The following is a 71864-nucleotide window of genomic DNA, read 5'->3' as shown; positions in this document are numbered from 1 at the left end:
TGAATGTCGATGCCATTCGATCATAAGTAGCACTAAATGAAGCTAGATGCCTTTTGATCTCTCTTACTATTTCCTCCCAATAATCCATTGTTCCTCTGATTTGCTACTACCAATGGCCATAGGATGGAGCTGCTCTGATACCAATTGTTACGGACCAAAATTGGTTCATGCAATATCTTCTCAGAGGGAACATCAGCTTCTCGACCCACTTCGAGGGAAGGGTCAATCTTCCTTGTGCACAAATAAAAACTTTATGGAACAAGTTTCTTCATTGATTTAAGAAAAGCTACGTACATATTATTTATAGAAAACCCCTAATCTAGATAACCCTTATCTCTAAGACTCCTCCCTATACTAAATAACTAGAGAACAAATCCAAATATGACAAACATCTAAACTGATTTATTTCATGCCAAGTGGGACCCATTTAGTCACATAACATCCTCATATGAGAAAATAAAATAAAAGACCCAAAAACAATATGTTCAGGAAGCTGCGCAAACCGAGCCCAATACGCTGGTAAACCAAGAGATCCAAATTTCCACAAATCACATGGATTCAAAAGGACATCTTAAAACATGCTTCAACTCAAAAAACTCTAATTCAAATCTTCTAGGGCAAGTTTAAGAGATTTCTACAAATCCAGTAGCTTTTGACTCGTCGGTGAGAATTTACATTCAACGGTTGCCAATGAAACGAAAGCCTACCGGCCATAGATCCAAATTTCCACAAATCCCATGGATTCAAAAGGACATCTTAAAACATGCTTCAACTCCAAAAAGTCTAATTCAAATCTTCTAGGGCAAGATACAGAGACTTTACAAGTCCAACACCTTTTGAGTTTTGACTTCTCGTTGAGAATTGACATTCAACGGTGAGCAATGAAACAAAAGCCTACCAGACATCAACAAAACGATAGCCATTTTCATCTAGTCATTTCGCAACATCAAAAATCCCCAAACTATAAGGGGCCGTTTGGATACGCAGATTTTAGAATCTTGGATTTCCTCAAAATCGTAGTTGGGAGACGAGAGAAGGAGACCGACTGCTTCATTTCTCTTTAGAATCTTGGATCTTAAGTAAGAAATCCAGGTTTTAGAAAAATCTCCCACATCCTGAGATTTCTAAAACCTAGAAACATGGGATGATCTTCTGCTCTCTTGCTGACGGAAAGAAGGGCGAGAAATCAGAAAACGACGGCTGGTTACCTTCTTCTCTCGTCTCCCAACTATGATTTGGAGGAAATCCAAGATTCTAAAATCCGTGAATCCAAACGGCCCCTAAAATAACATGATTGAAAGACAAGAAATGTACGGAATGTATAGTAATAGTATCCATACCAACAAAATTAATCCTTGTAAAAGGCAACCCATAACAACTATGTTTTGGCAGACATCATAGCATGAATTTCAATGCAAGAAAATTAAAACCCTAATTTAAAAACGGGTTTTGATAGGGAACTCATTAAGCATCATTTAATTGCTCTTAGGAACATGAATTTACGCATACTTTGAGGGCGGGGGGGGGGGGGGGGGGGGGGGGGGGGGGAATCTCAAAACATGTGGACAAAATTATTTCTCCCCTCAAAGTATGTGTAAATTCATGTTCCCAAGAGCAATTAAATGATGCTTGACGAGTCGTTAGCAAAACCCTTTAAAAACATAGATTCCAAAGGGACTAAATTTGTTTCTGATAACCCCTCCCCTATCAAACCTACCGAACAAAGAAAACCAAATATCAAAATGCTTCACCGGGTAAATCAAATCAGTCATAAAATTCAAAAAAAAAAAAAAAAAAAGGGTAAAAATCATTTGTCCTTATTCAATACGAGGCTATTTTAACTCATCAACAGGCAAAAAGAAAACCGACCCACCATCATAACATTCCGAATTCTCAAATCCAACATGATTTCCAACGAAACCCAAATCCAATAACAAGAAATTCAGAAGAAGAACCCAAAAGAAAGAGAGAAATGTTACCTCGGAAGACACATAAGGTGTGATGGAGATGGGGCATTGAGATTGAAGGGCGTTGAGGAAGAGGAAGGAATCAGGAGCACAGAGAGAGGAAGCTGGGGCCAATCCAAGGGCAGAAATGGCAGAGAGAAAGAGTAGAAGGTTGTGGAAAGCTAATACAACGGCCATGGAATTGAAGAGAAGATCACAAAGGATAATTCACCTCTATCTCTGTCTCTCTCCCCTTATTGGGTCTCTGCCACCAAACCTCTGTTTCAGCTGAGACATATATATATCCGTGGAACAATCTCTGGGTCTAAATGACGAAAATACCCTTAGCATTATCAGAAGAAACTCTGCCATCTGTACCAAAATAACTATGTGTTTATCATGAGGATGTCTAAAGTGAAGGCTCTTCTTTTATCATTTATAAAACAGAAAGAGGGTGTTTTTCATTAAGAAAAAGTGGTTATTAATAGGGTGTGGATGGACCATCTTAATGGGCAAAGATGGTCCTAGATCTGAGTGTTAATGGAAAGAGTTTGGGCACAACAGCTGAATCCTAGGGTCCAAATTTATTTTGGATTAGGAAAAATTGCCAATGAGTGACACCAAAATACGAGAATTGCCAATGGAGGACACTCTTCTGAAAAATTATAAAGGAGGGTCGAAAGCAGAATTTGCGGGAGAACCTAACCAAAATGCCCCTAGGGGTTATCAAGTCTAAAAATAGGTTATCAACTGGTTAACAGATCTAAACATGATTTAACAGCTCTAACCTAAACAGGGTTTTTTCAAATCTCGCCCGGGGATATCAAGTTAGTCTCACGAGGGGTTATCAAGTCTAAACAGGGGTTATCAAGTCTATATGCTTAACAACTCTAACCTAGGTGGGGTTGTCAAATCTCGCCCGGGGATATCAAGTTCTACTCGATAACCCTTTTTTAGACTTGATAAACCCCTAGGGGCATTTTGGTTAGGTTCTCCTGCAAATTTCATTTTCGACCTTCCTTTATAATTTTTCAGAAGTGTCCCCCATTCAATCTGGTATTTTGGTGTCCCCATTGGCAAATTTTCCTATGGATTATGACCAACTTGTAGCCACAAAATCTGATGGAGTGTCCTTGTTGTGAATTGAGGGTGCGTAACTTTCGAATTTATTTCGGATTGTGACCCTCGTGTAGCGAAAAAATCTGATGGAGTGCCTGCCCTAGATGCGAATGTTGGGCACCCATGTACAAAAATACCTTGCATATTTTTGTTCATTTATGTTCACAAGGGGCACTTTTGTAAGATTTGAAGATCCTACAATGACGCCAAAAATCTGATTGCACGAACTAGCTTCGCAGAACCTATAATCCTGCGCTCATAGAAAAAGCGTCAGTGGACCCGGAGTTGTGGCTCCGGACGGCCAGTTCGACACTCAAGTCAGGGATGGGCAATCACAGACAATGGACGGGGAATGGGAGAGAGTTCAATCAAGTTACCAGACCAAAAAAGAGAGAGGGAGAATTGAATATATCTTTGCTTGAGTGTATAGACCCCTTTTTATAGGGGAGGAGATTCGTGATCATGGAGATATCAATTAGGCCTTTAATTTAGCCCACGTGGTGCGTGATGGATTGAGAATGAGATTATGGAGATATGATTTCCTGCGATTCCGGGCGGAGATCATGGATGGTGATTTACGCGGGATGCTTTGAATTCAAAAGCCGCGCCTTACGTATAAAGGCCGTCCGGATTAGTCGCTTGGGGGCGAGATCCCCGCGATTGTATTTGATTTCCCCGGTAGCTCGGTACCGGTCAAGGGAGAAATATCAAGGAGGTCCAATCAATGTTCGCTACGGAGTGTTGCTACAGGGGTTGTATTGATCCAGTTGAATAGTGGAGAAGGGGTTTGAGGTTCGATACCGTGAAAGTCGATTTTTACCTCCAACTGTATGGATTGTGATCCAAACTTAGAAAGTAAGATTCGAACAGATCGTAACCATTACGGACGGATTGTGACACGAACTCAAAAAGTAATTAAGATTCTAACGGATTGTACCCAGGAAATAGATGGATCGTAACCAAGACATTAAGTGGATCCAATCCGAATCCTTCATTGACACCCTTAGTCATTAATGGGTTGTTAGACAGGTGGTGAAATAGATGGGTTTGTTTTTTTTTTAATTTCTAAATTCTAAATAATTAGACTGAGACAAACCCCAAGAAAGAGAGAATATAGGGAAGAAATATTAAGTCAAGAGACGAGAACAATCACAAAGAATAAAACAAATCAGGAGAAAATCAAATAGGGAGGCCCATTATTAGGAAGCTCGTGTGTCTTCTTAGCACCTCAAAAGGAGCCTTCAATATCTATGACTCACAGCACGCCAATCCTTACCACTATTAGATACGTGCCCTCTTTGACTCGTCAAAGGACTGAAAATCGAGTAGCCCCAACTCCCCCAAGTAAGGTGATAATATTGAAAATTCATCTAGCAAGAGATGGCCCCACATGACCAGAATCTTGACTGTTGATCTGGTGGGCCACCCCTACCCATTTGATTGCTGCTATTTTTTACCATCAACATCGGTTTGATCAAATTTTAATCAATAATCTGATGGCTAAGTGCGATTTACTTGAGTTTGGGCTGTGCCTCTGTGGCCCACCCCCACACTAAAGATTATGGTAGGATCAGAAACCAAGTTTTGGTGGGATAACAAAGTGAGGATTTATTCTATCCTAGGATAGGCATGTTATCTTCTATTCCCATCTAGAACAGCCCCAACAGATAGCGTTATACCATGCAAGCAAGAATAAGTCGACTTTCTTTTTCATATTTATTTGCCGTAAGAATAATTTCGTTGAAAATTTTCATCTATATGATCATTGATTCCTTTGACTGATGGCATTTTTATATTATTATAAAAGTCTTAATGACCCTCAACTCAACTCAACAAAGCCTTTGTCAAACTAGCAGGGTCGGCTAAATGAAAATTTTCATAAAGAAGGTGAAAGGAATCTACCCGGCTCTATTCCTAACTCTAGTTGGGCTCTTCTAAGTGGATCATTTTCTTCCATTCTATCCTACCTAAGGTCATGTTCTACGTTATGTTCCTAGCTATCAAGTATTTCCTCACTGTTTTCTCACTGTTAACTCCGCTTGTGTTTTTCACATCCTGCCCCAAGCCAGGATAAAGGAGGAGGGTTGGCATCAGGTTGGCAGCCAGCCGTAAACTTCACCACTTTTTTATGAAATGAATCCTGTAAAAGTCTAAATGACCCTAAAAAGTTAAAATGTCACTCTCCCAGCAGGAACGGTTAGGATCGTCCAATCAGAGTACTTTGGTTGGCTATTGATAGTAGCTTGTTGTAGCAGCCAATAGAGATGGTTAAAATAAGGAGAGAGGTGCCAATATCAGAACAAGAGGCTCCACGAATTAGTTTCCGGAAGAAAGAAAAAGAGGTAGCTGAAGCTTGTAAATGAAGTTTCTCACGACAGTCAATCTAGTATTTAATATACTGTTATACTTTGTATTTTAGAATTCTTGGAAGACATAAGAGTCGTAGCAGTTAAAGTGACTTTTAACTCAATGAGGATATCTCTCTTGGAAAGATGACTTTACAGATTCAAAGAAGCATGGTGGTGGTACCTTTGCCTTTTTATGTGAAAAAGCAGGTGGTCTACTGGTCTGGGCCGACAAGTCATGTTTGCTTTGAATTTTGAGAAAAGAATTTGGGTCCAGAACTGATTCTTAGCAAAATTGGGCATTTGGTTTTTGGCTGTAGAATCAACTTTAGAATCAAAATAATTCAACAACCCAACAAAAATAAACATTGTCGTTGTGATTTAGAATTGATTTGAGTCAAAAATTGATTCTATACTGTGAAACAAACATCATTTTTGTTTCCAAGAAACAGCTTTGGACTCAAAATTAATTATCGAAGTAAAAAACAAACAGCATCTCCGCCTGCAGCCTCTCATTTGTGGCAACTATGGGTCCCATGAAATGATGTGGGGCCATTACCTTCACAAATGAGAGATAGGAATCACATAAAGTTACACGGTCTGCAACTGACAATGTAAAGATTTGTTCTGTGTGGGAATGTTTACACCCAGAAAATGCATCATGTTAAATCCTAGGAAAAGATGCTCAAAAGTTTCATAAAATAAGCATCAAACCTATGGTAATTCTAGACTATTAGAGTGTGAGAGATCTCCCCATTTGATTGCTTGGGTGATAGATTAGGTAGTTTGTCACGCCTCAGACCGAGTTTCCAATCTAGGCACATAACAATGCCACATATTCATCAAACCACGAATATGTAAGGCATTCTCACTTGGAACCATGCAATAAACAGAGCCATTAAAGCAAAAATAATTTATAAATTCATCATCAGAGTTATCAATGCGGAAACTAAAGCTCTTGCCCAACGGACTACATCAATTTAAATGAAATTAAAGGTCTCGATGTTCATTGTAACTAAAACTACTGTCTGAATAACTAAAACTAATAAATCTCCTAATCTGTCACCCTTGCTCACTTCCAAGCCCGCGTAATCATGCATTCTACTGTCCATCACCTGTAAAATAGAATGCGTGGAATGAACTAATGCTCAGTGAAATAAACATATCTACACTAACATAATAATACCAATTAAATAAAACAGAATAATTGGCAATATATGCAAAACTGTAACTGGCATAGGAATCTAGCTAGCAAGCTGTATAACAGGCATAAATATGCATAACTTGTAATTGTAACTGTATCTCGTAACTGTGCCTGATGCCGAGTGTAGTGAGACTAGTATTGCTAGACTATGTAGCCAACGGAACCTGCCTACTAACTCGTATGAAGCCGAATCCCAACGATCTCGTACGAGATTTCACCCTCACAATACCTCAAAAAGTGATACTGCGGCTTGATCAGTGACCATTACTTTGACGGCCTAGAAACAGTCTCATACACTAGTAATCATGCAAAACACTTGTCTCAACGGACATTAACCGTTGCATCCTCACTTGGACAACATCCTGTCCTGATGCAAGAACTGCGACTATCAAGTCAAGACTGGCACATAAGTGCATACGGTAGATCCGAACCAGGAGTTAATACCATAACATAACTATCAAGTCTAACCGGCACACACGTGCACATGGTAGATCCGAACCAGGAGTCGATACCACACTATGACTGTTGACCCTCGTGTAAACCAACACAGTCAATAACAATCATAAACATGCATAACTTTGCATAAGAAATCATATTCAATATAATGAATAACTGTGGTAGAACAAGTCTACTCACCTGTGGTACTTGTCTGATTTGTCTCCCACGAAGTAACTCCTTCGATTACTGTGTAGTATCCCCTACAATCCATACTAACCCTTAATCAATACTTTGGATTAATATCTAAGTCCCCCGGGCAGATCTTTGCCATCCAAAATTATTGAAAAACCTCCAAATTCAATTTACAATTCTCAGGTCATTGGCAGTCGACTGGGGCACACCAGTCGACTAGCCCTTGACTACTATTTTAAACAAGAAAACAGTATCGATGCTCCAGTCGACTGGCCCGACCAGTCGAATGCCCCTCAACTACTATTTCTCGGCCAAAACACAATTTTGGCACACCAGTCGACTGGTCGAACCAGTCGGCTGCCCCCCTAGAAAATTGGTTTTCCGAACAAAACTCGAAAGAACACCAATCCTTTCCAAGTTTCTACTTGAAATCTCATCTTTCTTCTTCCCTTAAACACTAAACTTCTTAATAGCTTATTTATTAATTTCTCCCACCTGATTAGGGCATCTAACGCAAAAGAGCGCGGAGATCTTCAAGGGAAAATCAATTCTCCTCCACCCTAATCAATGATTCTTCAATCGAAGAACACAAGGATTGATTTAAGCACCATGATCACACTATTATCTTTATTCTTAAGAGATTTGAATCTCTTTAGGGAGAAAATAAATCATAATTATAACTACATACCTCCTGCAAGATGAAGTTCCCGAACCTTTCGTCGTTCTCTTCTCCCAAAAGCTCCACAAGTTTCTCTTAGGGTTTAAAATTCCAAAATCTGTAGCCTAAGTGTGATTTTATAGACTCTTGCTTTTAAGAGTCCTAACTTAGCAAGGCTTTTGGAAACCCTAACCCACTCTAATTGGAAACTAACTTATTCCTCTTTTTAATTTACTAATTAAATAAAATCAATATTTATATTTTTTATATATTTTGGGACGAAAATACCCTCTCCTCCAACATTTCCACATTTGGGTTGGGTTTGGGGTATTTCATTTTCCCCTCCTCATAAAAATTTCGTCCTCGAAATTTGGCAATTAGATGCATACTTGAGAATAAATGCGGATACTTTTCTCGCTTATCTTCGTCCAACTCCCATGTTGCCTCTCTTTCTGACTGGTTACTCCATTTGACCTTGACATAGGGAATTGTTTGGCGCCTCAAAACTTGATCTTTCCGATCCACTATTCTTTCTGGTCTTTTGTCATAGGTCAAATCTTCCCTCAACTGAAGCGGAACTTGCTGAATAATATGACTTAGGTCTGGGACATACTTCCGAAGCATCGAAACATGAAATAAATTATGAACACCCACCAATGCTGGTGGTAAGGCAAGTCGATAGGCTACTGTCCCGATCTCCTCAAAGATATCATATGATCCCACAAATCTCGGACTCAACTTTCCTCGAATCCCAAACCTCATCATTCCTTTAGTAGGAGAGACTTTCAAAAATACATGGTCACCGGGCTGAAACTCTAAATCCCGCCTCCTGGTATCAGCATAACTTTTATGTCTACTTTGAGCTGTCTTAAGTCGCTCTCTAATCAAACATATTTTCTTTTCCGCTTACTGTACTAGTTCTGAACCCAAGATTGCTCTTTCTCCCACATCATCCCAGCATATGGGAGACCTGCATTTCCTTCCGTATAACGCTTCATATGATGCCATCTGAATACTGGCCTGGTAACTGTTGTTGTACGAAAACTCAATCAAAGGTAATTGTTTATCCAATTACCCTTGAAATCAATTGCACACGCCCTCAACATATCCTCGAGGGTCTGAATAGTTCTTTCTGATTGTCCGTCTGTCTGCGGATGGTAAGCTGTACTGAAATCCAACTTGGTACCCAAAGCTCTATGTAAGCTTTGCCAAAACTGTGATACAAATTTAGGATCTCTGTCTGACACAATCAACACTGAAACTCCGTGTAACCTCATGATTTCGTCGACATACCATTCTGCCATCTGCTCAAGAGTAGTAACCCCCATTCCATAAGGTAAGAAATAGGCCGACTTTGTCAATCTGTCCACAATCACCCAAATTGTGTCATTCTTCTGTAGCATCCGAGGTAGCCCTGTCACGAAGTCCATCGTGATACGCTCCCATTTCCACTCGGGAATAGGGAGTGGTTCTAATTCTCCTGCCGGCCTCAGGTGTTCAGCTTTCACCTGCTGGCATACTAGGCATTGTGCCACAAACTGTGCTACCTCACGCTTCATATTGTTCCACTAGAAAGTTTCTTTCAAATATCTGTACATCTTGGTACCTCCCGGATGAATCGAGTATCCTGAATTGTGAGCTTCTTCCAGGATTTCTTTCTTGAATCTGCATTGTTTGGCACACACACCCTGTTACCAAACCTCAATGATCCGTCCTCATGAACTCTGAAATCTGTCTGTACTCCAGACTCTATTGCTGCTCGAGTCTTTTGAAGCTGCTCATCATTTACCTGGCTAGATTTTATCCTCTCTAGCAATGTTGGTCGAACTCGAAGGTTTTGCCAACTGAGCCGTTGGCTCAAACTGCATCACCATAATTTTTAGCTTTCTCAGATCATCTAAGATTTGTCTCTTATCTCTTATCATGTGGTTTTGAAGATAAAGATATCATTTATCATGATAAGTTCCTGTGGCTATACATTAACATTTATATCTATAGCTACTATGTATTGTCGTGCCTTACATTATAGGCTTTATCAAAGGCTATGACAAATACTTAGGGGGAGAGCTGATGGGGTGAAGGACTTCAGTAGATTGATTTGTTCATCAGCAGACTTGTCTACAGAAAAAAAAAGACCAATTCAGATAATCGGTCCTTCACAGCTTGTCTAAGGTACTTGTATCCCTCCATCATGCCAGATGTAATAATGATGTACACAATTTTCCTCTGTCCAACTCTACATTCTTTCCACAGTGAAGGATGAACAGAGACTAAAAAAATTGAAGATTCATGACTAAAGGCTGGCATGTACATTACCTAAATCCTCACAAAGATAACATTTTGGTGAAGAAGAAGGATTTAAAATAAGTACCCAATCTCTCAATCCGGAAAGATTTGTAAAGATGCACCCTTACATGGAAGAAATGGTCAATTGATCTAAGCTCTTCTAAACATTCATCAATAGAAGAGTTCCGGATAGAAGAATGCAAAGTTCAATTTTAATTCTTTCGAGAGATTTCTAAATACCACTTTTATCATTTCAAGAGATATTAAAATAAATGTAGTATCAATCTTTCATCATTTGTTCATGTATATGGAGCATTATAGTTGTTATCTATATATACATGATCTTTGGTCACCATGGATGTGTACCTCATTGGTTTCATTCTCTGTCCCATGTGTTTATTAGACAATTTGCCTTAAGGTCTTATCATTTGTCTAATAATCATCCATTCATATTCAAATTGTGATTATCTTGTGATTGAGCAATCTCAACGGTTAAAGGTGACTAAAACTTGAATCAAGGGCCTATGTGCTTGAAACTATTACTTTTGGATTAGATGCACATAGTCAGGGGGAGCTTTCACTTTCATAAATATGAACTTCAATGAACAAGGAATCTCTAAGAACTATAATATAGTTCAGAGCATATTCATGCTCTGGAAGAGACTTGTTTACTCCTTGTCAAGGAAACCCCTATATCAAACAACTTGTGAACCTGAAAGTTTTTCATAGATCTGAGCATTTTCATGTTCAGGTAGAGACTTATCTGCTCAAGTGTTGCAAGTCGATCCCAATTGTTCAAATCATTCACCTTTCAACCATAGTATCATGTCATGCCCCTGCTACATAGGTTTCACCTAGAGTCAATGACAAAATCATAAGGGGAGAGCAAAATGATTTCTTATTCATATTTATATAGACCATTGTGATGTGCTCACATGGTTTACTGCCCCCATACTTGTGCTAAACTTGCAAAATCTTAGATCAAAAAAAAGGGGGGGAGGGGCTTATCATGCATCTTACTTTGTTTTCTATTTTGATAAGCATCATATGATCTTGAATGTTATATCATATACCATATATATAGCTTATATAAGCTATCATTTATCTTGACACCCCACCTGCACTTTCACTTGCATATCCCTACCTTTTTCCTTCTGCCAAAAGGGGGAGAGTTTTGGGAATTGATTAAGTAGTCCATATTTTGTATGCACCATATGCTTTACATTAATTTATTATACTTGTGCATATAGTGAGGGGGAGCATGCCTTCATTGTTTATAGTATTTAATGCTTATTCATCTATTTGTTTAATATCTCCTCCATCCTTAATCAATTTGTTAGCCATCATAAAAAGGGAAATAATGTAAGCCCAAGGGTTCCCATGGGTTAATCATTCACCTTACCTTCTTGTTTTGATGCTAGCAAACCAAATTTATTAGTATTTATGGACTAATGTGTTGCTTTGAGGTGTTGTGTTATATATAGGATTTTCATGTCATAATCGCCATTACACAACTCATATCAGCACATGGCTTGTGGATCAAGAAGCAAAGGAATCAAGAGCTTGCACCTACATTGGAGACATCCTCATTTGAAGATGTTCAAGTCAAGAAGCTCAACATGAAGATCCCACAAGTTCCTAGCAAGTGTCAAGAAGGAGCTTGAAGTTGACCTCGCCATGGGCTGTTTGACCGCAACGGTAAGAAATTTGATAATAAAAAAAGGCGCCCGAAAGGGGCGGGCGACCACGGTTCTTGGTTGACCGCGACAATCAGGCAAACTAGCCGTTGGGGCTTGCGCAGGTTGACTTTTTCAACCTTATTTTTTACAGTTTTACCCCAAAACGCTCATATTTTCAAATACACTATATATACATCATCTAAACATATCTAAACAAGCTTATGAACATTTGAGAAAGATCAAATTTCATTTCTTTGAGCCAAAACTTTTTTATCAGAAGCTAAACCTCTTTGATCTTGCATTTGCACATTCTATCAAGAGGTACTCCATAGGCTTTACATTTTATTCTTCCTTGGAGTGTTTATGAGCTACAAAAGTTTGTATTCGCCTATCTAAGAGGCATTGAGAGTTTTTCATTTTCTTTTGGTCTTCACTATATTTGAGGGTCTTCTCTTCGGCCCGTTAAGAAAAGTGAAGACATTGTAAGGGTCTACTCTTCGGCCCGTTAAGAAAGGAGAAGACATTTGTAAGAGGGTGTGTTTCCTCGCAAAGCTTCGTGCAAAAAGGGTTTGTTCCCTTTGGAGTTGGAGGAGTTGGGTGTACGGCTTGGAGATTCGCCTAATTGAAGAATCTCATTATTTTAGTGAAGCGCCCCAAGGAGTTAAAGTTGGAAGAGTGGAGTAGGTCTTGTGTTAAACCGAACCACTATAAATCTTGTGCCTTGTGGAAGCTTTCTCTCCTCTTTCTCTCTGCACATTGTGGTGATTGGTAATCTCTAAACTAAATTGTATTTAGGTTTAAATTGAACAATGGTTAGTAAATGCATGTTAAAGTAAGATTTAAACCCTAGCTTTCATATTTGTGTTAATTTGAACAAGGTTAGAATAACTAGTGCTTAATTAATAAAGTGATATTAAAAATCGATCTAATCAAGCCTAGATTTTCTAATTGGCCAATTCATCCCCCTCTTGGGTTGTCACACCTGCATTTCAAAGCCGAATCACAACGATTTCGTACGGGATTTTACCCTCGTAATACTTCGAAAAGTGATACTGCGGCTTGATCCGTGACCATTACTTCGACGGCCTAGAAACAGTCTCATACACTAGTAACCATGCAAAACACTTGTCTCAACGGACATTAACCGTTGCATCCTCACTTGGACAACACCCTGATCTGATGCAAGAACCGCAACTATCAAGTCAAGACTGGCACATACGTGGTACGGTAGATCCGAACCAGGAGTCAATACCATACCATGACTATCAAGTCTAACCGTCACACACGTGCACATGGTAGATCCGAACCAAGAGTCGATACCACACTATGACTATTGACCCTCGTGTAAACCACAACAGTCAATAACAATCATAAACATGCATAACTTTGCATAAGAAATCATATTCAATATAATTAATAACTGTGATAGAACAAGTCTACTCACCTGTGGTACTTGTCTGATTTGTCTCCCACGAAGTAACTCCTTCGATTACTGTGTAGTATCCCTAACCCTTAATCAATACTTTGGATTAATATCTAAGTCCCCTGGGGCAGATCTTTGCCCTCCAAAATTATTGGAAAACCTCCAATTCAATTTACAATTTTCAGGTCATTGCCAGTCGACTGGGGCACACAAGTCGACTGGCCCTTAACTACTATTTTAAACAAGAAAACAGTATTGATGCTCCAGTCGACTGGCCCGACTGCCCCTCAACTACTGTTTCTCGGCCAAAACACAGTTTTGGTGCACCAGTCAACCGGTGTGCTCCTAGAAAATTGGTTTTCCAAACAAAACTTGAAAGAACACCAATCATTTCCGGGTTTCTACCCGAAATCTCATCTTTCTTCTTCCCTTAATCATACTAAACATTTTAATAGGTTATTTATTAATCTCTCCCACTTTATTAGGGCATCTAACGCGAAAGAGCGCGGAGATCTTCGAGGGAAAGTCAATTCTCCTCCACCCTAATCAATGATTCTTCAATCGAAGAACACAAGGATTGATTTAATCACCATGATTACACTATTATCTTTATTCTTAAGATATTTGAATATCTTTAGGGAGAAAATAAATCATAATTATAACTACATACCTCTTGGAAGATGAATTTCCAGAACCTTTCTTCGTTCTCTTCTCCCAAAAGCTCCACAAGTTTCTCTTAGGGTTTAAAGTTCCAAAATCTGTAGCCTAAGTGTGATTTTATAAACTCTTGCTTTTAACAGTCCTAACTTAGCAAGGCTTTTGGAAACCCTAACCCACTCTAATTGGAAACTAAATTATTCCTCTTTTTAATTTACTAATTAAATAAAATCAATATTTTATAAAAAAATTTATATTTTGGGATGAAAATACCCTCTCCCCCAATGTTTCGACGTTTGGGTCGGGTTTGGGGTATTTCATAGTTGGTTAGTAAAATACCCCAAATGCCCTTGGTTCTATTTCATTTCTACGTATTAAAGGAGGGGTATTTTTGTCATTTAACATAAAGTTAAGTTTTTTTTTTTAAACTAGAACTTTCTTGTTTCTTCCACAGAAACACAGAGAAAGGGTTTGACGGATAGAGACAAAAGAGAAACTAGGGTTTGGCTGTAAGGAGAAGAAGAAAAGGGGATTTTTTGCTGGGAAAGGGTAGCCAAGCGGTGGATTTTTGGCGTAGGAGGTAAGTGGTGTTGGATATTTTGATTATCAACATGTAGAATAGGATTTTCGGTTTCTTAGGGTTTTAAAAATGGAAATTTTAGGGTTGTTCTTGATTTCTTAGATCCGATGATATTCTGATGGGATACTAAAGATGAAGTTGGTTCCATTGGAAAGCTCTTCTCGTAACCTTCCCAACGGAACCAGCTTTACCAATTTCTGCTGGATCGTTTGGGAGTTTTGAAACCCCCAAAATTAGTAGGGTTTGGAAATTTATGATTTGGGCTTTGTTTTAGTGAAATTAAATAATTTTAGTCCGAGTTAGACTTCGTGTCTTCCCTTAATTATTTTTAGGTTATGTTTTGATTTGTATGTGATCATTTACGCAGGTGATTGAGTATTTTGTGCTGAGAAATTGGGATTTGCCCTCGAGGCAAGTGATATGACACTTCACAAGTGTTTTCTGCCAAAACTTCCCTTTGTCATTCTTTAAAAATTGTAATATCTATTTTGAAATATCTACCTTACGAATTTCATAAACTCTTTGTAATGTTACCCATCTGTTATGAAAATCGGGTATAGCATGCCTCATTTGAAAGATCTAGATATTTTAAAATGCTTGCGTTACCATACTTTGAATAAAGTATTTTGAACTTATTGGAAATCAAGATATGCTTTAGAAAAGTCAGATAGATTATTATTACCGGCTTTGAAAGACTTTAATGTAGCTGCGATAACTTCTTCTGCAAACTGATATGCTTTTATGGTAAGTTTAGTACATGTTTTGTGACACTTTACTAGTAGTGGATAGCTGTGATACATCGGTGCCCTTGAACTGCCAGCTTCATAGCAGTTGTTGTTTTGTGGCACTTTAGTAGTATATAATATTTGTGGTACATCAGTGCCCATGAGCTGCCGGCTTAATAGAAGTGGATAGTTGCGATACATTGGTGCCTCCGAGCTGCCGGCTTAATAGCAATTATTGTTATGTGGCACAGATTATCAGTTTTTATATATACTTTTGAAATCCCAATAGGGCAACCCAAGAGGGGAGTGAATTGGTTAATTAAAAATATTTTCTCTCTTTTAAACTTTTGTGAGATTGATTTCCAAAAACTTAGGTTAAAAATTTCACTTAGGCCTTTTTACAAACACTTGATGAGTGGTTTTTGAAAGCCTTAGTTGATTATCTCTTTTAGTCTTTATCTAACCTAAGTTCAAATAATTATAAACATAAAGAAGGGTTAAAGATTACCAATCACTAAGTGTAAGAGGAAAAGCAAGAGAAGATGAGAAACACAAAGATTTATAGTGGTTCGGTCTATCAACAAGACCTACTCTACTCTTCCAAGTTTGGCTCCTGGGTACTCTACTAATGTTGAGATTTTACACACCTAATCTCCAAGCATTACAAACGTCTTCTTCGCCTTCGAGGGGACAAACCCTCTAGCTCCGGATTCACCTTTCTTAACGGGCCGAATCGGAGACCCTCTTACAACCAAGCTTCTCCTTTCAAGGCCGAAACGAAAACACTCTTCACAAAGTTGATTCACCTTTCTTACCGGGCCGAATCGAAGACCCTCCTCAATACAAATGAAGAACAAATGAAGAACACTCTCTTTAGCCTCTTGTTAGGCTTGATACATTAACAATGAGAGCTCACAATCTCTCCAAAAGATTAAACAAATAAAAGCCCTATGGAGATCTTCTTCAAGTATGAAAATGCAAGTTCAAAGGTCTTGAAGAAAACTAATGGATTTGAAAGTTTTGGCTCAAAGAAAATTTTCAATATTTCCAAAAGTCTTAGAATCCATGAGAAAACATCATATTTATAGCCCACAATGATTGCTCAATGTTTGGGGGTAGTTTAGGCAAGAAAAGACCAAAAATGAGTCAAAAAATCAACTAGCCGTTATGCCCCAACGGCTAGTCTTTCGCGCCTCGGCAGTCGACCGGGGTAGGGCGGTCGCCCGCGGGATAGCTGCTAGAATTTAAAAAAACGGAATTTTTAGTGTCCCAGTCGACCGCGGCTGCAAAAAATAATTTTTTGCCGCGATCTTGTAAAATTCATATCTCACTCGTTTCTCATCGGATTTTAAAGTTCTTGTACTCTACGAACATGAGAAAAATTAGAGCTATCCATTAAAAATATTTTTAAAAATATTTAAAAAAAATTTGGACCTACTAACTCAGGTGTAAGTTGTTGTTTTCATAATTCAAGTGCTAATGTCATTTCTTTTCATTTAGAAACTTTGGTTGGCACTTGGGCTTTAGTTCCTTGAGCTATGGACTTTTGTTTTACTAAGTTTAGGACATTTGAAAATGGTTTTTCATGAAATACATATAGGTTTCAAGGCTAGTTTTGAAAAAGGTTTGAAAAACACTTTTGAGTGCAAAACCACTTGAAGGAGATCTCCAATACAATCTAAAAATGTAAAACTACTTAGCACTTTGATTGTATTGGCTTCAAATGTCTTCCTTGGGCTCTTGGCTTGTAAGTGAACACTTGATAATGCTTTGGTACATGTGACTTCTCTTCTTGAATGAATCTTCACTTTTGAGGCATGAGAAGGTCACTAACACTTTGTTCAACTCCAAGGTTCTTTGGCAAATTGCTAGGCATGCTTGTGGGATCTTCAACTTGAGCTCTTTGACTTGAACATCTTCCAAGGATGATGTCTCTCATGTGTGTACAAGCTCTTTGGTTCATTTGCATCTTGATCCGCAAGCCATGTGTTGTGTTGAGTTGTGTAATGACGATATGACATGTCAAGTTCCTGTCTAAGGCACAACACTCAAAGACAGCACATTAGTCCATAAAGACTAATCAATTTGGATTTGCTAGTATGAAAACAACAAGGTAAAGGTGAATGTATGAACCCATGGGAACCCTTGGGCTTACATTCTTCCCCTTTTTGATGATGGCAAACCAAATTGATTAGGGAGATAGGAGATATCAAGCAAATAGATAAATAAGCATTAAATGATATAAACAATGAACTTTTATCCCCCTCACTATATGCACAAGTGTAATGTGTAAATGTAGAACATGTGGTGCATATAGGCTATGGAATGCCTAATCCATTCTAAAAATTCTCCCCCTTTTAGCAGCAGCAAAAAGGAAGGGTTTTAAACGTGAAAGTTCAAAACATAGTGCCAAATATAACTCCCCCTATCTAGTTATCATGGATATTAGATGATAAAAGTGAAACATGAATGATAAGAACAAGCAAACGTAGATAAATGAAATGACAGTGTGAGAACACTTCTATGTTTGGAAATGGGCAAAATGAAAAGAGTATATACTATAAGTAACTTCTATAGCCCATGAAACTAATGATGATATAACATTTAAGCTCATATAATGCTTATCACAAAGATTTAAGAAGAAAAGTCAAGTATAATGCATGATAAGCAATTTTTTTTTAATCTATAAGATTTACAAATTAAGCACAATAAATGGGGTAATGAACATTGTGAGCTCATCATAATAGTACATATAAAGATGAGAGTATGACAATTTGGCTCTCCCCCTAAGTATTTGTCTTAGGCATTAGATGAAACCTATAAGGCAAGGCATGACAATACATAATGGCTATAAATGTGACGGTGTGAGCATATCCAATGGATCTTATCATGAAAAATGATGTATTTACTTTCAGAAGTACATGATAAGAGACTACTTCATAAGGAATGGGGTGAACAACTTAAGAACTATCCTATGAAGGAGGGTTTTAGAGATTTTTTAAATAACTGAACTCTAGAATAAGATACTTATTCTTGGAAGAGATGAAACCATATGAATTCATCCAAGATAAGTCTAAAGCCTATAAGGATATGACACTACGGCATAGGCTAAGGGTATATGTCATTAATGAGCGATAATATCCAAATGAAAGCATGAGACAAGCCCTAACAACAACACAAATGGAGCAATAAGCCTCCAAATGAGTGCACTTATCATAAGTAATGAAGTAAACATATCAACCCACATATGATAAAATAGAAGGACAGACATTTACATGTATTGCTCCCCCTTTGTAAGGGATCCATACAGGGTATGAATCAAAGGGCTGTCCAAACATACAGGCACCAAGGGATTTAAAGGTGAATGATTGACAAACAACCCTTGGGCTACTAGTGTATGATTGCTAAGGATAATTAAGTGATACCAAATGAGATAAAAACCTAGCAGACCATGCTCTCCCTAACTATGTGCATATATGGTATATATATACAAATAACACATCAAAGCATGTATGACTAATCATGATTAAGATGTTGGCTGCAAGCCAAAAAGATTAGATGTTTTAATTAAAAGGTGAGGGTACATTCTCCCTCTTAACTAGTAAGAAGGCTAAAAGTACAAATTGAGTAGCTTTTAACTTTAAGGTTTAACATCTTACCATGTAGCTAATATCACACAAGGGGAATATTTTACATATATATGTAGAGTGCTATAAGTGAACGTACAAAGCACACCAAGGATAGCAAAATCAAATAAGTTTGATGAAACAAACTATCCTAGGACAAGCAACTCTATCCTAATGAGGATAACTAGTTTTAGAAACTTTCCTATAAAGGCACACTAGTTTCCAACTATTAGGGAATGCTAGATTTTTTATTTATTTTCATGTTCATGATCCCTAATTGCTTGTTATATGTGTTTTGATGGATTAAGTTCAATTTAAATGATTAAGTGCGATTTTCAAATCACATTTCATTTTAATTTTCTCTTTTAAAGCCAAATATATACATATCTCAATTTTTAGCACACTTATGGCTTTATAGTCATAATCTCATGATTTTGAAGATGTTCACAATCAATGAAATTCATGAGATCAAGCTTGAGTTTATGATGGAAATATTTTCAAATAACTCAAACTTATGATGATCTAGCTTGGCAGTCTTTACTTTGATATACATAGATCACATAAAATAGGCATAATGTGTATATCACCTTAAATAACATGCCTCTAACTAAGTGAATTTTTATAATTATAAAATTTAATTATTTCACTTTAGTTTGAAGTTTACAAGTCTAGAATGCTTCAAGTTTAATTACTTTGTGAACATATCAATGTCATATGTATAATATAAATGGATGACCAAATATCAAACACATTTCATAGTGACAATATATCCCAATGTACACACTTATGTAGATTTTAACTAGATTCTCATTTTTCCAGTGCACAAAGGTTTGATGTGAATGATTAAGATAAACAAGGTTTATTAGCACTTCACTTATTCTAATCAAATTTAACTTGTTTGAGAGTTTTAAGTTATTTTTAGAGTTCTTTTCAACATGTGATTTCATGTCAAAGACGAATGATAATATTAAAGCTTTATACATGATTAGTTCAATGATGGGTTCATATAACTCATATGGATTTCTCTCATTGAACCAAGATCAATTTTCCTTAAGAGTTTTAAGTTTTGAGTTCAGGGGGATTACATAAAAAGCCAAGGATCCTCAAGAGAGAGTGATACACATTGGGCTAATGAATTTACTTATCAATTTGTTATGATATTAACAATAGTTTATGAAAATTCACTAAGTTTATTGTATTTTGACCCAACCTTGTTTGTTTAGAGAAGTCTAATGATTGATTTTAAATAATTTTGCTTAGACATCATATTTTGAAATGAATCTTTTCTATTTTTAATTTATTTTCAATTCCTTCTATGGTTGCTAGAATGACATGATTAACAACTTTAAAATAGAAAGATATAGCAATAACAAGAAAATACTTAGGAATATTGCTTGAACCATCCCAAGCTATTCCTATGAGTGAATTTAGGTACTAAGTGCATGAACAAATTTCAAGTGAGATATCAAACACTTAGACCAAGGTACATGGTCATACCAAAATAAGAGAGTGTTCTCTATTTTGCACCATAACATGAGCTTTTAGATATAAATATAATATATCATGTTATCAATGGTATGAACACACATATATATAGATACGTATAGATAAAGCAAGATAAAGTACATATGTATCTATAATACACTTTTAAAAAGACATGATCTTTAAGTATAAATATAAATTAAATGTCAACATGGGACATCTAGGGAACCTTTTCCAATATATATAACAATTGAGACACAAAACAACTAGATGCAAAGAGAATCGATCTATCTTAGGAATATAGCATCTAGCATGTATGATCACAAAATATATAACTTTTAAGCACAAGTAAAAACTAGATACAAGAAGATCAATCAAGATTTGCAAATTGTATCTAGTAGTCAATTTTTTTAAAAAGATTTGACAATAAAGTGCATGTAAGATACAAAGGATGTTCAACTTTAAATGCATGTATCATCTTGATATTTTTCAAAAGATTTTCAATATAAGCACAAACCCCTAAATCTACTAAGCATATAAAATGTCTCAAGTATGGGGTTTTGGAACCCAAACCATCTTGGGTCCATTCAAGTTTATTTTATATAATTCATTCTTTTTAATCCATACAAACTTGGAACTTTTTACAAATATAAATCTACATCTAGATTTGTAATGTCCAAAGCTACCATAATATGTACAAGTGTAAGAACTAGTAGATGTGGAGCATATAGATCTACAAGAATGTAAATGAGAACATACATGTTTATCTTTCTCTTCTTGTAGTCCTTGGTTTTTCAATAAAAGTTCATCATTTTTAATCTTCATCTCATTAATTTCTTCTTTTAGAATATTTAGTTCATGAGATGAGTTTATCTTAAGTTCTTCTTCTTTTAATTTCAAATCCTTTATTATTTTTTAATTTCTTATTATTTTCAATTAATTCTTTTTCTTCATCTAGTAAGTCTTAATAATCCTTTTCGGATTCTAAGAATTCATTGGAGATAGAGGAAAGGGAGTGTTTGAGTTTTTTATTTTTAGAAACTTCAAAGCTAAGATTATTTTTCAATTTTTCACACAACTCTAAATGGTCATTTACATTTTGAGATTCAAACACATTTTCACCATTATCATTATTTTCAAAAGCCACAAGACAAGTAGTTTTAAAATTATTTTCAAGTAAATCCCAAATTTCTTTTGCATTCTTGCAAGATGAGATTTTATCAAATAAATAGGAAGGTAAAGCACAACATATTGCATTCATGGCTTTAGAGTTTAGAGAAAAATATTTTTGTCATATTCATTAATTTTTTTAGATTTACATAGGGTGAATTCATTTTTAATAACTTTTAATAAGTCATTATCTAGACCCTTTAGATAAGACCTCATTGGATCGACCAAGATCCAAAGTTAGTTCCATCAAAGCTAGGGAGCCTAGATGCTATTAGGTTACCAAAATAGATCTTTTCTCTTGTAGATTTTTAAATTAAAAATATTTTTAAAAGCCTATGCTCTAATACCAAATGAAAGCCCAATAGGGCAACCCAAGAGGGGGGGTGAATTGGTTAATTAAAAATATTTTCTCTCTTTTAAACTTTTCTGAGATTGATTTCTAAAAACTTAGGTTATAAATTTCACTTATGCAATTTTACAAACACTTGATGAGTGGTTTTTGAAAGCCTTAGTTGATTCTCTCTATTAGTCTTTATCTTACCTAAGTTCAAATAGTTATAAACATAAAGAAGGGTTAGAGATTACCAATCACCAAGTGCAAGAGGAAAAGCAAGAGAAGTAGAGAGACACCAAGATTTATAGTGGTTCGGTCTATCAACAAGACCTACTCCACTCTTCCAAGTTTGGCTCCTTGGGTAGTCCACTAATGTTGAGATTTTACACACCTAATCTCCAAGCGTTACAAACGTCTTCTCCGCCTCCGAGAGGACAAACCCTCTAGCTCCGGATTCACCTTTCTTAACAGGCCGAATCGGAGACCCTCTTACAACCAAGCTTCTCCTTTCAAGGCCGGAGTGAAAACCCTCTTCATATAGTTGATTCATCTTTCTTACCGAGCCGAATCAAAGACCCTCAATATAAATGAAGAACACTCTCTTTAGCCTCTTGTTAGGATTGATACATTAACAATGAAATCTCACAATCTCTCTAAAAGATTAAACAGATAAAAGCCCTATGGAGATCTTCTTCAAGTATGGAAATGCAAGTTCAAAGCTTTTGAAGAAAACTAATGAATTTGAAAGTTTTGGCTCAAAGAAGATTTTTAATATTTTCAAAAGTCTTAGAATCCATGAGATTTATAGCCCACAATGATTGCTCAATGTTTGGGGGTAGTTTGGGCAAGAAAAGACCAAGAATGGGTCAAAAAAGCAACTAGCAGTTATGCCCCAACGGCTAGTTTTTCGTGCCTCGGTGGTCGACCGGGATAGGGCGGTCGCCTGCGAGATAGCTGCTAGATTTAAAAAAACGGAATTTTTAGTATCCCGGTCGATCGGGCATCCGCGGTCGATCGGGCATCCGCGGTCGACCGCGGCTACAAAAAATAGTTTTTTGCCACAATCTTGTAAAATTCATATCTCACTCGTTTCTTATCGGATTTAAAGTTCTTGTACTCTACGGACATAAGAAAAATGAGAGCTATCCATTAAACATATTTGAAAAAATATTTGAAAATATTTTGGACCTATTAACTAAGGTTTAAGGTTTAAGTTATTATTTTCATAATTCAAGTGCTAATGTCATTTCTTTTCATTTGTAAACTTTGGTTGGCACTTGGACTTTGATTCCTCGAGTTATGGACTTTTGTTTTACTAAGTTTAAGACCTTTGAAAATGGTTTTCCATGAAATACATATAGAAGGCTGGTTTTGAAAAAGGTTTGAAAAATACTTTTGAATGCAAAACCACTTGAAGGAGATCTCCAATACAATCTAAAAATGTAAAACTACTTAGCACATTGATCGTATTGGCTTCAAAGGTCTTCCTTGGGCTCTTGGCTTGTAAGAGAACACTTGAGGATGCTTTGGTACATGTGACTTCTCTTCTTGAATGAATCTTTACTTTTGAGGCATGAGAAGGTCACCAACACTTTGTTCAACTCCAAGCTTCTCTGGCACATTGCTAGGCATGCTTGTAGGATCTTCAACTTGAGCTCTTTGACTTGAACATCTTCCAAGGATGATGTCTCTCATGTGTGTACAAGCTCTTTGGTTCATTTGCATCTTGATCCGCAAGCCATGTGTTGTGTTCAGTTGTGTAATAGCGATATGACATGTCAAGTTCCTGTCTAAGACACAACACTCAAAGACAACACATTAGTCCATAAAGACTAATCAATTTGGATTTGCTAGCATCAAAACAACAAGGTAAAGGTGAATGTATGAACCCATGGGAACCCTTGGGCTTACAACTTTCAAGTACTACGTCAGAGTTTTATCAATTATGATGCAAATGAGGGTCTGAAATTCTGTTGTGTGCTCCATCATGATTATAAGTGAAATCCCAAAGGGCAACCCAAGAGGGGGGTGAATTGGGTTATTTAAAAATTTCTTCTAAATAACTACAAGGAGTGTGAGATTTAAACCTAGATTATGCTAACCCTTATTCAAGATAAACTTTCAAGTTAAGAAAAGAAATTACCAAACACCAAGGAGAGGAGGAAAAGAGTAAAGATACCACACTGAGATTTTTATAGTGGTTCGGTCACAAATGGACCTACTCCACTACCCAAGTACTTGGGATTTTCTTTGGGATTTTCCTTCACTATATTGAGATTCCGCATGCCGGATCTCCGGGCCTTTACAACAAAATTCGCCTCTAAGGAAACAAACCTTCTTCGCAAATACCGCCTCGAAGGAATCAACCCTCTTCGCACACCGCCTCAAAGGGTACAACTCCTCTTTGCAAATACAAGAAAGAAAAGGAAATATAAAGCCTAATAAGCCTCTAGATAGGCAAATACAAATCACTCAAAGCTCTCAATCACTCCTAATTATTACAAATCAAAGTCCTAGGGAGTGCCTCTTGACAAGAAATAAATGCAAGAATAAATACTTCGAGAGGAAGAAGAAACCTTTTGTTTTCAAGAGAAAGCCCTAGGATTTGCAAGATCAATGTTCAAAAGGTTCTTTGGTTGGTCTTGAATGAGGTTTAAATAGCTTCAGTGCTTTTATAACCATTTGGGGGCAATACTGTAAATACTGAGTCAAGAAAACGTAACCTGCATAGGCCCCAACGGCTCTTTTACGAGACCGGGGAGTTCGACTGAGCTACGGCGGTCGCCTTCCTTTATCGAGCACTCATTTTTAATTTCGAATTTTGAACCGCCGTGCTCGTCCTCCGAGGGCTTCCTGTTTGTTTTATTTATTTTTTATTCAAAACCTATCCGCGGTCGACCACAAAGACCTTTCTGGATTGCTCCAATAAATTCAGGAGCATATCCACAGTCGACCGGATTGGCCTCGGTCGACCGGCCCGCCTCCAAGGAATCAACCCTCTTCACACACCGCCTCAAAGGGTACAACTCCTCTTTACAAATACAAGAAAGAAAAGAAAATATAAAGCTCAACAAGCCTCTAGATAGGCAAATACAAATCACTCAAAGCTCTCAATCACTCCTAATTATTACAAATCAAAGTCCTAAGGAGTGCCTCTTGACAAGAAATAAATGCAAGAATAAATGCTTCAAGAGGAGGAAGAATAAACCTTTTCTTTTCAAGAGAAAGCTCTAGGGTTTGCAAGATCAATGTTCAAAAGGTTCTTTGGATGGTCTTGAATGAGGTTTAAATAGCCTAAGTGCTTTTATGACCGTTTGGGGGCAATACTGTAAATACTGGGTCAGGAAAACGTAACCTATGCAGGCCCCAATGGCGCTTTTACCAGACTGGGGCAATCGACTGAGCTACGGCGGTCGCCCGCCCTTATCGGACACTCATTTTTAATTTTGAATTTCGAACCGCCACAGTTGTCCTCCGAGGGCTTCCTGTTTGTTTTATTATTATTTTTATTATTCAAATCCTATCCGCGGTTGACCGAGCCAGTGGCGGTCGACCGCAAAGACCTTTCTGGATTGCTCCAATAAATCCAGGAGCATATCCGCGGTCGACCGGCCCGCTTTTGGCTTACAATGAGTTTATATCTGCTTATGTTTAATTCCATTTTGGTTTATCAATTTTGATAAGAAAAATAAGAATTATGAGCATATGCTATTTATTCTCGATCGTGCATTGTTCGACTATCTGTTTTAGCCTCGTTGTATTTGGCATGCTAAGATCCAACTAGGGCAATGGTATGTTACTTACTGGCTTTCGAGCTCACTGTGGTTTATAATTTTTTTCAGATCCCAAGCTTGATTTCGCATAAAATCAGAGGGAGAGACAAGTACGTCAAGGAGTTTAGTTGTGGACTTCTTGTTATTTTGTGAATGTGAGTATGTATAGTCGTAAGGAGACTAGTGTAGTATGAATAGTTGCAAGGATTGTAAATAAGAACTTTGGTGGTTGTTTATATAAAAAGTGATAGAGGTTTAGTTGCTCTGAATACTCTCCGAGTGAATTGTTGATACACTCTTGGTATTATGAATGTTTTGAAAGAAATCCTTGCATGCCTGTGAGATTTTATTTTGCATGTACGCGGCGCCTGTCATGCCTTCTGTTCAGGGCGTGACAGGACAAATGGTATCAGAGCGTAGGTTTAAGATCTTTAGGGCAATTAATTATAGAATGAGAGTTGGGTAGAAACTAGGCAATGAGCAATTAGAATATAGCACAATGGATTCGTGTGCACCGGGACGCCTGGTTTAGCACATGAGTTAGTTATGCTATTAAGAGATCGCATGATGAGCTCATGTGCACCGGGGACGCCTAGAGCATTGAGTTAGTCGTGATGGAATAGGACAATATAGTGAGCACGTGTACATTAGGAGCACTTGGTTCAACGTGCGAGTTAGCTGTGCTGGTATGGGACAACAAGCTGAGCTCACACGTACCAGGAGCGCTTGGTTTAGCATGTGAATTAGTTATACTAATTTGAGATATTTTAGTTAGCTCATATGAACTACGAGCATTTGGTTCAACATTCGAGTTGACTATGCTAGTATGGGACAGTATGGTTAGCTCGTGTGTACCAGAAGCACTTAGTTTAGCATGATAGTTAGTGTGGTGGTTAGAGATAATATGACATGTTCATGTTTTCCAAGGAATGAACTCCGAAAATGAGAATGGGGTTTTTTTTTTTGGAACGTGTTATATCTTACATGTAGTGTTATTTTCTTAGGTAGATAGACATATATTACTTATTTGTGTAAAATCTGTTCGGGTCAGAGGATAAATTTTGAGAAATCAGAGTTCGCAGTGGAAGCATGTTAGAGTTGGTTCATTTAAAAGTTCAAATGGAGTAATCATTCTGAAATGGAAGCCACATCTAAGCTTGAAGAGGAGATGAAGGAAAAGTAACCCCAACTCTTTTAATCTACAAGTATGTAAATTTCAAGGACGAAATTTCTTTAAGGAGGGAAGAATGAAATACTCCAAATGCCCTGAGTTCTATTTCATTTCTAAGTATTAAAGGAGGGGTATTTTTATCATTTAACACCAAGTTAAGTTTTTTTAAACCAAAACTTTCTTGTTTCTTCAACAGAAACACAGAGAGAGGGTTTGAGAGAGAGAGAGAGAGAGAGAGAGAGAGAGAGAGAGAGAGAGAGAGAAAAGAGAAACTAGGGTATGGCGGTAAGGAGAAGAAGAAAATGCGATTTTTTGCCTGGAAAGGGTGGCCGAGCGGTAGATTTTTTAGCATAAGAGGTAAGTGGTGTTGGATATTTTGATTATCAACATGTAGAATAGGATTTTTAGTTTCGTAGGGTTTTAAAAATGAAAAATTTAGGGTTGTTCTTGATTTCTTAGATCCGACGACATTCTAATGGAATTGGCTCCATTGGAAAGCTCTTCTCATAACCTTCCCGACGGAACCAGCTTTACCAGTTTCTGCCGGATCGTTTGGGAGTTTTGAAACCGCCAAAATTAGTAAGGTTTGGCAATTTATGATTTGGGCTTTGTTTTGGTGAAATTAAATACTTTTAGTCTGTGTTAGACTTCGTGTCTTCCCGTAATTATTTTTAGGTTATGTTTTGATTTGTATGTGATCCTTTGCGCAGGTGATTGAGTATTTTGTTCTGAGAAATTGGGATTTGCCCTCGAGGTAAGTGATATGACACTTCCTTAGTGTTTTCCGCCAAAACTTCCCATTTGTGATTCTTTAGAAGTAGTAATATCTATTTTGAGCTATCTACCTTACGAATTTCATAAAGTCTTTGTAATGTTACCCATTTATTATGAAAATCAGGTATAACATGCCTCGTTTGAGAGATCTAGAGATTAAAATGCTTGTGTTACCATATTTTGAATAAAGAATTTTCAACTTATTGGAAATCAAAATACATTTTCAAAAACTCGGATAGATTATTATTACCGGCTTTGGAAGACTTTAATGTAGCTGCGACAACTTCTTCTGCAAACTGATATGCATTTATGGTAAGTTTAGTACATGTTTTGTGACACTTTACTAGTAGTGGATAGTTGTGATACATCGGTGCTCCGGAGCTGCCAGCTTAATAGCAGTTGTTGTTTTGTGGTACTTTAGTAGTATATAATATTTGTGGTACATCAGTGCCCCGAGCTGCCGGCTAAATACCAGTTGATGTCTTGTGGTACTTTGGTACCCCCGAGCTGCCGACTTAATAACAGTTGATAGTTGTGATACATCGGTGCCCTCGAGCTGCCGGCTTAATAGCAATTTTTGTTTTGGGGCATAGAGTATCAGTTTTCATATATACTTTCAAGTACCACGTCAGAGTTTTATCAATTGTGATGCAAATGAGGGTCTGAAATTCTGTTCTGTGCTCCATTCTGATTATGAGTTTATATCTGCTTATGTTTAATTCCATTTTTTGTTTATCAATTCTGGTAAAGAAAATAATAACTTTGAGCATATGCTATTTATTCTCGATCGTGCATTGTTCGACTATCTGTTTTAGCCTCGTTGTATTTGGCATCCTAAGATCCAACTAGGGCAGTGGTATGTTACTTACTGGCTTTTGGGCTTAATGTGGTTTATAAAAAAAAAATTCAGATCCCGAGTTTGATTTCCCATAAAATCAGAGGGAGAGACAAGCACGTCGAGGAGTTTAGTTATGGACTTCTTGTCATTTTGTGAATGTGAGTATGTATAGTCATAGAAAGACTGGTGTAGTATGTATAGTTTCAAGGATTGTAAATAAGAACTTTGGTGGTTGTTTACATAAAAAGTGATAGAAGTTTAGTTGCTCTAAGTACTGCCCAGGTGAATTGTTGATACACCCTTGGTATTATGAATTTTTGAAAGAAAGCCTTGCGTGCCTGTGAGATTTCATTTTACAGGTACGTGGCACCTCTCGTGCCTTCGTTTCGGGGCGTGACAGTTAGTTTAGGCAGGGTAGCTTTATTAGGATTACCTACCAAAATCTCTCAAATCTCTTTCTATGTTTAGCTTCATAAATCTTGTTGTTTCTATGTTTATCTTCTTCAGTGTTCTATATAAACAATCAAGCCAAATGAATGTTTATATAGAACAATCGAGAAGATAAACATAAGAAACAGCAAGATTTAGGAAGATAAACATAGAAAGAGATTTGGGTAGATAATCCTAATCAAGCTAACCTGCCTAAACTAACCAACTACCTCATCTATCACCCAAGCAATCAAACGGGGAGATCTCTCATGCTCTAATAGGTTTTGTTATTCATAATAGGGTATTATTAGTTAAAGTTCTTCACGGAGAATCGAGTAAGAGAGGGCTTTACCCATTGATGGAAGATGAAACGACACAATTTTTATTTTCAAAGGGAAGTGATAAATCCGCCCCTTTGGATTACTTGGGACACCCAGCAGCAGGGTAGACTGCGTACTTCACGTCAAAAGGATTCAATGGGGCTGATTGCCACGTACACTGCTGCTGGGTGTCCCAAGGAATCAAAAGGGGCGGATTTATCACTTCCCTTTTCAAAAGGCTACTACACGACAAGTAACAGTAGCACAACCTCGAACGTACACTTAGGCTGTTAGAATATGTGAGATCTTATTGTTTCATTAGGTTCAGATCCCATCGTTGGATTGGGTATGGTGGAATAGGTTTTTTAAATAGATTAGCAACTAAGCTAGATTTAGAAGGATTTCTATCATTATCAATTTCCATGGTTATGTTAATCTCTTTAATCTCTTTCCATTTTTGTCTCTTTGAGTGTTCCATATAAATACTCATTAGGGCTAATTGTAATCCAAGCTAGATTAGTGGAAATCTCCTCTAATTTAAGCCATCTTTTCAACAAGGTTCTTTGCCAATAAGTTTCGACTAACGCAGATATCGCTACTCTTATGCTCTAAATAATTTTTTTTTCAAGTTCTAGTATAAGTCACTGCAAGCTCCCATTCTTAAGATCAAAAGGAGCTGCAAAGTTAGTGGCGTTGAAGTTGGATCTAGTAAATGGAAAATGTATAGAAGTGTACTCTTTACATTGGATTATTATTGTTTCACAAGCCCATTTGGGTCGAATTAAGGTGCTAAATAGTGCTAAAATGCAACTGAGGGGCAACTCTCCCCGAGAACTCTTGAGGAGCTGTTAGATGCGACCAATTAGGTATTTCTTATATTCGTACTAAATAAATAGTGAAATGATATCAGCACTGCAATTTTTTAATAGATGCACCAAAGCAACTTGTCATTTAGTATTTAAAGGGCTTGTAAGAGCTTTTCGAGAACGGTAATTTCCTTTTGAGAGCCCTTTAAATACTAAACGGCAAGATGCTTTCTCGCATCTACTATCATTTCCCAATAAATATTAGTTGTTTCTTGGTAAAGGGATTTTATTTTTCCTCTTACATTTTGTTGGGTCAGAGACAAGGTTCTATATCCTCCTCTTGTAATATTTTTTATTATTAATAAAATTGAAGGTGCCGCCCCATGTTCCTAGATCAATTCCAGGTTAAAAAAATAAGCATGCAAATGAGAAGCTATTTTTTACCAAATATCAGCTAAATTTGCTCATTTTTATGTCTCAAAAACAAAGACAAACACATAAAGTACTTAATTTATATAATGATATGCAGACACAATTCCTAACTTAATCCCAACTGGATTAAGCTTAACATGGGACATGGAGGAGGAGGACCTCACAACTTTCAAATTGTTTCAACTTTCGATCTTCAATTAATCCTGCAAACAACAATAGCCAGAAGGGTTGATTAGAGGTGAAAATTAAATACATGAATTTTCTTTCCACTATTGAGGCACCAAGAATGTGAGTAGAAATGCTACATGCTCTTGGAGTACAAAGGTATATGGGAAAAGGAAATGAGTTCTTGTTCTTCTTGTCATCCACTTTCTTAAAAATAACCGTGTTTAAAAATTCATACTCAGACATTAACTCGGTCAAGGTAAAACTGAGTCAACTCTGATGCGGTCAGCTTTTATAAACTCAAGTAATTTAAAGGTGTTTTTTATTGATTAAACCCTGCTGAATCAGGCGAGTCAATGTATGCCTCAAAGAACTTTTAAATAGTGGAAAAATATGATTCGGGGGTCAACCCTGCGAAAATCATCTTTCACCTTAATTGACTCAGTTGACTCGGTCAAGTCTAAGCCAACCCAAGTCATGCATCTTTTGATTCAGTATCCCAAGTATATTTTGATTCAGTATCCCAAGTCTATATTTCAACTCAACTCAACTCAACTAAGCCTTTGTCCAAAACTAGTCGGGGTCGGCTAATGAATCCTTTAGAAAATTTTCATTTAGAAAATTTTCATTAAGAAAGTGAACGGATCTACCCGGTTCATATTGACCAAGTCTAATCATGACACTAGTTGGGTTTGTCTACATGGATCATTTTCTTCCATTCTATCATATCCAAGGTCATGTTCTCTGTTATGTTCATATCCCTCAAGTCTTTCTCACTGTTTCTACCCAAGTTGTTTTTGATCTACCCCTAGCTTTTCTACTCCATCAACTTGGCACGAGTCACTTCTTCTAACTGGTCCATCCGAAGGCCTACGTTGGATATGCTCAAACCATCTTAAGCAGTGCTCTCTCATCTTCTCCTCGCTTGGTGCCATCCCAACCTTTTTACGGATGTCTTTATTTTTAATTCGATCTAACCTTGTGTGACTCCACATCCATCTACGCATTCGCATCTTCGTTACACTCATCTTATGTACATGCTGCTTCTTGGTGGCCCAACATTCTGAGCCGTACAGCATGGTTGGCCTCACAGCTGTCTTATAAAACTTTCCCTTAAACTTGGTAGGTATTTTACGGTCGCACAGACCTCCTAAAGCATGCTTCTACTTCAACCAACCTGCTCTTATCTAGTGGTTAACATCCTATTCAATCTCTCATTCCTTATGTAGGATTGAATCAAGATAGCGAAAGATATCCCTCTTAGGCACAGTTTTAAATTTCAACCGAAATCCGAAACGTAGCGAAACTGAAATTCCCGAAATTTACCAAATTTCGTTTGGAATTTCAAAAATTTCGGGAATTTCATCGAAATTGTTATTAAAATAATAATATTTTATTGCGTTAAAGTATTTCAAACGAAATTACAAAAATTTCGGTAATTTCGATCGAAACTTCGTCCCAAAAAACCTGAATTTCGTGCGTGTGTACGAAATTTCGTGATTTCGGCTGGAATTTTGGTTTCGGATAAATCCGAGATTTTAGCAGAAACTGAAATTTAAAACCATGCTCTTTAGATACCTTCTGTCTAGTCATATCCCAAGTCTATATTTCACAGTTACATTTTTTTCAATCTATCACCAAACAAACTATACAACTCAACTCAACTCAACTAAGCCTTTTGTCCCAAACTAGTTGGGGTCGGCTAATGAATCCTTTAGAAAATTTACATGAAGAAGGTGGACGGATCTGCCCTACTCAAATTGGCTAAGTCTAATCCTAACAGTAGTTTAGTTCGTCTACATGGATCATTTTCTTTCATTCTCTCCTATCCAAAGTCATGTTCTCTTTTATGTTCCTAGCAATCAAGTCTTTACTCAACCAAACAAACTATACTAGCCACAAAAAAAAAAAAGGGTACTCTAGAGTGACATCTGATAGAAGTTGCCGATGCAAATGTTGCTCAGTAAGACTACTCTGTGTTCTGTTGGGACTGGGTAGAACTCCCCCTTCAAAGCTATCCATTAATGGTGAGTTCTACCCAGTACATGCTTCCCAACAAGTGGTATCAGAGACGGGGCCTAGTAACCTTGGTGTACCCTCAAGGATGGAGAAAATCTATTGGAGAAGATCTCGGTAACCCCAGTGAACTACATCCTTGAGTACTGAGAAAATCCCTCAGGAAAGATTTTGTAGTTCCCACATTACTTCTGCGTGGAGGGAAAGATTGTTGGGGTTCCACACAAAAGCAAAAACCCCACATTGGAAAAGTGAATAGATGTGGATGGGCTTATGAGGACTTGGGCACCCTCCCATTAATGGCTAGCTTTTGAGGGAGAGTTCTACCCAGGTCCCAACAAATTCACAAGTACTCACAAACAAAGTCTAACTCTGTGAGTTTTAGGGGGAGGGTGAGATATACATACCGAGAACAATCCACATTGGGAGAAATGGCGACGGGTAAGGTAACACCACAACCCCCTGGAAGAGCCTGAGCCGCGGTCATGTTTGGTTGTATTCCTCGTGCCACCGATACGATACAAGTGCAGACGGCCCTCCTATCAGCCGAGGTCGAGGCCGAGGATGCTATCATATTGACTCCACTGCAACATGCCGGGGGTGGCATCGCGCCGCCACCAACCAAATAGCTAACACAGGGAGTCAAGTTTTTCAGTACATCACTGCATTGAATTGCAGCCTCATAAGCTGGGATAAGCAGTAGAAGCACTAAAACAGCTGAGAACTTCATGGTGTAACAGGAGTTCTGCTTGTTCTTTCAAATGGGTTGGGGCTGATTTTATAGCAAACTCGAGAGAAGGTCATTAGTGCAAGAAAGGGACAAAATAATCAAAAAGAAAGCTGGATTTTGATTGAGTACAAGAAAGAGTGAGATGGGTTCTTTTTATTATTTTGATTGCTTGCAGGTAGAAAATCAAAGTTTGGTGAAATTCAAGTAATAGAGGTCAGTATAAATAAGAGATATATGTTATATTTGATATTTGGTAGATGATATATGCACCCCTTTTTAATCAAGAACGTCCCTTTTCTGATTTTATGACAAAGGACAGAAATGATTCAACACTACATAGTGATGTTAGAAAAAGGTAATTTATCGTCACGGTTGATATTTGAGGAATGCTAAACTGAAGGGAGCCCGAGCAAAAGTAATGATAAATGTGGTTGAGTGGAAGAGAATCGAATGAGGTGCCCTTGGGGCGGAGTTTTTTCAAAGACACCCTTCAGTTTAGCATTCCCCTATATTTGTAAGTCTTTTTACCGATAGAAGAAGATATGATATGGCCATATGGGGCCACCAATGACATGCATCACAGTTGGGTCACTAATGACATGTATCACAGTTGGGTCCCCCTCATGCAAGCACTGAACATGTGATATCAATCATTTAAAAAAAATGAGGGAAGGCCAGTAGCATCACTTGTGTAACATGAACTCTTTCTAGAGAGTACTAATTTATTGAGTTTGGTGCCTCGTGATTGGTGCCTAATACTTAAAACTCCAACCACCGACCCTTGGCTACAAATCTTTTCTTGCAAGTATTATTTATTGGTGAAGAGAACAAGAGGAGGATGTATAGGAGAAACTACCAGCGGGCCTACCATATGGACGGTCTAGATCAACCAATTGTGGAGCTCATTATGTTCTAATGAGACTGCCTCATTTTATTGGAACCAGGCCTTACCCTACTATCTCATTTCTTATGCAATTTCGTGGGCCAAAGGGATATGCAATTGGCCATGAAGACTTGCCAATCTCATGGATGGGATTAAAGATCTATTTTTGTACAGTGTTCTAACTCTCAGAAGTGCCCCTCACATCCTTTGAATTGGCAATGAATTAGCTGACTGTCTAAGCCAATTAAGAGCATCTAGCTTTATTGCAAGATAAGCAAGAAATTTTGGACAATTTTTTCCTTTGCAACCTTTCAAGAAAATTCATTCAATAGAAATGTTGCATAAGGGTGTATGGTACAAGAATGTGTAAATACCATCCTCTCCTTCCCTGATGAGGCCCAGAGGATAAGCAGTTTGAATTATAAAATAGGTAGCCACCAATTTCATTGGCTACTAGCATTTTCCAAGGAAAAAATATAGGTCTAACAACTCATCTTAGTGATAAAAAAATCAATTTTGTCCTTTGCGAGGTTGGCCCGATTGTTAGTTTCTCCTATCGATCTTATCCTCATTTTCCACATTCTTATGCAGCATTTCAATCAATTGCCTGCTGAGACATTTTTGGGATTTGTAATAGCCTTTTGACACCCAATTAAATAATAAAAGACAAGAGTTCGGCCCATTATTAAAAAAAAAAAAAAAACATTGTAGTGCAAATATTGGTAGCCTGGATATATTTATTTAAAGACAAAAACACGAAGGAGATGGTCTAAACAACAGAAGTAATGAGAACCAAAACAGAACAAAGAAAAAGGAAAATCAGGGAGGCATCCTGTCAAAATCTCCAAACTCGCCATATCAACTCCGGCATATATGAGGCATTACGCATTGCAGTTAGCACATAACTTTATGTGCTGAAAATGAACCGCGAACTCTCCCACTCGATCTTGAATCTCCTCAATCATATCTACATATCCACAAACCTCCATGGGTGAGAGGTAGTTCCATCCATCCCACCTAGTAAAATTGCGGGAACCCTCTCAAATCTATCATTCATGTCCATAATCTCGATCCCCGGAAGTAAGGCCCTCCTCAGTTCTAGGGGTGCAACTCGGGTCGGGTTGAGGACAACCCGAACCCGACCCGACCGACAATTTGCTCAACCCGAACCCGACCCGAGTTCCAACCCAATGAGGTTCAACCCGACCCGAGGAACTTCTTGCCAACCCGAACCCGACCCAACCCAAGATTTTAAGCTTAAAAACTAAAAAAAAATTATTAAAAATGTTGGGTTGACTCGGGTCGGGTTGCACAAGGCCTCAACCCGAACCCGACCCGAACTCAACCCGGGTTGAGAAAACTCGACCCAAACTCAACCCAACCCGACTTTTTTCCAGGTTGAACCCGTCGGGTTCGGGTTGAGCCCGCCCAAGTTGCACCCCTACATCCTCACCTTGCCTCATTTGAGTCTTAACTTCAATGGGCCTGAGAATGCCCACCTAATACATCCAATCTCATCTCTAAGTATTCCCTCTGCTCTATTCGAGTCAGGGTATCCAATTGTCAAAATTCAGCTTCAGTAATCATGGGTCTCGATGCCTCCATCGGGGAGAGAGCGTCTCAACGCTTTCCTTGCTAGAACAAAGCTCTCCCTCCAACATCTTCTGATAAATGCACTGAAGGAAGACTTGAAGGTAAAATTTTAATCCAGGATATAATAAGCAAGATTATCTCCTGATATAGAAAACTCCACATCCTTCTAACTATCTTGCAGTGAATAAAAATGTGATCTACAGACTATCCTGCCTCCACACGTAAGGCACAATCATACACAATGAGGACTTTCCAATTCCTAAGATGATCAATGATCAATTGTCAGTATCTTATCCTGGACGGCAATCCAAGCGAACACACACGCTCTAGCCATAGCAGGAGTGTTCCACACTCTTGATTAGATGTGAAGAAAGTGAACTATGAGCAATGTTGTTATAGAAAGATTCTATGAAAAGTGAACTGGGAGAAGTAGCCTTTAGTAATCTATTAATCACCATTTATTAATAAATCAAGATACTCATGATAATTTCATCATTGAATTCATGGCTTATAGTGTAAGGCAGATATTTTCTTTTCCACCATCTTCTTTTTCAATCCTTGATGTATCCGCTGTCTCCAGATGTAAGCTCTCTAAGAACATCAAGATCTTAAGCTATTGATATCTTTTCACAAGCTCTGACATTAGAATGCTAGGAACAAGGTTATCATGAAATGTTCTGCATTTTCTAGATATTTATCTCGAATTGTTTTATGCATCTAAGACATGGCTAAACTGCTGACTGCAACCCAATGATACCTGCCACAAAACATGCATATATTTTTACTGCAGTTCATATAAATTCAGAAGGGAAATCATAAACAGATTGTATGTGTGGGGTGGAAGTGGGTTTTTACCGCATCCAATTCTTGCCCCTGCATTCCCAGTCGTCTTGCTAAGCTCGTGCCCACCTGTAGCATTGTCTATTATCAGCTTAACTTTCACAGAAATGTACTTGACTTCAATGTTAAACTTTGAGATGGAAGCAATGGTGGATGGTTGAAGTTAAACGCACCATTCCTCCTTAAAGGAGGTTTATATCGATGTACAATGTGTCTTAATAACTGATTTACTAGTAAATGGTTGCAGGGAAAAAAACCAAACAACTTGTATTTCTTTAGGGTGAGTTGCAAGTGTATCAGTGGACGTAAAGGAGCAAAGAAACACCTAAACGAACAAAAGGAAATATAATTCAACGTCGAACAATCTGAAAACAGCACTGCAAGGGCATATGTCACAGTAATCTATATTACATAATGGTTTAGAAACCTAGGAAAGAGCAGTTCCAAACACTTTTTTTTATACTAAGGTATCCTGTTTGTTGATTACTATCCATGGGATGTTAAGAGGTGTGCGAAGTGAACACTGTGTTGCCACAAGAAATATTGACAGTAAAGTTCCTTTTCTTTGTTCAATCTGATACAACACATGCTTTGCAAAAAAACATAAAAAAAAAACAAAGAAAGAAAAGAAGAGATAAACACAATATTAACTCGCAGAGAAATGAAGCTAGGGTACAAGAGAATGCTTCTCAACCATCTCAACGAGTGTTTCTTTAGAGAACCTCATACCACATTTTGGCAATCTACATTTTGGACGGGGGCCAAAGACAGTGTAATGGATTGGGTTCCCACTTGCATAGCGCGTACGGACGGTGCACGAGGCTTAACTATACTTTCCCTCTGCACCGCGGCACATCTTGTGGGTAGGCCATCATCAGGCTTTCCGTGAGTTCGTGCCGGGGTGGCTTCGGCCGCCCTCGCAAAACGCAAGTCTTGCCGAGTGAAACACCAACCAGCCAACAGAAGCTTATGGCCTAGGGTAAGGTTACATACAGCACCACTAAAAGATTCTTTCGATTTATTGAGTAGAGGTGGAGAGAATTGGAAATGCTTCCTATCTTTTATCCTTCTCTTTCTTCAATTCATTTTCTGATGGCCCCAAAACAACACAAGAAACTCCAATGTTGTAAGTAGAAAAGTAAAGGTTTTTTGGGAAAAATTGCAAACCATATCTGGCCTGACATGTAAGGTGATCACATCAGCCCCAGATCAGTTGTAACAACAAATCAAATCAGGAAGGATCATTTGTACACAACTTCAGTTTCAAACTTTGGATATGAATCTTTGAGTGTGTGATGATATCTTCTATTTCCATCTATTCATGGTCACAACTTAATGTTTCGTTTGCCTATTAAAATTAGTGTGCCGGTTGCTGATAATGCACTGATGATTCGCATGTCAATTGGGCTGATGATTAGAGCAAGTGGGATACTAAAGTTGTCTTCAAAGTCGAGGACAGTGAAGTCACAGTTGACATAGTTCGGCAGCAGTTCAGCCCACAAATTTGCAATTGGCTATATTCCTTCCGAAATCAAGAGAGAAATAGCCAAAAATACCTTGTTAGTTCGCTAAATCAGTTTGCAGTTTGAAGACTTTAGAGAAAACTTGCAAACTATGAGTGGAGTTCCCAAAAGACCTTAACTTTGATCATTAAGGACCCCACTGAAGTTTCATCATCTCTGTCATATGGTTTGACTTGCATAAGCTTCATAAAATCCGCTAATGGGTATTACAGGTGGTTCAAAAATTGTCAGTTGTATTCTTTGCTCATTGTTTCCCCTCCATCACTATCTTGTATTTCATACTGTTTGGGTATTCTGGTGTCTTAAAATTTGCAACTTATCAGAAGCTTCTTTTTGGAGCACTTACAAATTTAGAATTAGATTTAGATATCTTCTTGTACTTCCAAGTTCCAACAAGGGTCCGATCTTCACTTTTGAGAGGACAACTTCGAAAAGATTTTGTTTTGCCATTGCACCATCAGATGATTGAAAATTCCTTCTAATTTTGGTATTAATGCCAAATGTGTATATATTATCCAGTTCCATGAGTGATTTGTTTTACAAAGCAATGTAGGAGATCGAGGGACAATTTAGGGGCCCACTATTGGGCTCATGTGACCACGATAGAACCTTCCATCCATAGCATCTCTCCAATTAATGCTGGATTTTCAAAAGAAGCTTGCAGAGATAAGCCATAGCTGTTGCCGACTGTCATGCGGAATCAAAATTCAGTGGAGAAATCAATTACTTTTCTTCCGCAATAAATTAGTACAAACTTTTTTTTTTTTTGAAAGGCAATCGAAAATATATTAAAAGGGAGGACCAAGGAGGTCACCCAAAGAGAGGAACAAGGAGAAAAGAAAAAACAACAGAAAAGCAAAAAATACAAGCCCCCTCAAGGGGGAGGAAATCAAAGAATTCCAACCCCTCCTTCTCAACACCCTCCCTAGCAAAACAATCCGCTTCACCGTTTGTTGATCTGCGCACGTGCTGAAAGACAATGGATGATCCACCAACAATGTCATCAATCTCATCGAACAAAGACCAAAATCTCCATGGGGGCTTAGTTGATCCCCGAAGCCATCTAATAACATTTAAAGAATCTCCCTGCACAATGGATATATCCAAGACCCCCCTATCCAAATGCTTGATGCCCTCATAAGCTGCTCTAACCTCAGCTTCACTGGAATCACATACACCAAGAGGACCAGAAAAAGCCCAAAGAAACGTACCGAAAGAATTGCGGCACAGGCCACCAATACCCGCCGGTCCCGGATTTCTGAAGCTAGACCCATCAAAGTTAACTTTCAGACAACCAGATGGAGGTGCGATCCACTTTTCCACCACCTTGTGACAAGATAACTTTTCCAAGCAGATGATGCTCCAACTTTCCCATAAATCATAGGCGGACACAAACTGAAAAGAGTGTAAACACCTGGCCCTAGCAATAATAGAGGCAATAATGTTAACATAAACTCTATTTGCAGGCTTGTGAACACCTTCAAAATCTCTAGCATTCCTTTCCTTCCAGATCTCCCAAAACGAAGAAAACAAGCACAAATTTCACAAAATTCTCCATTTTTTCTTCTACGGCACTCCTTCCCAAGCTTCAAGTAAATCCAAGATTGAGGAGGGAAATACCCAGCTCAAACCAAATCTGGCCAGAATCAGACTCTACACAGATCTAGCAAAACTGCAATGCATGAAAAGGTGACTAGTCGATTCCCCGTCCAAAAGGCATAAAGGGCAGTGATCAATCAGAATCACCCCCCTTCTCCTAAGGAAGTTTATGGTTTGAATCCTATCCCTACATACCGCCCATCCAAAAAAACAAACCCTAGGGGGGCAAACAGATTTCCAAACCTTGGCCAAGATAGAAGGATTAGGACAAATAAGAAGGTGTGAATAGAAAGACTTAACAGAAAAGAATCCGGACTTGTCCCATATCCAAATTCTCATATCAGCCCTAGATATCTTTAAATAACACGACTCAATAGTTTGAAAGAGTTGAGTGAGTGCCTCCAATTCTCTCTCGAAGAAATTTCTGTGGAAGGCTGGCATCCACACCACTCTCCCATTCTCCCGCACAAAGCAATCTTTGACCAGTACCTCCTGATTAAGAGCCACCCTACATAAATCCGGAAACAGTAAACTCAAAGGCTCAGAGGCGCACCAGGCGTCCAACCAAAATCTAACTCGATCCCCTGAGTAAACCTTGAATCTGGTACCCTTTACAAATTTAGACCAAATTTTTAAAATATCCCTCCAAACAGTTAACCCTTTAGAAGAAAACAAATCCCCGGAATCCCACTTACCTACCTTAGAACCATACTTGCTACTAATAACTTTAACCCAGAACTGATCTTTCTCGATACCAAACCTCCAAAGCCATTTTCCAAGCAGAGCCTGGTTGAATTCTTTAATTCTTCGAATCCCCAACCCCCCATTTTTAAAAGGATAGCAGACCTCCTCCATTTTACGAGGGGTATACCCGCAGAATCCCCCGAACCACCCCACATAAATCTACACTGGTAAATTAGTACAAACATATACATTTATCAAGCTAGTAAGTGTTTTAGAAGGGTTCCAGTGGCCTGCATTGGACTGTATTTCCCCGTTTGTGTGAATATGGCCCACACATCTTAAAGAGATGTGTTTCACTCAGGTTATTTTCTCATTTTCTTTCCTTTTTGGATATGAAAATCAGATATTAAGGGGAAAAGAAAAAAAAATCTAATCAGCATTTCAACTCATCACTATTGTTAAGGGTAGTTGGAAACCAAAATGCCATTAACTTGCTACTGAGATACCCAAAATCAAAACTTATTTATGCTAGCACATTCTCACATTCAGCAGCATTAATCCACCTGGTCAATTGAATATCTTTGCATCTCTCAAACGAGCACGGTGCTCCTGTTGTTAAAAAGATAAGTTCATGATAGTTTCATTAGGTTGTTTCCTTCATATGTAATGATATTTTGGATGTTAATATCATCGGTATTGACATCGAGTAGAAAATCCCTACTGTTCTTTGTATATACTACTGCTGCTGATTCTACGAATGAAATGCCGATCATACTTTCAATCATAATTTCCTTTTTCAGAAGGTATTGGAGCTGAGGAGAAGTATCTACATCCAAAGCTTTCGTTTAGATGAACTATTTGAGCAGGTTTTCCATCTCTAAAATTCATAAAATATCAAGTCCCCGTGAAAATATAAAGCCCCATAGTTTCTGAATCCCCTTAGTTCAGCACTCCGTTGTGCAAATCAAGAAAAACACCACATCCTAGTTTATGATATCAGGACACTTGTGTAGGCCCAGCATACCATGTTTGACATGATACGATATTGATACCCCAGCTTGGTTACCCAATACTTCATGGACCCATAGTTTCAGAATCCCCTTAGTACAAAACTTCGTTGTGCAAATCAAAATACTCCACACACTAGTTTATGATATCAGGATACTTGTGTAGGCTCAGCATACCATGCTTGACATGATACGATATTGATACTCCTGCTCGGGACCTCAATACAATAGGATACCCAATATTATATGGATATCTCTGTTGGTATAATATTTGAAGCATATGCCACTCTGTTCGGATTAAGTATAATGGTTTTTTTTTTTTTTTTTTGCTTGTTACTGTCACATATTTGGAATTATAGTTTGAACACATGAGTCATATAAATGATATTTTACATTTAGAACTAGTTCCATTCCTATCTATTTAAGTTTTATGATATACTATTTATATATGTCTCATGGAAAATACCGATTTGTATCTCCGTTCTTTTGTTCGTGCCCATTTCCACATCCGTATCTCGATATCATAAATCCTAGTTCATTCTGATGAAAATTCCACCCTGACCATTCATCTACTCCAAAGCCATAATGCCATCCCACGTGGAACGCTAATCCCCCTCAGTAATCCATTCCTACTCATGACTATCTCATGTGCCAGACTTTGATTGGATCAATGCAAAAACCTAATCGTCATGCAATGAACCCAAATTCGAATCCCTTTAGCTAATGGTCTCGATCTCCAAGTAGTAAAGAGCATAACTTTGGTGAGACGAGATCAGGGCTGGCACATTAGTTGTTTTTTTCAGTCTAAATAAGCTGACATGCAACCCAGAAAATAAAAATGCAGCCAGGAAAGAAATAAAAATCAAATCCATTTCGATGCAAAACCATGATCCGTTTCAATGCGAAATACATCATCCCGTTCCAACAAAAACCTAAATCTTTCTATGGAAACTAATGTGGTCTTTTTCTCATGTGGGGGCAATCAAATTTGATGATATACACTAGAAAGGGAAAATTCTTCCCATAACCATTAAGGGAAAATTCAACCCAATAGATGGTACCTATCGCAATAGATGATAAACTTCTCAAAGACTCACTGTGAAATTCCAAACAGAGAAATCCAAACAGCTAGATGGTAAAAAAAAAAACACTAAATTAAACACTAAATTTCAAAATCAACATCCAAAGAATTGTAAACAACATATTTAATCATACCTCTCCCGAAATCATCAGGATCTGCGTGAACAACAACTGCCCTTCCCAGGATTGAATGCGGTCCACTTAGTGGAATCTACATATTACAGTAAAAGAACAAACAAAAGTGAATGTTTTCAGAACTCTCCAACACAAAGGATTCAAAACCCAACTCAATTTTACTGGATCTCAATCAACCCACCTGCATATCCTTGAGATTAACTTCAGCAACTCCTAAAACCACCAAATTCATGTACAATTAGAAAACCCATCTTCTTGAGAAAGAGAGAGAATACAAGTAAAAATAGACACACCATCCTGAGCAGCAAAGATGTTTCCCAGGTCACCCGCATGCCGTTCATTGTCGGTGGGTCCTCCATGTTCCTTCTTCAATGGATTAAAATGAGGACCTTCCCAACAACAGAAACAAAAAAATGAAAATTATGATGACCCACTTGAATCCATTCAAAGATGAAGCGAAAAAATGAAAAAAATGGGCCTAAATCAAAAGTACAGATTGATGAGAGAGAGAGAGAGAGAGAGAGAGAGAGAGAGAGAGACCAGTGGAGTTGCATCCGTTAGTGGTGTCACCGAGAGCATGAATATGAAAGGCATGGAGACCCGGAGAGAGGCCTGTTATTTTCCCTTTGACAAAGGTGGTTCCTGTAATTCAATGGAAATTCCCCAAAGGAGGATGTGAAAAAAAATAAAGAAATAAAAGAAATGGAGAAATGGGTTTTTGAAGAGAGAGAGAGAGAAAAACCGTTGGTATCCTGTAGGAACTGAAGCGAGCCTCTAACGCTGTTGTTGTCACCTGTGATGATAGCCACGCCCTTCAGACCACTTCCCATCGCCATTACTCTCTCCCTCTTTCTCTCTCTCTAAACATATATGTCCTCTGGCAGGGATGAGCTAAGCCGGCTGAGGCATAGGACTGTCAATCGGGCATAGGACTGTCAATCGGGATGCGCAAGCTCGAAGCCCGCCAGTTCGGCCCGCTAAAAGCCCGCCCATAATTAAAACGAGAACAAGCCAAACCAAGCTTAGTCAAAAGTTGAAGGCCGAACTCTAATTTGGGCTGAGCTTGATCAAGGGTCGTCCAGCCCGTTATAGGCTCGGGCCCGATAATATATTTACTATATAATTTTTCATGATTTTTTATGCCCTTAAAAATCGGTAGATATTAATTAAATAGGTTACTTAAACATTAATATCCTATAGGCTATAGTTCGACATTAAATAGGTTTTTTTTCTTCTTTATTTTGCCCATCTTCAGCCCACTCCATATGAACGGTTTGGATCATCATATCCTATAGGCTATAGTTCGTCCTCAGATTTATTAATGAATAAGACAAAATCTGACAAAAAATCAATCGGTGTGGCTTTTCTCACATGCTAAAGCCAACAAGTTTAATGGCTTTCTATGAATTGGCTTTTTTGTGCTTGGCTTAGTCTTTTCTCGTGCAGAAAATAAGAGGTGATGGACAAGCCCGAACTCGGCCCGAAGCCCATTGTATAGACATGGGCTGAGCTTGAGCACCTCAGGCCCGCCCAAGCTCAGCCCGATTGACAGTCCTACTGAGGCATATACAATCCCGTGGCGCATGTTAGTGAAACCACCTTGAACATAAATATTCGGAAGTGATATATTCGCCCCCCTTATATTCCCCGACCCACCCCCACTAGCGTATTTACTAATTACCACTACTGTTTTACACTCAACAATTGCGAAAAGAGATTGATCTTCCAACCACATGTTATGAAACTTAAATGGTTTTTGCCCTCAGAAACATTATTTTCAAGGCACACCATCAACGGGGAGTGATTAGAAAGATTTGGGAGCAAGTACCTAGCAAAAGAGTGGGTAAATTGATTGATCCATGATGGTTGACAAGAGCTCTATCAAGACGGCGGAGTTTAACTTCTTCATTCTCAGCTCTTCTACACCAGGAGAGATGTTGACCAAGCGATCTAATTTCATAGAGAGAACAATCAAGAATACATTTATTAAAGTCTACCAAGTCCATCCAGATTGGAGGAGCACCTCCAACTCTTTCATCAGAAGATCTGGTAGTATTAAAATCACCGATGGTGATCCTAGGAATGGAAATACCAGCAGCGATCAAGCATGGGTCAGACGAGAGCATTTTCCTGTCTCTACCAGTATTGTGGGTATATATAGCAGTTAGCATAAATTTATGAGAGGATTGGAGGAAAAGAACTTCCCCATGGATTAATTGAGAAGATTCTTGCAGAAAATTAAAGGATACAAGAAGAGGGTCCCAAATGATCCAGATCCTGCCATTGTCTGAATTGGTGTAGTTAGCAACAAGTTGCCAATCAGCACAAATACTGGAAACATAGTCTCTTAGCTTATCTTGAGTGGCTCTGGTTTCAATGAGGCACATGATAGGCATTTTTTCTTTAGAGATTATATTTTTGATATTATCCCTCTTTGTTGAGGTTCCAAGCCGTCTAACATTCCATGCTCCGAGTCCGATCATCATTAACATCGTTTGGAATGGGAGAATGCCCTGTGAGGCTTTTGAAGCTTGTTGAAGCTGGACAATGGGGAGAATCCCCTGGATCATCCAGATCAAGAAGAACAGAGTAAGGATTTACAGATATCAGGTTCGGCATCATATTTTGAGAGGATGGGGGTTTTTGAATTAGATGAGTTACCGGAGAGGAAGGTCTCGACATCTCGAGGGGTGGTAGAGAAGACTTCAATTGGGACGAAGAGATGTGTAGGGCATTCTTTTCTTTTAAGGCAGAATCAATTGGTGGGGGTGGAAGAAGAGGGGAACTAGATTCATTGCAGGTTGCAGGGGTTGGATCATTTTTCGAATTCTCTGGTTTAATCCCCAATCTAGACAAATCTGAGTGCTTCTTTGCAGGGGTTGGATCTCAAATCCAAAGAATTATTATCGGTATCCTCCAAATGAAGAAAGGCACTCTTCCTATAAAGTACCTGGGTTTGCCTCTGTTTTCTGCAAGAATCTCTGCTACTGACTGCCAACCTCTTGTCTCCAAAATCAGAAAGAGAATCACATTCTGGTCCAATCATCTGCTTTCGCGTACTGGCAGAATTGAGTTGATAAAAATTGTGCTTAATTCTTATCAAATTTTCTGGTCTACTGCATTTTCCCTTCCTATTGGCACACTCAACGCTATTGAAAAGATATTTAGAGATTTCCTTTGGGCTGGTTGCTCCCTCCAAAACAAGTACCACCTGGTTGCTTGGGATCTCATATGTAGGCCAAAGGTAGAAGGAGGGATGGGCATTCGTTGTCTTTCCGACCTTAGCAAGGCTTCTCAGTTCAAAATTCTATGGCACATTATCCAAAAGAAGAACACTCCTTGGGTAAATTGGTTCCATATGAAATATATTAGGGGAATAAACTTCTAGGATCTTCCCATGCCTTCTAATCCCTCTTGGGCGGCAAGACATAATTTGAAAATTCGAGATGATATCTGTCCCTTGATCTGCTATGCTATTGGCAATGGAGAGGGGATCAACTTGTGGAATTTTCCATGGCATCCAATTGGCCCTATCAACTCCCAAAGTTCCATAGGAAACCTCACTTCTATCATTCCTCGAAATGCTACTATTGCTGATCTAAGGTCTGATGGTAAATGGGACCCTGCTCTCTATGCTCCTCCTCACAATCTTGCTGATATTTTGGACTCGGGCATTTATCACTCAGGTTGTTCTGAATCTACTGCTATTTGGAAACCATCAAATGATGGAATGTTCTCTTTCAGAAATGCTTGGGATCAAATTCGGAAAAAAAACATGAAGTGATTCCCTGGACCAAGTCAATCTGGTTCCTTGGTCATAATCCCCGCCATAGCCATATTGCTTGGCAAGCCCTTCACTATAAGTTGAGTACTATGGATTGTCTTCTCTTCCTTGGTCAGTCCAGAAACACTAGATGTCTCCTCTACAAGCAAAGCGCGGAATATATTGATCACATCTTTTTCCGTTGCTCTTTTTCCTCCTGGATATGGAGATTCATTCTTGGGAGATTCAATTCTAAGAGAAAACCTCTTGAATCTCTTCTAGCTGAAGAATCTTGGATTAGATCAAAGTTCAGGGGAAAAGGCCAATCTACCATAGCCACGAAGATTGCTTTTTCGGCTTCGATTTACTGCATTTGGATGGAAAGAAACAAGAGGGTATTTGATCACAAAGAGCAGCACAAGCAATCCATTCTCAGGCACATTCTATCCTTTGTCAAAGTGAAAATGATTTTCCTTAAGCTCCAAGATTCCCCTTCAGATAGAAATATAGAAATTTCTAAAAACCTTGGAATTTCTTATCAATTCCAGGATATTCAGCCAAAGCAATGCAAATGGGAACCCCCAGACTGTAACTCTCATAAGTTAAATTCTGATGCTTCCCTAACTGCAGACAAAGCAACTTTAGGTGGGCTTATTCGTGATTCATCAGGCACTTCGATCCTCATGTATTCCTTAGATGCTACGATTCAAAATATTACTGACCTTGAGCTCGATGCCATTGCTCATGGGCTAAGTATGGCATCTGCTACTAGTGTTCAGAATAGTTGGGTTGAAACAGATTATTTGCTTGCTGATCAGATTATCAAAGGTGAAATCAGATGCCCCTGGAGGAAACTCAACACTCTAGATAATGTCCTTAATCTTCTTAGATCATTCTCCTCTTGAAAAATTTCCCATACATGGAGGGAAGCTAACAGAGCTGCTGATTTCCTCTCTAAAAAGGATTGTTGTTGTAAAGGGCCCATGTTTTTGCCTCAGGAAATCCCGCCCCATCTGGGCTCTATCTTGTATGAGGATTCCTCAGGAACTATCTACATCCGTTTGTAATATCAGATGATTCTTCAGAGGAGATGTCTTCTCGAGTGGGATGGAGGTTTGAAGGTCTGCCCCTGCCCGGTGTTCCCTCCACTTATAGCCACATTTGGACATATATGCTTTGGTGGACTCCCTCTTCTTGGATCTTATGGATGTTTCATCCTTGTGATAGGAATTGTACTTCCCTAATTTTATGGTTATTTGTATGTCTTTGTTGCCCTTGTGGCCCCCCTATGTAATCCTATTTTCTTTTCAATATATCTGGTCGGGATCTGCCTAATCCCAGCTTGCCCATCAGAAAAAGAAAAAAAAAAACCTACTGTTTTACACTATAAAGGATGGCCTGGTCCTCCTGGAGAAGAAAAGAGGGCAAATATATCATCTCCCTGGCACCCTGCAGATAAGGGCACTCCTCCCTTTCAATTGGTTGTTATTAAGCATGTGCGGACCAGTAGGGCTGAAACTGGTAGGGTTTTACCCGACCCGCAGGCCTCATCGACCCTCTCGAAAATAACCCACGTCATGTTTAGAAAACATGAGTCTTGGATAGGATATGGTTTTAGGCATGGTTTTAAATTTTGACCGAAATCCGAAATTTCGGATTTTCGGTGGAGACCGACACCGAAATCATGAAAACCCGAAACAGTATTTTATTTCGGCCGAAATTTCAGAATTTCAGTCTAAATTTCGATTTTTCTGAAATTTCACCCAAAAAACCTATTTTTTTAATTAATTTAATATTTCACCGAAATTTCGATAATTTCGGCCAAAGTTTCAAAATTTCAGGGGTCCGAAACCGAAATTTTAAACCATGGTTTTAAGTTGAAAAACCGACTCAATCTTGGATTGGGTAGGGTTTAAAGAAAGAAAAAAACGCCAAACCCGACCCGACACTTATATGTGTACTATGACTTTCTTACATATCTCTTGAATAACATGGCAAATTATTTTCTACTATATTGATATAATTGTTTTTGTTGGGCTGATAATGTTTGTGATGTGAAAAAATAGTTTCTTTTTTAAAGTTATGCACTTGATAGATATAACTCTACAGATTTTTGGCATAAAACTTTGTTGTTTTCTACGATCTTTAAAATTAGTCATTATCTGGATACACAGATTTTTGAATCCGGGATTTCTTCAAAATTGTAGCTAAGGGACAAGAGAAGAAGCAGACCAGCCGTCATTTTTGACCTCTCGCCCTTCTTTTCGTCAGCAAGAGAGTAGCATATCCTCCCACATTGTTAGGACAGCAAACAGCAGGTTGATCATGAACCCACTTCTACATTGTTTTCAAACTAAAACCCTGCATTCTAAAATCCGCATATCCAAACGGCCCCTAAATAATAAAAACCGGCCCGAGATGCAACCGGACCACAGTAGCCTCTAACAGCCCATAAGAAGGAAGTGTAAAAAGATAGAAATAGGTGCCACTGTCAAAACCGGGGAGTGCGGATGTAATCTATTTAATTTTACTGAAATGGAGAAATGCTAGCGCCACACAGTCACTTGAAAGCAGTGAGAGACATTCTAACAATATCTGATCAGACATCAGATGTGAACCGTTGTTTCTTTTAGTCACATCAGATCAACCGTCCCCATCACCGTAGATCACATTTACAATGTTACAGATGATGCTGGGGAGCCAATTGCTAGCATCACTCAACGCAACTCATTTCCACAGAGTAAGCCATATTCAGAGAACACAAACTGGTGTGAATATCAGAACCAGGCACTGCAGATAACAACTCATTTTACATTGTTTCCAAGGTAATGGTTTCCTCATAGCTGACCTCATTTCGTTTGTGTGTGCGAGCTTCTCAGTATTATGACTGCATTTTCTACACTGCATTGAAAAGTATAAGATGCAGCCACTAATTATCAGTTGTAAATGGGGATCAAACAGAAATTTATCATTCCAATATTGATGCCAAAAGTTTCTAAAATTATTTTGAAACACATATAAAAAGTTGAAGGGTATGGTGTCTAACAGAGTAACAGGGTACCAATGAAAAACAATATCAGCATGATTTCTGATAAGGCGACTGCAAAATAATGCAATCGCGTAAAAATCTCCTAAAGAAATAGAAGCCTATCAAGTTGACAAAACCAGCCTCAACTACAATATAGAGCCGAAATCTTATTGTAATGGTAAAAGCTCAAGTTCAATGAAGAAGAATCCCTTGGTTGGAACTCTACAATCCAACAGATTTCTGCACCTTCTGGATTTGGTTCAAGAATATCCATGTCATCTGCAGAATAACCCACCTTACAGTTAATGGAACAAATAAGAAGGAAGGTGAAATGATGCGAATTATCAAGACAACAAAGCAAGCAAGTTAAAAAAAACAGAGAGAGATTACCATGACATGGGGGGCAATCCTAACACAATAGACAGGAAATCCAGTGTAGAATTTGAAGGGTCCTCCTGCTTTCATCGTCTTCATGACGCAGTCCATGGAGCCAGTATATGGGTATTTTCCCGTGGCATCAGGCTGCATTTTCTGTATTTGGGTTTTAACGTAATCAAAGGGTAAACTGAAAGCCGCTGCGAAGAATCCTGAAACAGCACTGGCTCCTGTGACAAAAAAGATGCAGTTATAATCCAACCAAGTTTAATGGATGACGCCCTTAAATCTATATAATAGACTCTTTTTCTTTCTTTGTACTTTTTCCTCTAGTATCCATCAAAATAAAATATTGTAAATTCAACGCTGTGCAAGCATTGCCATTGGAGTTATACAAGCAAATATTCGCCCCATAAACCTTGAATATATGGTATGCTAGTACGAGCTTCTTCTTTTTTGAAAGATGAAAATATTTAAGTGATTGAATAAATGTTAACCATGAAACCAGGCATGATAAGTGGAAAGTGGAAACCTCACTTTATATTTTTTTCATCTAGAAAGATATAAACCTAAAGTAATAGTTCTAATATAAAAAATAAAAAATCTAAATCATAACTGATGCATTTGCAATTGACTGAAAACGATGACTATCCATGCCTAGCCAGAGTTGAGAAGATAGAACATTCATTTTAACCGTCCATTAGAAAACACTTACTCCTACCTTATCATGCAGCCAACCCCTAGAGTTCCACATTATGCAATCACATGGGATTGGCATTTTCTTTGGTCATGCTTAAAACAGAACAAGATATGAATGTTGGCTCAGGTGCAGCCAGTATGTTTGTGGGTAGGGCAGCAACTTGGTACCGAATCGTTACAATGGAAGTCAAACCTCCAATATTCACCATTTGATAAATACTTTTTCTTTGATCGGTAAGTTGGTGTCGAAGACTACAAAACGTAAAAATCCTTGCTCAATTGAAAAATAGGTCCAACCCCTCAACTCAACTAAGCCTTTGTCCCAAACTAATTGGGGTCGGCAAATATAGGTCCAACCCCATCAACTGAAAATATTAAGTTGGGATGGCAAAAGGATAAGATTTGCAACAACTAAGGGTTTTCAGTGCCTTCAAATACTATTCAAATTTTGATGCAGACCTCTTGATACACTGGCCAATCTATGAATTAACCACATTTTTTCACATCCTTTCAGACAGATTGGACAAAAAAAATGATCCACCAAGATAAGACTAACAGACTCAAATTTTCAATGGGAAGAAGGAATAAAAGGAAGGCAACACATGCAAGGGAAGAACCTATAAAAAAAAACACATGCAAGGGAAACTTTAAAAGAGATCTACAAATTCCCTGAGGCAAAAAAATAACATAGGGCGGAATAGAAAGAAAAGTACAACAACCAAATACAGACTAACATATTCACTTTGTAGTGGAGACACTACACTACATGCCATAGAGACAGAACAAATTGCCAACTCATGATTACATCCTTAGAAGCAAACTAACAACTAGCATTTCAGAAAGTCGACTCGAAATATTTCTTTCTAAGTTTCCATATTCTCGAACTAGTCAGCCTCCCAGATCTAAAGAAACTGACTGCAAAGTTATAACATATTTCAATATCCATGTTTTCAGAAAATATTTGTTAAAAATAAACCCCACCAACATACATGGCATTCACTCAACATGTTCACCACCATGAAAAACAATAAGAGCTCACTGCACAATTTGCACGTAGCCTCCCAAAAGCACACGTTCTTAATGTTAATTTCAAAGAAAAATCAATATCGACACTTTTGAACCCATAGATAAGCTAGACTTTTGATTATAGACAAAAGTTCCTTGCAGTATTCAACATCACTTCATTGGTCTTGTTTACAAAAAAGTAAATGTTAACCATGAAAATCAGCATGATAAGTGGAAAGTGGAAACCTCACTTCATATTTTTTCGTCTAGAAAGATATAAACCTAGAGTAATAGTTGAGTATCTTACCCACTACTGTACTAGCTTCACCAAAACCAAGATTATCCTTGAAAAACTCAACACTTTGATCATAAGAAGCGAGCATGCCCATATTTAATGCCATTGCTCTCACTACGGTAGGACCTGCACCTTTCCAGAGTGCCAGAACCCCTTCATCAGAAACAATACGATACAGTGCATGGAAAGCATTGGTGTAGTTCCGGCGTTGGGCAGCAGGTAACGTGGCGTCAGCTTGCATGCGAATCAGTGCTAGATCTGCTGGACTTCCGAAACATGCTCCAATTGCTCCAGCTGTCAGCCCACAAAGGGCTTTCTGATAGAGAGGCAGTGGTTTCCCATCATTAGCCACAATTGCTTTGTTTGTCAAAATCCTAAGCAGCATACAGGTCATTGTTACTAACTAATAAAATGTTATATCATAGGAATCACAACGCTAAGAAATGGAAAAAAACACCAAAGATTAAATCTTCATCCATAGGAAATGGGCAGCCATTAGTAAATCTAGAGCATCTGGAAAATATCGAGTTTACAAAACTCTAAAAAATGTCTTAAATCATTCTATACAAGACACGTTCAAAACACGTGAACCAAAAGGATGAAGGAAACACAAGTGGAAAAATATTGGACTCGAGGAAGGTCAATCCAAACATTCATTGTAAGACTAGGATTTCCATAACACATTTTCAATGGACAAATATACTCAAAAGAAGGAAACATCCCTCTCAGATGCAAACAAAGTTTGAATTTAGAGAAACAAAGAAACGCTAAATAATTATTGAAAATACTCTTTGCGGAGAACACAATGATCAAGTAGTTCGTCTAAAAGACATACATTACATAATCATCTCAAATTCTAGACCCATTCACAAAAAAACATAAAACAGAATTATTGAAATGGACAAGTTGGAAATATTTTTCTAATAGTCAAATTCCTGTTGTTAGGAATCAAACCATTCCTGCCTTAGCATTCATTTAGAGACTCCAAGATACAGTCACTAGCCATATACAGCTAAAATTCCATTTAAGAGTAACATTTCACTCACAAAAACGTGATATGCTACGCTTTTTCCCAGGACATGATGCTACATAATAAGTGCATGTAAAGGTATACATATTGTCCCACCTAAGTGATGCCGTCCATACATTTTCTTTTTCAAACAGACATTTGTATATGTTTACAAGATGCGAGCCTTTTAAGACGTAGGTATGCATCCTTGAAGCTTAGTTCGTCCATCAGTGTCTTTAACAACATTAACCCACAAGTACTGTGAGCCATTGCACAGTACTCTGCTTCTGTAATGGATCATGCCACTACATTTTGTTTCTTGTTGTGCCAAGTAACTAGATTTTCTGAAATGAATGTAAAATAACCAGTAGTTGATTGTCTTTCTGAAGGTGATCCTGTGCAATTTACAACTGCAAAACTTTCTACTTTTAAGTGATTGTTTATCTTGAACACTTTAGTGATTGTTTTCTTTAACACAAGTCCTTCTCATGGTGCTCCCTTGAGGTACCTTAGAAAACGTCAAACTTCCCAATGATCAACAATGGGTTGTTTGCATAAATTGTCTAACAATGCTTATATACACCGATGGACCCCACTGCAAAGCTGGTCAAGGAAAAGGGAAAATAATTCGAAGACTCCTGGTAGATACTGTTGCCTAGTTGGGAATTTGTACTACCTAACTATCACACGACCAAATATTTCTTTTCCTATAAGTATTATTTTGAAATGGAACATATTACCTTTGAGACAAGCTGATCCCAAATGCTGACCGAGCAACTTCAATCCCAAATAGCAAAGTTTGTCCAGGTCTTTGGTTTGTACAGTAGCTTGTATCTCTTGATAACATCTATATGTTTCTTATCATCCCCGGTGACAACAATATTGTCTACGTATAATACAATATTGTCTACGTATACAACAAGAATCACAACTTGATTGCATTGCCTCCATATGAAAATAGAATGTCCTACACTCCTATGCCGGAACCCATAATTCATTATGATGGAGATAAATTCAAATCAAAGATGAGGTGATTGCATCAGACCAAAGATCACCTTTCGTAATGTGCACACCTTACCTGACTTCCCCTACACAGAAGACCTAGGAGGTTGCTCCACATAAACTTATGCACGTAGAGTCTCCATGTAGAAAGGCTTTTTTTTAACGTCCAATTTCAACAACAGGCAATCAAGGTTAGCGGCAATAGAAATGATTACCCTAGTGCCATAAAAAAAGAGATGATTGCCCTAATGCCATTAATAAAATGGAGATGGTCACCCTAACTAAGTTTAGACAGGTGTAAAAGTTTCAGAGTAGTCAATACCAAATGTCTGGGTGTACACATTTGCAGCCAAATGAGACTTCAAGCGTTCAATGGTACCATTAGGTAAACCTTTCACTGTAAAAACCCAGCGACACCAAAGCACACATTTTTCCTATAGATTATTCAGCCAGGTCCCAAGTTTGATTATGGTATAAGGCACTCACCTCATCATGGCCTTCTGTCATCCATCATAACAAATCGTCACAACACAAGTATGTGGTAACTGGTAAGGTCATAGAAAAAAAAGAAGCAACAAATGTTGAGTTAGCAATTAGGTAGGAAAGAAAGAAAAAAGAACTTAAAGTTAGCAATTATGTTGAGTTTGGCAACCAGGAATTTTTTCCATGGAATATTAGCTTATCCAGTTATGAGGGAGAGTGGGAGACCCGAGAGGGATTGAGTGAGAAGGTGGTGAGAAAAGGCTGAAAAGCAAGGAAACAAAAAACTCCATTAAAAATAAATTTAGTTTTTCCCTATTTTTAGCCACTTCTTACCCTCTCCTCGCCCGTACCCTCTCAAGTTTCTCCTTCTCCCACCATACCTAACCTACTTTCACCAATTGATAAACTACTATTCCATGGGGGAAAAATCATACTTGCAAAAATGACCTTAGATGACAGATCATTACAATACTTCTGGTACGGCTTCAGACAAGACAATGGACATTACTTGGTCTATACAAGAAGGTTTAAGATCACCAAATAGGATCCAGGCTCCCCATGGGCGGATCACCACTTCATTGATGATTGACAGAAGAATCCATCACTAAGCATCACCAAAAACCGTGTACCAATGTCAATTTGCTTCCATGATGGATTCTGCGCTACCAAAGTAGAAAATAAGATATTCATGGTGTCTTCTTTTCAGAGAGAGAGAGAGAGAGAGAAAGAGAGAGAGAGAGAGAGCTATTTTATGACAGCATCTATTACCCACAAGATTCCAAAGCAAGAGCGGCACTCTAAGTAAAATATTCGTACAAATATAGCTACCCACATCTATTTTTGGTTTTTTGACACTCCATAACACAACACTCCAAGGCACATATGGACAAAGTGTTCAGGTGACATTATAAAATAGAATCACGTCCTTATCACTCATGAAGGTATATTGGGACACTTCATGTCTCATGTTGCAATTTTAAATAAAAAACTATGAATTTGCAGGTGAATAGAAAAATTAAAGCAGAAAACATGTATGAATAATTTATAAGGCTTCCTTTTCAGTTATCCTGAGTCTTATTTTTGTTATATATGTATGTGGTCGTTTTAGATTAAATAAGCTTTCTAAATTGGGATCTTCCCACATCTATTTTAGAAAAAAGATGTCCTTTTGGAAAATGTAAAGCAGGTGCTTCAATTTATTAGTAGCAAATGTTTGAACTAAACTTTGGGATCTGGCACGCATAGAAACCAACGGTGGAATCAGCAACAAAAGAAAATATCCAAAACCGCACTGCAGAATAAGCACCCTCCGTCAGCTTCACCATGCTCATGCAAACATTATGCAGTATTAACATTGGAGAAATATCAAGAACTAGAGATGGCATCGAAAGAAAAGAACAAACAATGAAACGAACAAACAAGCGCCTGAGACCGACAAGAACAAAAATTTAATCATCCAAGCAATTCCCCCACCATCAAATGCTCTCACGTTCAAAAAGAACTTCCAAAGACGATACAAGATAACAAGAAGGCTCCGCCATGAAACCGGGGACTAAATTATTTATCAACCTTTCAAGTGTTTAACATCTATCTTTACAACATATAATTTAAAAAAAAAAACAAAAACACACACACACACATTAATATGAGACGACGCATCAAGAGCCATACCATGAAATTCTTATAAATTTGCAGAAGTTCATGTGCAGAGATGTCTCACCTGAAAGATCCAAGTCGTGCAGTTGTATATGTAGCTTGCCTGAGCAACCCAGCTGACAGACCCTGCTCCAAAAAGATGCAGTTTAGATACAGTACAAAAAAGTTATCTGCTTGGAGTTGGAGGGTAAACTTCAATCTTGAATGTGTCAATGAGCAGTCAATTAAAAATTATGTGAAGAAAATGATGCTTCAAATAATGTACTTGCAAACAAATAAAGTTTCTTCACCTTGTATTTACAGCCATTGTTTTGAAAATCTTACGATTTACGGTTCGATTTACGATTCTTAGGCAAAACGATTTGAATCCCATGATTGAATCTTAATTTGTATGAATCTTACGATTTTTTATTGAATCTTACGATTCGATTGTAAATTGTACGATTCATACGATTTATCCAAATTAAGTTTTATATAAAAGGAAATATGTTTTTCTTTCAAAAGACCTCATTTCCTTTCTACATTACAAGAAGCATTTGAAATCCCTCTCATTAGAAGGAAGAAGACAGATGAGTAGGGCTTCGAACAAATCGAACCAGTCGAGCACAAAGCATTTGTTGAGAGCATTATTCACATCGAGGTGGGAGTCAAGGTGGGAGACTACCATAATAAGGACAACATCGATTCCCGTCTTTTATGATTGATATTTGTCATTTGATGTTTGAGACTGTTAAACTATAAAAGATAAATAATGCCCTTCTCCAACAGCTTAAGCTTTTAGAGAAGTTGGTTAGTTAACATGGTATCAGAGCCAAAGGTCTCGAGTTCAAACCTCCCGGATAGCAAAAATCCACATGCGATGGTCGGCCCACATGTGCCACGTGTTTGCCAAGTGGGCCACACGTGCGGGGGAGTGTTAAAGTATAAAAGATAAATAACGCCTTTCTTCAACAGCTTAAGCTTTTGGAGAAGTTGGAAAGTTAACAGAGACTTTGAGAATTAATATGATCTTGTGTATTTTTTTAAAGATTATTAACCAAGATGCATGGGTTTGGATGAGAATTAGATGATTAGTATGTGTCATGTTTGTCAGCAAACAATTCATATTATGATATTGAATGCTAATCATGGTAGTTTCTGTTTGAATTAATGAATTTGGATTACAAATGAATAATTGGCTATTTTTATTCTTTAATTTATTTATAATTTTTTATTATACATATTTTTTATATTTTTGAATGAATCTTACGATTTACGATACGATATGATTCGACCCCGATTACAATTCGATTCCGACTTTCAAAACATTGTTTACAGCCAAGAAATAATTAGATAATCAAGTATATAAAGTTACATAAAACCTAGAAAAGCTAAAGAAGATAAATCAAAGGATTGAGGATTTTTTGCTTATTTATTTGAGTTAATTGTCACTTCTCTGGACATGTTTAGATAGTGAGCTCACAAAAATGGAAAGTCACTTGATAGCGAAGGCAGCCATGGCAAATATTCCACAATTGACTTCTTCTTGGGGCATTTGACTTGATACCAGATAGTTCTACAGCGGAGGAATATATGGAATGAGTGGAAGCATAAACTTATAGTTCTGAAGTGGAGGAATATATGGAATGAGTGGGACCATAAACTAAAGGTTCATTTGCACATCATTGGAGGTGAAACAAACACTTGTTTTAGTGGATTGGCATTTCAAAAGTCATCACTTGTCACCACCACAGAAATTCTTGATTTGTGGGTGTTTAGAAAACATCATCCAATAAAAATGGTTTAGAATCCAATCCTCCTTTAGACAATATCATGTGTGAAGATTCTCCAAGGAAGTTCTTGAGCTTATACTCATTCTTATTTGGATCTTCAACACATCTCATGGTTCTCTACATCAATTAGTATGTCAGCCCATGTAGCCACTTTTTTGAAAAGTCAACATCTTTCAATAGCAAGCTGATTAAATAAGGTTTCTCTTCTCTAACAAATTATAATTGAGAAAAAATCCTCCAAGAATCATCATCAAATCTAAATTGCGGGCACGTCAAAGCCCTCACTTAATATGCATCGTTTGGCTTGTCGAGATTGTTGCAAGCAAAGGTCCAGAGATGGAGACTGTTTGCCAAGGGTGGAGGGAGGGAGATTGGAGATGAAGCGACTGTGTATTCTTGAATTTCAGGTATAGGAAATTCTATGCTCGGAGGGCGCCAGCCTTAGTGAAGGAAATCACATTGCCCTTGTCAAAAGAAAAGGAAGGGTGGATTATTAAGTAAGAGTAGAAGAGGAGTGCTCCACGCCAGTCGCTGACTGGGGACTTAGGGCCTGATTTGAATAGCAGTGTCTGCTCCTACACCAACTTTTGGTAGAGAAAGTTCTATCGGTGCTGTTGCCCTTAGGAAAATAGGGTAAGATAGTTGAGAAGGAGAACGTAAAAATACAGAGAAAATTGGAAGCCATCCTTTGAGCACTGCTTTTCTAAGGGGAATACCCATTTCTTGTCCACTTTAACTGATGGAGATCATTGGCCTAGCAATTGGGAAGCAGAAGCTCATCCTCTCAAGATGCAGTGGCAGTCAAGGACGCGACAGCAAAGGTGAGAAGGAATTCCCTGCAGAAATGTCTAATTGGTAAGCTTAAAGAAGGTATCGTGGGGGAAGATATAGGGCATCATCTAAAGGATAAAGGGCACGTAGATTTTAAGAAAGTGGGTGAGGATTTCTATCTCTAGGTTTTTTTATCAGAAAAAGAGGTAGAGGAGGTTCAAAGTTGAAAGAAAGAAGTTTTTTTATCAAAAAGGAGGTAGAGGAGGTTCAAAGTTGCAAGAAAAGAGAACTGGAGGATTTTTCGGGTTTTCTGAAATGGAAGCCTTATCTGCACCATGTATCACAAAGGGTATGGATTTGGTCTTACAAAATCTCTTTCCTTGCATGGGGGCAATAGGCCTTAAAAAAACTGGGTGAATATATGGGAGTGGTGATGGAGGTGGAACCTAGATCAACTTGAGCTGAGACATTGGCGTACGCTCGTGTTAGTATCCATTTGAGGGATGGAAGTCAGATTCCTTCTTGGTTGTTTTGGAGGTGCAAAAATGTTGCTTCCATGTGGACGTGAAAGTTGAGGACGACACCGAAAAGAACTAGGAAGGGCATCAAGAGTTGCTTTCAGCAATTTTGGGAGTCAAGAGGCAATGTGGGCAAAGATTGGGAAGATTTTGGAACCATCCTAATCGTTTTAGCATCCGGAAATTATCTCAGGCCTGTAGACAAGGAAAGGGTCAAATAGATGATCTGAAAGGTGAGGGGTGGTGGGCCCAATGAAAATGGAGGAGTCTTCTAGGGTTGAGGTGGCAGGTCCCAGTAGTCAAAATTACAGAAGCAAATGCCATACCAATATTATAATGGGGTTTAGGGTGTGCTGCCTCATTGTCCCGCCCTATCTTCAATTTCATAAAAGTAACTAAAGGCTGCAAAAGAGGATGCCGACAAGGGAGACATTCCAACAAAACCACAATGTGAGACATACATAATGGGAGTATACCAAATTTAATTAAGGGTATTATGGAGCCCACAGAGAAGTTGCTTGAGCTTTATAAGTCACAATAGGGAGAATCAAAAGGTGGGAACACTACTTTTTTTTAAAAAGGTAGGAACACTCTTCTAATCCAAGAACTTCTGCCAGTTCAGACAAAAGGGGTTGCATGGATAAATCTGGCTAGGGATTTTCATAACAATGAAACATTGCAGAAGAAGGGCGAGAATTTTCAAGATGCCAAGGAAGCCATCGAAGAGGAGGATTCCAGCATCCAAATAGTCGATTGGAATGCTTTGGATAACTCTATGAGATATGGAAGATCAGAATAGGGACTGAAAGAAGCTATGCAATGGTTCTCAGTGACCTATCAATGCTGCAAACATGGTTCTCTCAACTCGGATCCCCAACCAGGTACGTCTTCTACCTCCACTTCCATTTGGTCATTCAATGTTATGGGAGATAGAATGATTTTAGAGGGGAGAGGAAAGTCTCAAACCGAACTGAAGAAGATTGATGTCGCCTAAAGACAGGGAGGAGGAGGAGGCGGAGGAGAATAGTTTCAAATCCAATGGGGAGGACGGCAATGATACAAAGAGGTTCTAAATTTGATGTGGGCTTTTGCGGGGCCCATTGGAATTGTAGATGCTAGCGAGGCGGAGGTTTGAGCAGTTTATCAAGGTATTAAGTGTTTGGACAGGGAGAGTATGGACAGGTGGTAGTGGAAGGAGACTCGCTCAATGTCATCCGTTGGCTTAGAGGGTCTAGTGTCTCCCCTTGGAGATTCTCACAATTTTTCGATGAAATCCAAGATCGTGTGGCTGGGTCTTCAATTATCTTTAATCGCGTTAGAAGAACCACCAATAGTGCGGCGGATAGCATAGCAAGGGCGGAAATAGATAAGGGTTTGAGATGTTTGATTTTCTCCCCCCTTGATCTGTTTTTTTTTTCTTAGTTTCTTTCTAGTGGATGTCCTTTGTTTGTCCTTTTGATTCCATTGTACATTTCTTGGGGTTGACCATCTCAGTCCTCCCTTCCTATTGAGTGAAAAAAGGTTCTAAAATTCCAGTTATGAAAATGGGAAGAGAAGATTAATGAAGTGGAACTTTATTCTCCATGCGTAGATAACAACACCTTGATTTCAAACTCGGAGGATGAAAATTCCTTGATCTTTGAGGATGCCTCATTTGAGACTCAATTTAATAATTTGGGATGGGAGGAAGAGATGGGGAACACACAATGAACATTTCCAGAAAGTTTGGAATCTCTGTGGAGGATATAAAGATGGGACCACCTCTTCAACAGTCTCGGAATACCAATATCTGTTTTCCCATTTAAAGTTTGCATAAAAGGAGATGTCTTAAACATCAGAAAATGGATAAAGCATAAACAGAGCATCATTGGAGATTCCTTTGTATACTCAACAGTCATGGCCACATTAGATAACATGGACAAGCTCCTTCTTGCTGATTTTCTTAGGGAGAAAAATGGAATAGTCCATACCAAAGCTAATAAGGATTTACTTTGAATCCCCTCAAACGTGGACAACCCTCTTCTCCTACGTGATTCATTTCTACAACTCTTTTCATTTATTATTCTGTAGCATGATTTCGATTTTATTAATAGCATAACCTCATACTTTGTCTCACAAAGAGATAGAGATAGAGAGAGGACATGAAGGAATATTGACAAACCACACCCTTGGATAACTTGGAAGACTCCCATACGCTACCCAGACTAAATTCAAGAAAATAAAAACACTTTATAGAATGCTGGTACTACTAGGTTTTGAAATTTGTTAATAATGATTCACAAATTTCCACTTCAGTGACCCATAAGGACTCCCAACTTAGAATGCTGATACTTAGAAAAAATCCCACCCATTCCATTTGATCAAAAGTTTTACTAATTTATTTATTTCAGTTTCAACTCCATTTCTAAATCATATCAAATTACAAGACACGCATTCCAAACCTGCTTCCAATTCAGTATAAACACCAGATCCGACCCTCTAAACCATTGTTCATCAACAGATCAATAAATACCAGCATACCCAACTCATTTTTTTCAATTTAAACAAAAAAAAATCATCATGTTTTTGGGGCAAACCTTATAAAAGGCACCGAGACCCTCATCGCGGAACATGGTCCGGGCCACATGTCCAGCAGAACCCTGACCTAGTTGAATTCTAACCTGAAAGAAAAAGAAGAAAAAACAAACATAGAACAACTAAATCAAGATCAATTCAATCAAAAACACCAAATGGCAAAATACCCATCTCACCAATCATCATAGATCCCCTAATAACTCATTTTCGTGTAGAAAAAGATAGATTTATAGAATACCCATCAAAGGAAATGAAATACCTTGATCATATCAACTGGTTGGATGACACAAGTGGCGAGCATTCCTGCACTTCCACCATTAACGAAGGGCTTAACAGTGGGCCATACCCCGCTAGGTTTTGGCTTTTCCTCTCCCATCTCGTTCAAATCCTCGGAAAAAAAAATCAGGGGAGAGGAAATAGAGAAAGGGAGAAATCCTACAAAAGAGAAAATATGCAAAGAAAACGATAGAAAAAAAGAAGCAACCCCACTCTCATATTAGGTGTTAAATATGAGAATCCCGTGAGCGCTTGATCTGGGCCATTAATTTAGCATTAGTGTGATCCTGACCCTTCAATTTGGTTGGTTGAGTTCGGTGATTTCATGACGAGATCATCAGACGTATTATTGGATGATCTCCAATTGTCCAATTAAAGCTTGCAAATACATAATGGAAAAATTGCCAATGGGGAACACCAAAATACAAGAATTGTAAATGGGGACACACTTTTGAAAACTTGTTAAAGAGGGAGAGTTTGATAACCCCATTTAGATGGTTGATAACCCTCTTTTAGAGACTTGATAACCTCATTTTCGTCCCTCTCTAACAATTTTTCAAATGTGAGTCCCCGGTTCACAATTCTCATATTTTGGTATCCCCAATTGGCAATTTTTCCATACATAATTAATTAAAGAATAAGCAATTGTCTAGAATATTAGATGGGTTTTTATGTGAGGAAGTGATATATTTGCCACATTGTTTTCCCTTAGCCAGCCCAATTCTTTTTTATGCTACAAGGGGGTGGCCTAAGGAAGAGAAGGAGGAGAATATATCATCTCCTCTTTTTGTGGCTCATATTATTGGGTGATCTATACCATTCGTTTGTTAGACTCTCATGTAGATAGGTTGTGAAAAAAAATAAAAAAATCGTTTGCACTACCTCATATGAATTAAATGAATACAGACAAAATATGTTGAAAGTGAGCCTATGTGGATGCACTAATCATGCCCGCAAAATGCCTTCTGCAATGGTCCTAGCAAATATCACCAAAATCTGTTGAAAAGCCAAGCCGCGAAATGGCTTCCCACGGAATTGCCTGTCAAATCCCTACTTTCTTAAGATATCTTTTCTTTTTTCCAACAACTTTGGATATTTTATATGGGATTTGCTAGCCTCCTTCTCAGAAAGTACCTCCACGCCCGTCCTTTGCATGTGATGACAGCCATCTATGTTGACATTTGACAGATTTTGTCTTATTCACTGCCGTGGCTGTCATCATATGCAAAGGACGAGCGCGAAGGTGCTTTCTGCAAAGGACGCTAGCCAATCCCATTTTATATTCCCAAAACTCTCCCCCTTTTTCTCTAGTAGCACATGCAGCCAGGTTTAGATAATAGTTGAATCAACTTGTCCTACATGAATTAACCAACTGTCAAAGGCTGCTGTCATGCAGCCTTTTGGGAATTGTAACATATAGTTGAAGTATATAGGACAATGGATGTAGTGCGTATTAGAAGTGGCTGTTGTGATATCATTTCCCCTTCATTACTCACTAGTAAAAGTGCACGTGCGTTGCAACGTGCGTGCCAGTAATGAGAGGAGAACAAATGGAGAAGTTTTATCCAAGAAATTAATAATTGAAGAATAATTGATTCTTCCCATTCATTGAAGAATCATAATCAAGAATCAATATCTTACAAAATGGAGGTAAGGAAATTATAAGGATTAAAGACCAACAAAAAGAAAAAAATCCAACATTAATGTTCTTTAGCTTTCAAACATCCCTAAATCTCAACTAAGGCATATATATCTTACATCATGATTTAGTATATCAAAAAAAATTGATTTGTGAAAACTAGCATTGTATAGACCAGTTAAAGTTAAAATGACAACTCACTCTGTAAGCTAACTAAGGTGACTTAGGTATGGGGAAACATAATGTATGACAATAATTTGAACATTTGAAAAAAGGTATATACTATTAAAATAAAATTTTAAAATGTCACCATGTAACGAACAAAAGTGAATCCAACAAAGGGTGCTTCAGCTCTCCGGAAAATTCTTAATATCTCTGCAAGTCCATCACCTAAACCATTTCTTAGGGCTCAAGAAGAAATGGATGAGCTACAAACTAATACGGTCTAGTTATTCGGCAGAAGTGCAGCTATTTCTGTTGGAGTCTTTTTCCACTCTTTATCATCTATTTCTTCAATGTCAACGCACATGTATTGCCGTGAAGATTCATCCTTAACTTGTCTTTACGAAATCTTTATGATAAAAGCATATGAGGTCCACAAGCATTTCTCTACACGATTAATGAACTTGATACTTCCCATCCTTTGGAATGTAAATCAGATGCATCTTTGAAGCCTTAGCCAGAGTGGTGATTTGTGCTTGCAGGCTCAGTTTTTTGATCCTCATCTGCTTTTGAAACCATTGGCTTGTCACTTCTACTACTACCTCTTCAAGCTCAGATGCCAGTGCTTCTTCTTCAGATTCAAGTACGGGATCAAGTGACTTCACAAGCAAAAGCATCATTAAATTAGATAGCCGACAGACTTAATTCATAATTGAATATCCAACTGGTGTTGCAATTTTAAACTGACAAAGGTGGTTAATCATGAACGGGCAATACTATTTGAAGCATCAATATCTAGCACAGTCTCCATGCAAAATATTTAAGGTATCAAACCATTGGGGAATAAAGCAGGTGAGACACATACCAGTTGTGTCCTGAGTCACGTTTGTAGGTACTGACTGGAACTCCTAAAGGGTGACCAATGTTTGTGCCCGCAGCATCAAGGCTCCAGTGTGCTTCTGATCCAGCTCAAGCACCGATATACTGAATTAGTCGATTCAAATTGGAAGCACCGATGTACATTCCTCTGCTGCCTAATATGTTGGTTGACTCATCAGTTAAATCCACAAAAAATGTGTAAAGGCAAACCAAACACAGGAAAAAGAAAACATGGATTATGACTTTATGTTGTCTAGTGCTATGCTGTAAGGTTCCAATTTACACATTTTTGAGGCCTTCACTACTTTTGGATGCATCCATTACCATAATCGGAAACAGCTAAAACCAAAGCCCATATCTATGCTACCAAAGTTTAATATAAAAAGTATAGCAAAAATGACAAAGATCTAATACAAGAAATGAGCAAGAGCAAATTTATCTAAATCAAATTAGATAGAAGATTACAACATACATTCTATGAACTAATGTAAGAAATAAATCAATAAGGGCATGTTTGGATACCTCGGATTTTGTATTTGGATTTGGAATTGAGTTTTCAATACAAAATGAATAGATCTGCCAGCTCATGTTGAGGGAGACGGAGAGGGAAGGGGTTAATTCCTGGTGCAGGCGAGAGGTTGAGGAACCAAGAGGGTGAAGGAAACTACCAGATTTGTGGATTTCCAATTTCTTATTTCCACAGCTTATTTGGAAATCTGATTTTTTTCACTGTCAGTCGCTGAATTGGAAATTCAAGGATTTGATCCGGATTCAAATGTCAACGCAAAAAGGGCTGCAAATGTGAGAATTCCAAATCAAAATCTTCTCGGCATCCAAACGGGCCCTAATTGTTAAAACGGCCAAATTACAAGTTAAAATTTACACCTATAAAAATGGATATGATTGTTGAATAAAACAAACAGTTTAAAAGGAAATGAAAATAATTGAGTTTCAAGACTTTTCATTTCAGGATACTATGAACCTATATATAAATTGTTATATCAAGATAACCAAATTAAAAATGAGATAGTAAGATACTTGGATTACCATGTATAGAAAACAAGAGAGGAGACATAAGGGCCATCCAAAATCCAAATTTCAAACCCATTCACAGAGGGATGCAAACAATAGTGTTCACACATCAATCCCAAAAAAAAAAATTAACCAAGATAATGCTTCTCACAAAAGTCACCAGTAGGGGTGGCCAACCGGTTCGGTTCTCGGTTCTCGGTTCATTTTTTTTTCGGTTCTCGGTTCTCGGTTCCATGAACCGTAAGAACCGAACCGAACCGTAGTACACAGTAGGACCGAACCGAACCGGACCGAAAATAATCGGTTCGGTCCGGTTCGGTTCTTCGGTTCTAATGGCTAATTATTAATTATTAATTATAATTTATAAAAACTTTTAATTAAAGTTATAATATAAGTTACTTTCTTATTATAAGAATAGTATTAACTATTACTTATTAATATTATAAGTAATTTATATTATTAAGTATATATATAATAGAATATAAAAATATTATATATATATATATATATTCAAAGTTCGGTTCTTCGGTTCCGGAACCGAACCGAGAACATTATAAACCATACCATATATGAGGAAAATAGATGATTTGTGGTGTGCATTGCGAATAGAAAAGGCATAAAAGTGGCCTGGGGGAAGGAAAATCCCAATCCTATAGACTAAATCCAAGAGAAAGAGCTCTCTGGAAACTTGTAACTTGCAAATATTGGTCTCTTTTTCCTTGGTATCTTGAGCTGTTTTTGATAGGTAAGCTAGGATCGAACATGCAACCTCAAGGTTGAGATACACAGCCTCAACCATGGAGCTACAAGCCCACCCCCCTTGCTATTTTAAAAGTAACAGTTGAACAATGTCAAAACCTCGATCCATAATTTAAGATCCAAAATAAAACATATTGAATCAGGGAAAAAAACAATAGCTCCCCTCTCTAAAGCTGACTGAATGAGGTTAAAACTTCCATGAGTTGAGATGATGACAATCCAAAATAGATGTCAGAAGGGGTTAGTGGGTCTACCTTCTCTTTGCCTAGGGAAGAGGGGTGGTTACACAAAGATTACATGACAACGTTTACATTAGTGAGGGGCAAACATAGACCCCAAACTTGATAGGTCAATTTTACCACATCCATGCCCCAATGTGCAGTTGCAAACAAAGTAGGTCTCGTGAAAGAAAAATCAAAAAGCTTTCTTGAAAGAAAGAAATTACAACTTCAAATCCATATTTATCTATAAAAAAAGAGAGGAATCTATCTTTTTTAGCATTTCCAAGATATTGAGACTACTTTTTGAAAAAGATCAAGGTATTGTAGAAAGATTTTGAAAAATATCGGATAGTTGTATTCAAAAAATATGAACACAAATAAATTAGTCAAGCCATTCAACAAAAAAAATAGTCAAATTTGTGTATTGCATAATACATGGTGTAAAATGGAGAGCATATATATACAGGTCTTGCACATGAAGAGCATTTAAGTAGTCATGCACATGAAGAGCATGAGACATGGTAGGTCTTATATTGGATTTATGTTCATTTCAATAAATATGGGAAACACTTGAAGCCTAACATAAATTTTTACCAAAATGCTTAAACATCCCAATGTCTCATAAATATGGACTCAAAAATCAATTCTAAAAATTCAAAAATGAAGAGTGTACATATGACTACTTAAATGCAATACTTTCTTCCAAAACCCACTGCATTGCAAATGTGAAACTCAATTGATGTACGGAAGCCTATATTTACAAGTTGCTTTAGTAGTTTCTACCCCTTTAATTTAAACATTAGAGAAGGAACATAAGCCATGATAAGATATTGAACCGGGACAATACCTTAGATTTGGCCTGCATAGTATTTTTCTCCATTTCCTTCGCATGGATCTTTTTCCCAAGCTATATTGGACTAAATAATAGATATCAATTTCAGTTGACTGCAAATGCTGATGGAAATTACCATAAGATAATTAATGGGACCATAAGATAATTAATGGGAGAATGAATCAGGCTAACCTCTCTTACACCCAAATCTTATAAATTTAATTCACAAACATGGTTATCAAATCAATGGATTGAATAAATCATGGAAATTCCTGCTTGACAGGAGACATCTTTCTTAGAGTTCCAATTCCTTATGATTTGGAAATAAAAATTAAATTTTCTATGGTTGTAAGTTCCATAAAAAAATTATAGTTGGAGTTCCTGAGATCGAACAATGTTCGGGTGAGATTATAACAATCAGGCTAACAAATGAGGCATTTCATTTATGTAATTCACAAATATTGAGCATCTTGATCTCTTAGGCTTAGTGTGTGTCGCTCATGTAGTGAGCCTTGGTTCTCCCTCTATGACATGTTCCGAGTTAGGGTTGGTTCTGTGCTTTTATAGCATCATATTTCTCTTTATCTAATAAATTGGTAGGGGTCCCCGCTAAATCCCAGCTTACCCATAAAAAAAATGAGGCATATCATTTGTAGGGTTTTTAATCTGAAAAAATAAATTAAAATCTTCCTTTTATTTCCAGACTAAAGAAAATGGAAAAGCAATAAATAAATCCACCGAATAGGTCATACAATTTAACTAAAACTAATAAATCAAGTTCAGTAATTTTCCTGAAAAGCCATAAAGAAAAAGAACGTTAAACAAACCCGAAAGCCCAACCCAAATCAACACATAGCAAAAACGACACCTGAAAAATAGAATAAAAATAAAAAACATAGAATGAATAAAAGTAATAAACTTACTAATATTAAAGGCAGGAACTTACTAAGATTGACGAAGGAGGTGGAGGTGAAGATGTAGAAGGAAACCCAAGTCACTAAAATATCCTCCAATCGCCATATCCTCTAGAATTTCAAACATCCAGCAGAGGAATTCAACAATTGTTGGTAAACCCTTGAAAACAACATCACAAAAATGAGGGAACAATAAAAAAACAACATGCAATAAACTAACCAAAGGAGTCGACATTATAATAGAAAATAAAAAAAACAAGAAAAATTCACTAATCTAAGTAGAAATCTATGAAGATTTGCAAGTGAGGTGGAGGTGAAGATGAAGAAGGAAACCAAAATCACAGAAATATCCTCCAATTGTCATAACCTCTAGAATTTCTGAAAATAGCAGAGGAATTCAACAACTGTTTGGAAACCTTTGAAAACAACATGTCATAGTTCAATGTACTTATTGTCTTCTGAACGGACTTCTGATCGTGCATTCACATCTGACTCATAGTCCTGCATAGGAAGAAGCTTGGAAAGAGCACATAAAAAAGTAATACAATTAGCAGTAAACCCTCCGCATCTCAGCTTCTGCCTTAAAATTCCCAACATCTTTCAGTCGCTCAATGAAAGATCCTCCTTATCGTGGAAAAGAAAAATAGGAAAGAAATAGAAATCAGAGGAAAAAATAAGAAAGCACCATCAAACAAATACCAAATTTCATTTGATTTTCTGAAAATTTTTTAAAAAAAAACTATGGTAGGCAGAGAAGGCAGGCATAGGGAAAAAAAGCACACAAACAACAAGAAGATGAAGAGATATTTACAGCCTAATGTGGGAGATCTACTCCCACATTAGTCGTCTCTTCTCATCTCCTCACAAACCACACACCCAATGAACCCGAATGATGAAGATGCTAACCACCTCTTTGTGGAAAATGAATTAGCAATTGCAGCTTGAGAATTTGTAGCCGGTGAAATGAGAATGGAAGGCCTCCCCTTTTCATTTTAAGAAGTGTATTGCCCATGTTAGCATTTCCTCAAACGGTTGGTACCTGCACAAGGACACCACACATCTACGAAAATATAAAATCACATTAAACAAGAGAAAAAAGAGAGAGAGATTAAGAAAAAGATTGAGAAAGACATTGAGAGAGAGCATACCTGTGAGAGAGGGGAGAGCTGAGTAGAAGATGCACCGTAAAAATTGTCAGACCTGTTAGAGAGAGAACTGGGAGTGGGAGATGTGTTTCTTTTGAAATAGGGAAAAAAAAGCTCTGAACTTCGGTAGAATGCGAATGAGGTATGTAAAATGAGAGACATATGGTGGAATGCAGATGATACTTGTAACATAATGGGACATTTGGCGGGTTGCAGATGATACGTGTACAGGCTAAAAAGAGAGACAGCGCTGGTGGGATTCTTGGACGTATTCCCAGGGCAAAGCATAAACTAAAATGACGAGAAGACCAGAAAGAAGGAGGACATACAAGGAAGTCTAACGAAAACAAAAGTGGGACGAAAATGGGATTTGAGCAAAAGATGGTTGTTGAATTTTCAACGATTTAGGCTTTTAGAATAGTATGGATTAGTTACTGGTAGGGCAACATCGCACACGGCGGTGATGGAAGTTATTTTAGATCGAAAAGAGATTGCGAGAAAATCTGATGAATGTTTACAATCACAACCGTTAATTTCGTGAGTGTTGTCTAGATCTGAACTGTGTAGGTGTTTAATATGAGAATTCCTTGAGAGCTAATCTGGACCATCAATTTAATATTAGTGTGATCCTGACCCTTCAATTTGGTAAGTTGATCCAATTGTCCAATTTAAAAAATGAGCAATTATGGCAAATATTACATGGGTTTTTATACAGGGAAGTGATATATTTGCCACACTGTCTTCACTTGGCCAACCACACTCTTTTGACGCTAGAAGGGCATGGCCCAAGGAAGAAAAGGAGGAGAAAATATCATCTCCTCATTTGTGGCTCATATTATTGGTGATCTAAACCATTCGTCTGTTAGGCTCCCATGTAGATAGGTTGTGAAAAAAAAATCATTTCCACTACCTCATATGAATTAAATGAATAAGACAAAATCAGTTGAAAGTGAGCTTATGTGGCTGCACTATTATCATGCCCACGGAATGATCCCTGTGTTTTTTAGGGCGATGGTATTTTCACCCCAACCCCACGTCAAGGTGCCAATTGGGCCGTGCCGGCCTGCGGCACGGCACGAAAGAGCTTTTTGGACGGGCCGTGCTGGCACGGCACGAAGCAGTGGGCCGTGCCAGGCTAAGCTTGCCGACCCGTCGGCACGCATCGGCACGGCCCACGACATTTTTCCTTTTGTTTTTTATGTTTTTTTAATATTTGGTGTTTTTTTCCAAAACTACCTCCCTTTAAAGTTAGAAAAAATGGCTAGTAAGGGGGGGTAATTTCGGAAATTACACTTTATAATTTCTCGTATTCCAAAAATACCCCCCAACAACTATATTTGGGGGTACTTTAGTGATTATACATTTTTTACCAAAATAACCCCCCAACAACTATATTTGTGAGTACTTTAGTGATTATATACCCCCAACAACTGTCTTTGGGGGTACTTTAGTGATTATACATGTTTTTACCAAAATAACCCCCCAACAACTATATTTGGGAGTACTTTAGTGATTATACATGTTTTTACCAAAATAACCCCCCAACAACTATATTTGGGTGATATTTTGGTAACTCATTATATTACAAGCCTTATAAATATCCCTCCCCTCCCCCTTATTTCTCTCCTATTACTCTCTCTTTCATATTACTGTCTCTAATTACCTCTAATCCTTCTCCCTAATTACATCTAATTTATATCTCTGCTTCTCTAATCCTTCGTTACTCACTTCGATTAGCGATTAAGAAGAATAGATTAAGGAGGTGCTTAACAACTTGCGATATTTAGCATTTAAGAAGGCACTTGACAACTCCGTGGGAGATTCAAGCAAAGTTGATTACATAAGTAGAGGTATTTAGCATTTTTTTCTTAAATTTACTTCTTGCATATCTTTATAATTTTTTAAAATGGTCGGTTCACACGACCACTTTTTTAACAACCATGGCCTTCAACCAAATGAAATCATGGAAAATGAGGAATTACCGGAGGCTTGTGTAGAACATTGGAATGAGGATACATACACTCCAGAATCCGAATATCCAATTCCTCCTCAACCTACCGAAGGACCTTATAGTGTTAGTGGGAGTCAAGCTCCCTGTACTAAGACCTCTAGAGGTAGGATTTCACAAGTATGGAAGTCATTTACCATTGAAAGAATGAAATATTCTAAGGCAGTTTTTGAAGATATGGCTATTTGTAAATTATGTAAAAACGATTTTAGTTGTAAGAGTAAAGGTGGAATAGGGCACTTGGCAAGGCATTCCACTCTTTGTAGTGCAAAGTATGGGTCATTAGACCCTAAACAAACCCAATGAAGCTGCACTTTTAGTTCATTGGGAACTTTTTCTTATTCTCAAGATACGAACAGGAGAGAACTAGTATCATACATCATAC

At 37.9% G+C, this 71864-nt stretch overlaps 5 protein-coding genes and 1 long non-coding RNA gene across 26 annotated transcripts in view; 1 reads left to right on the top strand and 5 right to left on the bottom strand.

Annotated features, from left to right (window-relative positions):
* Positions 1–2293, bottom strand: part of LOC143846762 (5'-adenylylsulfate reductase-like 7) — a 20099-nt gene extending 17806 nt beyond the window's left edge. Inside the window, exon 1 of one of the 2 annotated variants that reach the window (XR_013234843.1) lies at positions 1980–2293. Coding sequence is in view for 1 of the 2 variants with exons in the window: in XM_077355319.1 (XP_077211434.1) it covers positions 1980–2144 (165 nt within the window). In the remaining variant the exon portion in view is untranslated. The remainder of the gene's footprint in view (positions 1–1979) is intronic. The other variant, XM_077355319.1, reaches the window with a different exon arrangement.
* A 33936-nt stretch (positions 2294–36229) lies between these two features.
* On the bottom strand, positions 36230–43561 carry CSD3 (copper/zinc superoxide dismutase 3). The gene is made up of 7 exons (XM_077355575.1): positions 43405–43561; positions 43203–43304; positions 42956–43051; positions 42844–42875; positions 42663–42738; positions 36650–36703; positions 36230–36551 (listed from the first exon to the last, which is right to left on the bottom strand). Exons 1-7 carry the CDS (start codon positions 43496–43498, stop codon positions 36523–36525), a joined length of 483 nt encoding a protein of 160 aa, XP_077211690.1. The 5' UTR covers positions 43499–43561; the 3' UTR covers positions 36230–36522.
* Positions 43562–44452: 891 nt separating this feature from the next.
* On the bottom strand, positions 44453–45344 carry LOC143891728 (uncharacterized). Its single transcript, XM_077396264.1, has 2 exons — positions 45324–45344; positions 44453–45223 (listed from the first exon to the last, which is right to left on the bottom strand). Exons 1-2 carry the CDS (start codon positions 45342–45344, stop codon positions 44453–44455), a joined length of 792 nt encoding a protein of 263 aa, XP_077252379.1.
* A 1191-nt stretch (positions 45345–46535) lies between these two features.
* Positions 46536–47330, top strand: LOC143891727 (uncharacterized). Its single transcript, XM_077396263.1, has one exon. The coding sequence runs from the start codon at positions 46536–46538 to the stop codon at positions 47328–47330; it is 795 nt and encodes a 264-aa protein (XP_077252378.1).
* Positions 47331–49374: 2044 nt separating this feature from the next.
* LOC143846341 (mitochondrial dicarboxylate/tricarboxylate transporter DTC-like) lies at positions 49375–62088 on the bottom strand. Its single transcript, XM_077354772.1, has 6 exons — positions 61872–62088; positions 61615–61698; positions 56042–56103; positions 51840–52201; positions 49844–50058; positions 49375–49732 (listed from the first exon to the last, which is right to left on the bottom strand). Exons 1-6 carry the CDS (start codon positions 61986–61988, stop codon positions 49676–49678), a joined length of 897 nt encoding a protein of 298 aa, XP_077210887.1. The 5' UTR covers positions 61989–62088; the 3' UTR covers positions 49375–49675.
* A 1703-nt stretch (positions 62089–63791) lies between these two features.
* Positions 63792–69752, bottom strand: LOC143845521 (uncharacterized). 20 transcript variants are annotated; one of them, XR_013234469.1, is made up of 7 exons: positions 69475–69740; positions 68775–69365; positions 68359–68486; positions 68240–68280; positions 67428–67534; positions 64555–64723; positions 63792–64348 (listed from the first exon to the last, which is right to left on the bottom strand). It is a non-coding gene; the product is annotated as an uncharacterized LOC143845521 (long non-coding RNA). The 20 variants fall into 20 exon arrangements; XR_013234466.1 differs by lacking the exon at positions 68240–68280 and having other exon boundaries at positions 67428–67497; positions 68743–68827; positions 69233–69365; positions 69475–69718; XR_013234463.1 differs by lacking the exon at positions 68240–68280 and having other exon boundaries at positions 67428–67497; positions 68743–68827; positions 69236–69365; positions 69475–69717.
* Positions 69753–71864: the final 2112 nt, after the last annotated feature.

The sequence above is a fragment of the Tasmannia lanceolata genome, unplaced genomic scaffold, assembly GCF_043159265.1.
Source record: "Tasmannia lanceolata isolate RefF3 unplaced genomic scaffold, GAP_Taslan_0.1 ptg000015l, whole genome shotgun sequence".
Lineage (NCBI taxonomy): Eukaryota > Viridiplantae > Streptophyta > Magnoliopsida > Canellales > Winteraceae > Tasmannia > Tasmannia lanceolata.
The sequence above is the reverse complement of the archived record's forward strand: the minus strand, read 5'-3'. Positions and strand labels throughout refer to the sequence as shown.

Coding starts and splice junctions, on each gene's coding strand:
- CSD3 (XM_077355575.1), bottom strand. CDS start 43,498: ATGGCGATGGGAAGTGGTCTGAAGGGCGTGGCTATCATCACAGGTGAC. Junction 43,305..43,404: donor GTTCCTACAGGATACCAACG/GTTTTTCTCTCT, acceptor ATTGAATTACAG/GAACCACCTTTGTCAAAGGG. Junction 36,704..42,662: donor TCCTGATGATTTCGGGAGAG/GTATGATTAAAT, acceptor ACAATGCTACAG/GTGGGCACGAGCTTAGCAAG.
- LOC143891728 (XM_077396264.1), bottom strand. CDS start 45,344: ATGTCGAGACCTTCCTCTCCG. Junction 45,224..45,323: donor TGTCGAGACCTTCCTCTCCG/GTAACTCATCTA, acceptor TGGATGATCCAG/GGGATTCTCCCCATTGTCCA.
- LOC143891727 (XM_077396263.1), top strand. CDS start 46,536: ATGGATTGTCTTCTCTTCCTTGGTCAGTCCAGAAACACTAGATGTCTC.
- LOC143846341 (XM_077354772.1), bottom strand. CDS start 61,988: ATGGGAGAGGAAAAGCCAAAACCTAGCGGGGTATGGCCCACTGTTAAG. Junction 56,104..61,614: donor GTCTCGGTGCCTTTTATAAG/GTTTGCCCCAAA, acceptor TTTTTGGAGCAG/GGTCTGTCAGCTGGGTTGCT. Junction 50,059..51,839: donor TGAAGCTAGTACAGTAGTGG/GTAAGATACTCA, acceptor TTTTTGTCACAG/GAGCCAGTGCTGTTTCAGGA.